Below are 72,089 nucleotides of genomic sequence, written 5' to 3' on the forward strand. Positions count from 1 at the left end.
GTTAGTATTCCTCTTTAATGACAGCAAAACCCACAATGGTCACAGAAATAACTTGAATCTGACAAAAGTAATAAAAGATTTATGAACATGAACAAATGAAAGTCAGACATTGCTTTTCAACCATGCTTCTACAGAATTAAAAAAAAAATAAAACTTATGAAATAATCCTGGACAGAAATGATGGTACCCTTAACTTAATATTTTGTTGCACAACCTTTTGAGGCAATCACTGCAATCAAACAATTCCTGTAACTGTCAATGAGACTTCTGCACCTCTCGACAGGTATTTTGGCCCACTCCCCAAGAGCAAACTGCTCCAGTTTTCTCGTGTTTCAAGGTTGCCTTTTCCAGACTGCATGTTTCAGCTCTTTCCAAAGATGCTCGATAGGATTTAGGTCAGGGCTCATAGAAGGCCACTTCAGAATAGTCCAATTTTTTCCTGTTACCCATTCTTGAGTGTTTTTAGCTATGTGTTTTTGGGTCATTATCCTGTTGCAATACCCATGACCAGCGACTGAGATCAAGCCTTCTGACAATGGGCAGCACATTTCTCTCTAGAATCCCTTGATAGTCTTGAGATTTCATTACACCCTGCACAGATTTTGGACACCCTGTGCTAGATGCATCAAAGCAGCCCCAGACATAACAGAGACTCCTCCATGTTTCACAGGAGAGACAGTGTTCTTTTCTTGATGTGCTTAATTTTTCCATTTGTGAACATAGAGCTGATGTGCCTTGAAAAAAAGGTACATTTTTGTCTCTTCTATTCATAGAACATTCTCCAGAAGCTTTGTGGCTTGTCAACATGTAGTTTGACAAATTCCAGTCTGGCTTTATTATGATTTTTTTTCAACAATGGTGTCCTCCTTGGTCATCTCCCATGAAGTCTAGTTTGGCTCATACAACGACGGATGGTGCAATCTGACACTGATGTTCCTTGAGCTTGAAGTTCACCTTTAATCTGTTTAGAAGTTTTTCTGGTCTCTTTCATTCATTCATATTATCTGTCTCTTTGATTTGTCATCAATTTTCCTCCTGCGGCCATGTCTAGGGGGGTTGGTTACAGTCCCATGGATCTTAAATTTCTGACTAATATGTGCAACTGTAGTCACAGGAACATGAAGCTGCTTGGAGATGGTCTTAGAACTTTTATCTTTAACATGTCTGTCTAAAATTTTCTTTCTAATCTCCTGAGACAACTCTTTCCATCTCTTCCTCTGGTCCATATTGAGTGTGATACACACCATGTCACCAAACTTGAGAATCTGTAGCCCTATATGCAAGCCCACTCACTGATTCCAAGATTGTAGACACCTGTAATGCTAGTTAGTTGACACGCGTTGATTTAACATGTTCCTTTTGCCACATTATTTTCAGGGGTACCATCATTTCTGTCCAGGCCAATTTCATGAGTTTTATTTTTTTTTTTATTCTGTGGAAGCATGGTTGAAAAGCAATGTCTGAAAGTTATTTCTGTGACTATTGTGGGTTTTTTGCAATATTCGTCGAACAAAGCCGAACATCATTAGAGTCAATGTTAGTAGAAAGCACCGAATATGTTCGGAACCGATCATCAAATATAAATTCGTCTCGATTAGGGTACCAATATATCATAAATATGGCAAATGCAGATTCAGCAACCGAATCCGAACAAATTTGCTCAACTTTAGTTAAAATGTACAAAATGAAACTTTTTTTGGCTAAAATACAAAGGACATGTGTGATCTTTAACCCTTTCACCACCTTGGGTTTCTCCGTTTTTGAGTTTCCATTTTTTGCTCAATAGCCATAACTTTTTAATGTTCCCATCAATATGCCCATGTGAGGGGTTGTTTTATGCAGGACAATTTGTACTTTTGAACGACACCGTTGGTTTTGCCATATAGTGTTCAGGAAAATGGAAAAAAAATCAAAGTTCGGTGAAATTTCAAGAAAAGTGCAATACCACAATGGTTTTTTTCCCATGTTCAGCCCTGCTCCGTGTAGCAAAAATTGTCACTTGCTATTAGCCTCAACCACTGGGCGGTGCTCATAGCTATCTGGGAATGACAACCACAGGGGTCTCTTGCAGAACCCGGGTTGTCATGCCAACCCATCTGCAACCAACAGTCATGTGACACGGGCGCCAATGGGGGCGATTAATGACGTGCTTCCGGTACGATTGTGTTAGTGGCATTTGACAGCGGCATTTAACAGGTTAAAAGCCGTGGGTGGATTGAGATTCCACCCTCGGAAGTTAGGGGCACATTTCAACTAATGAAATCAGTTGATATGTGCCAGAAAAGTTGTGGGCTCAGTGCTGAAGCCTGCAGCAAATAGGGGGAGGCAACTTTTAGACATACCTGTACGTCTAAGCAGGGCCGGCGTCAGCACCCGGGCAAGTGCCGGGGCCCTGACCCCCCGCCTGCTCCGGGTCCCGGCACTTGCGATACTTACCTCTCCCAGTTCCAGCGCTGCAGCGTCTTCCATCCTCTGACTATGACGTTCAGGTCAGAGGGCGCGATGAAGTCACCAGTGCGCGCCCTCTGCCTGAGCAGACACAGCACAGAGAGCAGGAAGACGCCGACGGTGAGGAGTCCAGAGCACAGCAGCGTCAAGCAACGAGAGGTGAGTATTTCATTTTTTTTTAATATTTGGAGCAATATATGGGGACCATCAGAAGGGGCCCATATATGGAGCATTATATGGGGCTAATTCTATATGGAGCATCTTATGGAGCCAATAATATAGGGAGCATCTTATGTTGCCAATTCTATAGGGAGCATTATATGGGGCCAATTTAATATGGAACATCTTATGGGGCCAATTCAATATGGAGCAGTATATGGGGCAAATTACATATGGAGCAGTATATAGGGCCAATAATATATGAAGCATCTTATGGGACTAATTATATATGGAGCATATTATATGGCCAATTATATATGGAGCATTATATGGGGCCCATTATACATGGAGCATCTTATGGGGCCAATTATTTTTGGAGCATTCTATGGGCCCATTCTGTGTGGAGCATCATATAGGGCCCATTCTGTATGGAGCAATATATGGGACTCAGTATACTGTATGGGGCCAATCATATACTGTATGGAGCATTATATGAGGTCCATTATATATGGAGCAATTGATGGGGTGTTAGGACTAGTGGAACGCACCAAATAATAAGACAGAGTAAGCTGCGTTCGCAGCCCGGGGTCCACCGTGCAGAGATGGAACCTGCTACCAAGTAATGACGGACTATATGGCAGTACAATGTGAATACACAAATGGGTTAACCTCACCCTGTGTGAAGGAAGCGAACCCTGTTGCGTCACAGGGCCGTGGTACCGCACCAAGAGCGCAAGCAAGGAGTCTCAGAACTCAATCCCAAGACACAGGATTTGAGTACATAGACCTCATGCGCTCGACACCGCTACTGGGATGTCAGAGTGACAGAAATCGCACTGGCGAACGCCACTAACCACCCAGGCTTGGGTCAGGAAAGCGCTGTGAAAATGCACGGTGCCGCACTGGCGGTCACAGCAATAAGACGCTGTATTGTGTGTTTACGTGCTGATGGCTAAGTCGGGCGCTAGATAGCAATCCTTCATTCGCGACCAGTCAACAACACTAGGTATGGGAATGATTTAGGAGCTTTCATCCATCGACATACATCCATCAACACACACACATTATCAAGTCTATACTAGCGCATGGCTGTGCGGTCATGCGCAGCTTATATAGTTGCAGCACGTTCAGGACCTTCCAATAAAGGACCAATGGGAAGCTGCTTCTGAAGTTTTGCACTTTAATGAACTTCCTGGAGGACCAATGGGATGTGCTGCAGTACCTGAGCATGTGACCCTCGATCTCCAACGGGAGATCTTGCCCTGGGCATGCTCAGAAAGAGAAAAGCAGGACTTAGTCCCAAAAGCATCTGCTCGCCACTGCCCAACACTGACTTCAATGACAGAAGCAGGAAAAGCAGCAGTAACTCTTTGTACAGAGTGGGACTGAGCAAGATGCTGGGACCGACGTCTCCGCTGAGCAGACTCCACTGTGGCTGGAGAAGAATGGGAGACCTCAGCGGAGATGGCTCGAGATTCCCCCTGTGCAGAAGCGGGAACTCGACACCTAACATGGGGCCCATCATATACTGAATGGAGAATTATATGTGGCTCACTATGCTGTATGGAGCATTATATGGGGTCAATTCCATATGGAGCAATATATGCGGCTCATTCTGTATGGAGCACTCTGTGGTGCCCATTGTACTGTTTTGAGCATTATATGAGGCTCATTATTCTGTTTGGAGCAATATATGGGGCTCATCATTCTGTATAGAGGACAATGTGGTGCCAGTTATACTGTATGGGGCAATATATGGGGCTCATTATTCTGTTTGGAGCAATATATGGGGCTCATTATTCTGTATAGAGGACTATACTGTCCGGTTTCTGAGCTAATGTAGAATGTACAATAGATATCACTCATGTAATGTGAGAAGTAAGTGAAATCTTTGGCATTGTACAATACCTTTATTTCTCTGCCGTATCGGTGCATTATGAATTGTGGTATATGTTAAAGGGGCCCACTAGGACTCTTTCGCCCAGGGCCCATGAAAACCTGGAGCCGGCCCTGCATCTAAGGTTGCAAAGGGGCTAACTTTAGGCCTTTTATAGATCATTTCATCCCTAACTTGCTGAACTGTTCACAATAACAGTAATTTTGACCAGGGGTGCCCAAACTTTTACATGCCACTGTACATTGCACAGGGTATGCAGTAGTGTGTAAGTACATGTATATACACCCTGCTGTATACAAGCAGAGCGGAGAGAGCTGAGTCTGCAGGGAGAGTTGGCATCATTCACAGGAACAGAGCCATCCTGAATGTAGCCCTGACCACTTGTGTGCCCAGCCACACCCACCTCTGTGTAAAGTCCTGCCCATCTGTGCCCAATTGTCAGTTTCTAGAGCTCAAAAGTGAGTTCAAATCTGAAGGGACATCGAAGGAAGCAGGAGATTCTCAGCCAGAGATCATGTGACCAGGAGATCGTAGGTAACAGATCAGGTCACAGAAGGATTTGACACAGCAAGGTATTTAGGGAAGAGCTTATCTATGGCAGTTAGTTCACATGAAAATAAAGTTGTGACCAACTCCTTAGGCCATGTTCACACAGTGCGTTTTTTACTGCGGAACCGCAGCCGTTTTGCCGCTGCGGTTCCGCAGCTGTTTTCCATGCAGGGTACATAACAATGTAACCCTATGGAAAACAGTCACTGCTGTGCACATGATCCGGAATTTCGTTTAAAAAGCCGCGCAGAATAGCTGCGGCAAAAAAGAAGGAGCATGTCACTTCTTTTTCCTGAACCGCAGCGGTTCTGCACCCATAGACCTCCATTGTGAGGTCAAAACCGCAGTAAAACCCGCAGATCAAAAATATATCTGCGGGTTTTACTGCGATTTGATGTGCAGAACCGCTGCAGCAGGAAGTGCGGGGGAGCGGGCGGAAGTGCGTGGGCGGAGTGTGGCTGCCCCCCCGTGCTCCGATCCCGCCCCCGTGCTCCGATGCCCCCTCCCCCGTGCTCCGATGCCCCCTCCCAGTGCTCCGATGCCCCCCCCGTGCCCTAATCTCCCCCCCTTATACTTACCCGGCATCCTGGTGTCCGTCCGGCCGTCTTCTCCCTGGGCGCCGCCATCTTGCAAAATGGCGGGCGCATGCGCAGTGCGCCCGCCGAATCTGCCGGCCGGCAGATTCGCTCCAAAGTGCATTTTGATCACTGAGATATAACCTATCTCAGTGATCAAAATAAAAAAATAGTAAATGACACCCCCCCCACTTTGTCACCCCCATTGGTAGGGACAATAAAAAAATTAAGAATTTTTTTTTTTTTTTCACTAAGGTTAGAATAGGGGTAGGGGTAGGGTTAGGGTTAGGGTTAGGGGTAGGGTTAGGGGTAGGGGTAGGGTTAGGGTTAGGGTTAGGGTTAGAAAACTGCATAAAAAAAGGATCAAAAAACGCATCAAAAAAGGACAAAAAAGGACCAAAAAAAGGACCTGCGTTTTCTGCCAAGAGCTGCAGTTTTTTAAAAAAACAGTCCTGAAAAAAAAAGGATGGAAATCCTGAATGTGTGAACATACCCTTAAAGTGAATGGGACTGAGCTGGAGTACAAGGCACACCATATGTATGCCTCTGTGCATAGTTAAACAATAAAGGGAACACACTTCACCTTGGCTTGTTCATTCAGCTGATCTAAGGGCAAGTAAGATGTCAAACCACCACCCATTAAATACCAATGGCCTATCCTTAAAAAATACAATTTTAAAGTTCCAGAAACTTCATTAACCCCTTTACCCCCAAGGGTGGTTTGCACGTTAATGACCGGGCCAATTTTTACAATTCTGACCACTGTCCTTTTATGAGGTTATAACTCTAGAACGCTTCAACAGATCCCAGTGATTCTGACACTGTTTTCTCGTGACATATTGTACTTCATGATAGTGGTAAAAATTCTTTGATAGTACCTGCGTTTATTTGTGAAAAAAACAGAAATTTGGCAAAAATTATGAAAATTTTGCAATTTTCCAAATTTGAATTTTTATGCAATTAAATCACAGAGATATGTCACACAAAATACTTAATAAGTAATATTTCCCACATGTCTACTTTACATCAGCACAATTTTGGAACCAAAATTTTTTTTGTTAGGGAGTTATAAGGGTTAAAATTTGACCAGCAATTTCTTATTTTTACAACACCATTTTTTTTTTAGGGACCACATCTCATTTGAAGTCATTTTGAGGGGTCTATATGATAGAAAATACCCAAGTGTGACACCATTCTAAACACTGCACCCCTCATGGTGCTCAAAACCATATTCAAGAAGTTTATTAACCCTTCTGGTGCTTCACAGGGAATTTTTGGAATGTTTAAATAAAAATGAACATTTAACTTTTTTTCACAAACAATTTACTTCAGCTCCAATTTGTTTTATTTTACCAAGGGTAACAGGAGAAAATGGACCCCAAAAGTTGTTGTACCAGCTGCTTCGAAAGCATCACCAAAGAATTTTTGCCTGTAGGACATTATTGCAAGAGAGCTTGGCTGAGTAGATTACACAAGAAGGAAAACACACAGCAAGTCAGCAGGATCTAGGAGCAACATGGCAGATGTGACAACCTACATGGTGAGCTGCAGCATGTGCTACATGTTCACAGATCGACCAGAAGAAGAATCCAATTTCACCTGTCAGAAGTGTAGACTAGTGGCCCTTTTAGAAGAAAAGGTGCGGGGTCTGGAAGAAAGAATAGCAACTTTGAAACTCATCAAAGAGAATGAAGACTTTCTAGACAGAACAGAAGCATCTCTACTGGTCACAGAAGGTGCAAAAAGTGTCAGAGAACCTCCAAAAGCAGATGAGTGGAAGCATGTGACCAAAAGAAGCAAGAAGACCATGGAGAAATCACCAACCACACAACTGAAGAACCGATATCAAATCTTTGTAGAGGATGAAGATGGCACACCTAAGAATGAAGCAATACCAGCAAGCAAAAAAGAAAAGGGCACACAGCAACAAGTGACAGCAAAAAGTACAGCCAAGAAGCAACGAAGAGTGGTGGTGGTGGGAGACTCACTACTGAGAGGCACCGAAGCAGCCATCTGCAGACCGGACATAACTGCAAGAGAAGTATGCTGCCTTCCAGGTGCGATGATCAAGGATGTGACCGATAGGATACCAAAGCTCTTCAGCTCCAAGGACGTCCACCCATTTCTTCTGATACATGTTGGCACCAATGACACGGCAAGGAAGGACCTACCGACAATCTGCAAGGACTTTGAAGAGTTGGGGAAGAAAGTAAAGGAACTGGATGCACAGGTAGTTTTTTCTTCTATCCTTCCAGTAGACGGGCATGGCACCAGGAGATGGAACAGGATCCTTGATGCAAACAACTGGCTAAGACGATGGTGCAGACAACAAGGATTTGGATTCCTGGACCACGGTGTGAATTACTGGTATGATGGACTCCTCGCCAGAGACGGACTACACCTCAACAAACCTGGGAAACACACATTCGCCAGAAGACTCGCTACACTCATCAGGAGGGCGTTAAACTAGAAGAAGAGGGGACGGGAAGAAAAACATTAGACTCGAACAAAGACGACCCAGGAAAACATACTCAGAAGGGAGGTAAGAACATTTCTAAAACAATCCACAGTGAGGAGATTGGAACAAAACAAAATCCTCTAAACTGCATGCTCGCAAACGCCAGAAGCCTGACAAACAAGATGGAAGAACTAGAAGCAGAAATATCTACAGGTAACTTTGACATAGTGGGAATAACCGAGACATGGTTAGATGAAAGCTATGACTGGGCAGTTAACTTACAGGGTTACAGTCTGTTTAGAAAGGATCGTAAAAATCGGAGAGGAGGAGGGGTTTGTCTCTATGTAAAGTCTTGTCTAAAGTCCACTTTAAGGGAGGATATTAGCGAAGGGAATGAGGATGTCGAGTCCATATGGGTTGAAATTCATGAAGGGAAAAATGGTAACAAAATTCTCATTGGGGTCTGTTACAAACCCCCAAATATAACAGAAAGCATGGAAAGTCTACTTCTAAAACAGATAGATGAAGCTGCAACCCATAATGAGGTCCTGGTTATGGGGGACTTTAACTACCCGGATATTAACTGGGAAACAGAAACCTGTGAAACCCATAAAGGCAACAGGTTTCTGCTAATAACCAAGAAAAATTATCTTTCACAATTGGTGCAGAATCCAACCAGAGGAGCAGCACTTTTAGACCTAATACTATCTAATAGACCTGACAGAATAACAAATCTGCAGGTGGTTGGGCATTTAGGAAATAGCGACCACAATATTGTGCAGTTTCACCTGTCTTTCACTAGGGGGACTTGTCAGGGAGTCACAAAAACATTGAACTTTAGGAAGGCAAAGTTTGAACAGCTTAGAGATGCCCTTAATCTGGTAGACTGGGACAATATCCTCAGAAATGAGAATACAGATAATAAATGGGAAATGTTTAAGAACATCCTAAATAGGCAGTGTAAGCGGTTTATACCTTGTGGGAATAAAAGGACTAGAAATAGGAAAAACCCAATGTGGCTAAACAAAGAAGTAAGACAGGCAATTAACAGTAAAAAGAAAGCATTTGCACTACTAAAGCAGGATGGCACCATTGAAGCTCTAAAAAACTATAGGGAGAAAAATACTTTATCTAAAAAACTAATTAAAGCTGCCAAAAAGGAAACAGAGAAGCACATTGCTAAGGAGAGTAAAACTAATCCCAAACTGTTCTTCAACTATATCAATAGTAAAAGAATAAAAACTGAAAATGTAGGCCCCTTAAAAAATAGTGAGGAAAGAATGGTTGTAGATGACGAGGAAAAAGCTAACATATTAAACACCTTCTTCTCCACGGTATTCACGGTGGAAAATGAAATGCTAGGTGAAATCCCAAGAAACAATGAAAACCCTATATTAAGGGTCACCAATCTAACCCAAGAAGAGGTGCGAAACCGGCTAAATAAGATTAAAATAGATAAATCTCCGGGTCCGGATGGCATACACCCACGAGTACTAAGAGAACTAAGTAATGTAATAGATAAACCATTATTTCTTATTTTTAGTGACTCTATAGCGACAGGGTCTGTTCCGCAGGACTGGCGCATAGCAAATGTGGTGCCAATATTCAAAAAGGGCTCTAAAAGTGAACCTGGAAATTATAGGCCAGTAAGTCTAACCTCTATTGTTGGTAAAATATTTGAAGGGTTTCTGAGGGATGTTATTCTGGATTATCTCAATGAGAATAACTGTTTAACTCCATATCAGCATGGGTTTATGAGAAATCGCTCCTGTCAAACCAATCTAATCAGTTTTTATGAAGAGGTAAGCTATAGACTGGACCACGGTGAGTCATTGGACGTGGTATATCTCGATTTTTCCAAAGCGTTTGATACCGTGCCGCACAAGAGGTTGGTACACAAAATGAGAATGCTTGGTCTGGGGGAAAATGTGTGTAAATGGGTTAGTAACTGGCTTAGTGATAGAAAGCAGAGGGTGGTTATAAATGGTATAGTCTCTAACTGGGTCGCTGTGACCAGTGGGGTACCGCAGGGGTCAGTATTGGGACCTGTTCTCTTCAACATATTCATTAATGATCTGGTAGAAGGTTTACACAGTAAAATATCGATATTTGCAGATGATACAAAACTATGTAAAGCAGTTAATACAAGAGAAGATAGTATTCTGCTACAGATGGATCTGGATAAGTTGGAAACTTGGGCTGAAAGGTGGCAGATGAGGTTTAACAATGATAAATGTAAGGTTATACACATGGGAAGAGGGAATCAATATCACCATTACACACTGAACGGGAAACCACTGGGTAAATCTGACAGGGAGAAGGACTTGGGGATCCTAGTTAATGATAAACTTACCTGGAGCAGCCAGTGCCAGGCAGCAGCTGCCAAGGCAAACAGGATCATGGGGTGCATTAAAAGAGGTCTGGATACACATGATGAGAGCATTATACTGCCTCTGTACAAATCCCTAGTTAGACCGCACATGGAGTACTGTGTCCAGTTTTGGGCACCGGTGCTCAGGAAGGATATAATGGAACTAGAGAGAGTACAAAGGAGGGCAACAAAATTAATAAAGGGGATGGGAGAACTACAATACCCAGATAGATTAGCGAAATTAGGATTATTTAGTCTAGAAAAAAGACGACTGAGGGGCGATCTAATAACCATGTATAAGTATATAAGGGGACAATACAAATATCTCGCTGAGGATCTGTTTATACCAAGGAAGGTGACGGGCACAAGGGGGCATTCTTTGCGTCTGGAGGAGAGAAGGTTTTTCCACCAACATAGAAGAGGATTCTTTACTGTTAGGGCAGTGAGAATCTGGAATTGCTTGCCTGAGGAGGTGGTGATGGCGAACTCAGTCGAGGGGTTCAAGAGAGGCCTGGATGTCTTCCTGGAGCAGAACAATATTGTATCATACAATTATTAGGTTCTGTAGAAGGACGTAGATCTGGGTATTTATTATGATGGAATATAGGCTGAACTGGATGGACAAATGTCTTTTTTCGGCCTTACTAACTATGTTACTATGTTACTATGTTACTAATTTGTCCTGAGTACATCGATACCCCATATGTGGGGGTAAACCACTGTTTGGGTGCATGACAGAGCTCGGAAGCGAAGGAGCGTCATTTGACTTTTCAATGCAAAATTGACTGGAATCGAGATGGGACACCATGTTGCGTTTGGAGAGCCCCTGATGTGCCTAAACATTGAAACCCCCCACACGTGACACCATTTTGGAAAGTAGGCCCCCTAAGGAACTTATCTAGAGGTGTGGTGAGCACTTTCACCCACCAAGTGCTTCATAGAAGTTTATAATGCAGGACCTTTAAAAATAAAAAATCCTATTTTTTTCACAAAAATTATATTTTCGCCCCCAATTTTTTATTTTCCCAAGAGTAAGAGAAGAAATTGGACCCCAAAAGTTGTTGTACAATTTGTCCTGAGTACGCTGATACCCCATATGTGGGGGTAAACCACTGTTTGGGTGCATGGGAGAGCTTGGAAGGGAAGGAGCGCCGTTTGACTTTTCAATGCAAAATTGACAGGAATTGAGATGGGACGCCATGTTGCGTTTGGAGAGCCACTGATGTGCCTAAACATTGAAACCCCCCACAAGTGACACCATTTTGGAAAGTAGACCCCCTAAGGAACTTATCCTAAGGTGTGGTGAGCACTTTGACCCACCAAGTGCTTCACAGAAGTTTATAATGCAGAACCGTAAAAATAGAAAATCATATTTTTTCACAGAAATTATCTTTTTGCCCCCAATGTTTCATTTTCCCAAGGGTAAGAGAAGAAATTGGACCCCAAAAGTTGTTGTACAATTTGTCCTGAGTACGCTGATACCCCATATGTGGGGGTAAACCACTGTTTGGGCGCATGGGAGAGCTCGGAAGGGAAGGAGCGCCGTTTGACTTTTCAATGCAAAATTGACAGGAATTGAGATGGGACGCCATGTTGCGTTTAGAGAGCCACTGATGTGCCTAAACATTGAAACCCCTCACAAGTGACACCATTTTGGAAAGTAGACCCCCTAAGGAACTTATCTAGATGTGTTTTGAGCGCTTTGACCCACCAAGGGCTTCACAGAAGTTTATAATGCAGAGCCGTAAAAATAAAACAAACATTTTTTTCCACAAAAATTATTTTTTTGTATTTTCCCGAGGATAATAGGAGAAATTGGACCCCAAAATTTCTTGTCCAATTTGTCCTGAGTGCGCTGATACCCCATATGTGGGGGGGGGAACCACTGTTTGGGCGCATGGGAGGGCTCGGAAGGGAAGGAGCTCCATTTGGAATGCAGACTTAGATTGAATGGTCTGCAGGTGTCACATTGTATTTGCAGAGCCCCTAATGCATCTAAACAGTAGAAACCCCCCACGAGTGACACCATTTTGGAAACTAGACACCCTAAGGAACTCATCCAGATGTGTTGTTAGAGCTTTGAACCCCCAAGTGTTTCACTACAGTTTGTAACGCAGAGCCGTGAAAATAAAAAAAAAACTTTCCCCAAAAAATTATTTTTTAGCCCCCAGTTTTGTAATTTCCCGAGGGTAATAGGAGAAATTCGACCCCAAAAGTTGTTGTCCAATTTGTCCTGAGTACGCTGATACCCCATATGTGGGGGGAACCACCGTTTGGGCACATGGGAGTGCTCGGAAGGGAAGGAGTGCCATTTGGAATGCAGACTTAGATGGAATAGTCTGCAGGCGTCACATTGCGTTTGCAGAGCCCCTAATGTACCTAAACAGTAGAAACCCCCCACAAGTGACCCCATATTGGAAACTAGACCCCCCAGGGAACTCATCTAGATGTGTTGTGAGAACTTTGAACCCCCAAGTGTTTCACTACAGTTTATAACGCAGAGCCGTGAAAATAAAAAATCTTTTTTTTCCCACAAAAATTATTTTTTAGCCCCCAGTTTTGTATTTTCGCAAAGGTAACAGGAGAAATTGGACCGCAAAAGTTGTTGTCCTATTTGTCCTGAGTACGCTGATACCCCATATGTTGGGGTAAACCCCTGTTTGGGCACACGGGAGAGCTCGGAAGGGAAGGAGCACTGTTTTACTTTTTCAACGCAGAATTGGCTGGAATTGAGATCGGACGCCATGTCGTGTTTGGAGAGCCCCTGATGTGCCTAAACAGTGGAAACTCCCCAATTATAACTGAAACCCTAATCCAAACACACCCCTATCCCTAATTTCAACGGTAACCCTAACCACACCTCTAACCCTGACACACCCCTAACCCTAATCCCAACCCTATTCCCAACTGTAAATGTAATCTAAACCCTAACCCTAACTCTAGCCCCAACCCTAACTGTAGCCCCAACCCTAGACCCAACCCTAGCCCTAACCCTAGCCCTAACCCTAGCCCTAGACCTAACCCTAACCCTAGCCCTAACCCTAGCCCTAACCCTAGCCCTAACCCTAGCCCTAACCCTAACCCTAGCCCTAACCCTAACCCTAGCCCTAACCCTAGCCCTAACCCTAACCCTAACCCTAGCCCTAACCCTAGCCCTAACCCTAGCCCTAACCCTAGCCCTAAACCTAGCCCTAACCCTAACCCTAGCCCTAGTCTTAACCCCTCTGTGACCTTAGACGTACTATCCCGTCGAGGTGCCCTGGGCTTATCTGACCCTGGACGGGATAGTACGTCATAGCCGATCGGCCGCGCTCACGGGGGGAGCGCGGCCGATCGCGGCCGGGTGTCAGCTGCTTATCGCAGCTGACATCCGGCACTATGTGCCAGGAGCGGTCACAGACCGCCCCCGGCACATTAACCCCTGGCACACCGCGATCAAAGATGATCGCGATGTGCCGGCGGTGCAGGGAAGCACCGCGCAGGGAGGGGGCTCCCTGCGGGCTTCCCTGAGACCCCCGGAGCAACGCGATGTGATCGCGTTGCTGCGAGGGTCTCACCTCCCTCCCTGCTCCCTCCAGCCCCGGATCCAAGATGGCCGCGGATCCGGGTCCTGCAGGGAGGGAGGTGGCTTCACAGAGCCTGCTCAGAGCAGGCACTGTGAAGCCTGCAGCGCTGCATGTCAGATCAGTGATCTGACAGAGTGCTGTGCAAACTGTCAGATCACTGATCTGTGATGTCCCCCCCTGGGACAAAGTAAAAAAGTTAAAAAAATTTTTTCCAAATTTGTAAAAAAAAATAAAAAAAAATATTCCAAAATAATGAAAAAAAAAAAAAATATTATTCCCATAAATACATTTCTTCATCTAAATAAAAAAAAAAAACCAATAAAAGTACACATATTTAGTATCGCCGCGTCCGTAACGACCCGACCTATAAAACTGTCCCACTAGTTAACCCCTTCAGTAAACACCGTAAGAAAAAAAAAAAAAAAACGAGGCAAAAAACAACGCTTTATTATCATACCGCCGAACAAAAAGTAGAATAACACGCGATCAAAAGGACAGATATAAATAACCATGGTACCGCTGAAAGCATCATCTTATCCCGCAAAAAACGAGCCGCCAAACAGCATCATCAGCGAAAAAATAAAAAAGTTATAGTCCTGAGAATAAAGCGATGCAAAAATAATTATTTTTTCTGTAAAATAGTTTTTATCGTATAAAAGCGCCAAACCATTAAAAAATGATATAAATGAGGTGTCGCTGTAATCGTACTGATCCGAAGAATAAAACTGATTTATCAATTTTACCAAACGCGGAACGGTATAAACGCCTCCCCCAATTGAAATTCATGAATAGCTGGTTTTTGGTCATTCTTCCTCACAAAAATCGGAATAAAAAGCGATCAAAAAATGTCACGTGCCGAAAATGTTTTCAATAAAAACGTCAACTCGTCCCGCAAAAAACAAGACCTCACATGACTCTGTGGACCAAAATATGGAAAAATTATAGCTCTCAAAATGTGGTATTGCAAAAAATAAACCATGTTTATTTATATCTGTCTTTTTGATCGCGTGTTATTCCACTTTTTGTTCGGCGGTATGATAATAAAGCGTTGTTTTTTGCCTCGTTTTTTTTTTTTCTTACGGTGTTTACTGAAGGGGTTAACTAGTGGGCCAGTTTTATGGGTTGGGTCGTTACGGACGCGGCGATACTAAATATGTGTACTTTTATTGTTTTTTTTTTTAATTTAGATGAAGAAATGTATTTATGGGAATAATATTTTTTTTTATTTCATTATTTAGGAATATTTTTTTTATTGTTTTTTACACATTTGGAAATTTTTTTTTTAACTTTTTTATTTTGTCCCGGGGGGGACACAACAGATCGGTGATCTGACAGTTTGCACAGCACTCTGTCAGATCACCGATCTGACATGCAGCACTGCAGGCTTCACAGTGCCTGCTCTGAGCAGGCTCTGTGAAGCCACCTCCCTCCCTGCAGGACCCGGATCCGCGGCCATCTTGGATCCGGGGCTGGAGCAGGCAGGGAGGGAGGTAAGACCCTCGCAGCAACGGGATCACATCGCGTTGCTGCAGGGGGCTCAGGGAAGCCCGCAGGGAGGCTCCTCCCTGCGGGAAGCTTCCCTATACCACCGGCACATCGCGATCATCTTTGATCGCGGTGTGCCAGGAGTTAATGTGCCGGGGGCGGTCCGTGACCGCTCCTGGCACATAGTGCCGGATGTCAGCTGCGATAAACAGCTGACACCCGGCCGCGATCGGCGGCGCTCCCCCCGTCAGCGCTGCCGATCACATATGACGTACTATCCCGTCGGTGGTCATAGGGGCCCACCCCACCTCGACGGGATAGTACGTCTAATGTTAGAAAGGGGTGAACGATACAGAGTCCTACGGTATAATGTGAGGTATGCTCCATATACTAAACAGTCAGTTAAAATATCCACAATTTGCAAGTTATATTTTCCTACATCATCAATGAATGGGTTAATATCGCTGCAATGAAATATGACTGACATGAATATGACCTTTTTAACAACGTGCTGAATAAGGCAGAAGGGTATTAATTTTTCCTATTAACTGGATTTACAAGAAGCTACTTCTTTCACCCCGTATTAAATCATCCAAGCTGCACATGTCCATATTTGTTTATATGCAAAACAGCAACTCTAACACACTTTACCTAATTAATGCGTCCGCTCAGATGTTTGCAGGCACGTAAAACTTAATTAACTATTTTGCAACCAGTGAAAATTTTGAAAGGGAAAATCTTTTACAATTAATAATTAATTCAAACATTTTTTTTCTTTTTACATTTTTTTGCTCTGTCAGCCTACAGTAGCTCTAGCATATATAGGAATGGTATGGTAGTATGACCTCTCTGTGCCCCATAATCTACATTCACTTGCATATTGCGGAAAAACATATCTTACATTGTGTTTCATGCAAATTAATCATTTAGATTATATAATGTCCGTAACCTGCACTTTTGCTTTGCTTAACCTCTTGGCTGCTGAAATATGTAGATTTTCATTATATCTCATCAGAGATGCAAAGGATGCTACTGTCCTCTAAGAAATGGTTCAGTGCTGCTGAGAGAAGTCGCTGAGTGTGCTCAAGTTATCCAAAGCAATTAGTATTGTTTTTTTAGGATGTGATTATCATGATACCCATTCATAGACAGAAATAGAAAGTGTTTTCAGGTGTCCTGTCATTTTGAGCTTTTAGACCAGTGGTCACCAAACGATGGCTCATGAGTAGTGTTGAGCGATACCGTCCGATACTTGAAAGTATCGGTATCGGATAGTATCGCCGATACCGATATCCGATACCAATACAAGTCAATGGGACACCAAGTATCGGAAGGTATTCTGATGGTTCCCAGGGTCTGAAGGAGAGGAAACTCTCCTTCAGGCCCTGGGATCCATATTAATGTGTAAAATAAAGAATTAAAATAAAAAATATTGATATATTCACCTCTCCGGCGGCCCCTGGACATCATCGCGGGTAACCTGCAGGCTTCTTTGTTTAAAATGCGCGACGCGACCAATCAGAAGCCGCGACGTCATTCCTCAGGTCCTAAATTCCTAGAATGAGGAGTTTAGTGCCTGAGAATGACGTCGCGGCTTCTGATTGGTCGCGTCGCGGTCACATGGGCGGCACGCGACCAATCAGAAGCCGCGACGTCATTCCACAGGTCCTAAACGCGCTCATTCTAGGAATTTAGGACCTGAGGAATGACGTCGCGGCTTCTGATTGGTCGCGTCGCGGTCACATGGGCGGCACGCGACCAATCAGAAGCCGCGACGTCATTCCTCAGGTCCTACGCGCTCATTTTAAACAAAGAAGCCTGCCGGTTACCCGCGATGATGTCCAGGGGCCGCCGGAGAGGTGAATATATCAATATTTTTTATTTTAATTCTTTATTTTACACCTCACTATGGATCCGATACCGATACCACAAAAGTATCGGATCTCGGTATCGGAATTCCGATACCGCAAGTATCGGCAGATAACCGATACTTGCGGTATCGGAATGCTCAACACTACTCATGAGTCCTTGATATGTGGCTCGCAGCTACTAGCAAACAGCTATAAAGAGCATGGTGACTTTTTTAGTAGTCCAACACAGAAGAGCAGATGTGGATGCGCAGATACTGGCCTTTGGAGTTTTTAGATGGGGCAGGAGGTGATTGATGCTACTTTGAAGAGGGAAGGAGCATGATTTCAATACTATAGTGGAGGAGGGAGCAGGATGTGACCCATGACCCTCTGACCATCTAAATAAGGTTGGGATCACTGCTTTAGACCTTTCACTCTTCAAAGATATTGCAGGAAATATACTTTTTCAACAATACATCGGGGCTGATTTAGTAAAGCTGTCAAACATAAACTAAACAGTCTTAAAATGCCCCAAATTTACCAAAGTGGCTAATTCTGTTTAAAAAATTTGGCACACCTTTAGACTATCTAGTCTAAGTTTGCACCATCCATTTGTTGGCGTACTTTAGTCACTAAATTACGTCAAATATCCTCGACCCGTAAAAACGTTACACCAACTCGAAACAGCCGTCGTCCACTACTTTCCATGCATCACCTGCTTACCGCATTTGTGTCCCAGAGAATGGAATAAAGGGGTATTTCTTTAATAAGGAATGGTGAGTGATGCCTAATTATTATATAATATGGATGACAAATTGTTTCACGAGCTCGACACCGCCATAGTTCCTATACTCACAGTGTCTATGCTCACAGAAGTTGTTCAGTTAAATGGTGCCAAAGACTTCTTAGACTACACCTTTAAACTATCTAGTCTAAGTTTGCACCATCCATTTGTTGACTTACTTTGGTCACTGCATGATGTCAAATGAAGGAGCAGTTTCGATACATGAGATGACAATTCAGGTCCAAGTCCTTTCCCTTCTCTTTTCTCTAAAACATGTAGCCCAATTCCTTGCTGCATTTGTACATGTATTTTTTGTCAAGTTCTAAGTGTTTTGAGGCTTCATTAATATGTTCACTGAGTTCATCTTTCCATTTTCATCTTTTATTAAGAAATGTATTTTAAATGTAGGTATTTTCTAGCTTGACACTGTATGTGGGGTTTAGGATTTCCAATTGTTTTTGCCTCTTTCATCTTTGGCAACTTTTTGAAAAGTTAATAAATATATCGTGAATTTACTCCCATTTCCTCCTAGAGTGATTTTATGTGCACCAAATTGTTTTGCATGATTTTGCAACATTTTAGGAATTCCACGTTTCTAATCATCATCTACTTTAGTCTATAAGTGGCAATGACCCCATAATCCATCATATTTTGGTAACCTGTATTTAATAATAGCTCAGCTCATGCTGAAGTGCATTTGAACAGCAAGGTGGATTGCTGTTGAGGGGAACTAGAGAGAAAAAAAAAAAAATCTATAAATCTTCAGCATAGCGAGTGTGAGCGAGCTGAGTGTGGCCTGAGCGTAAGTGTGGATGGCAGTAAGTGTGACTTGTGATTCACTGACTTTGGAGTCAGGGAGTTTCCAAGGGAGGAATTATTGTATTGCTGTCTGTTTTGTATTAATACTTTGTATTTATTTATTTATTTATTATTTAACTTTTCTGTCTGGTGCAATCCCCATTAGGAAATGTGCTCCACTATTGTTAATGCCATCCAGTGCACATCTTGCCACATGTATGCAGTCCTTGAGCAGCCGATCGAGGGTGCATACTGCTGTGCGAGATGTGAGCACGTTGTGCATTTGGAAACCCAGATTCTGACTCTAAATGTGCAGCTGGCAACACTGACATCCATTGACAATATGGAGAGGAGTCTTCTGCTCACGGAGCAGACGCTCAATGGGACAGATGAGGGGGGGATGGTGGGATGGAGCTGCAGGACGGTGAAGTAGCAAGCTGGGTGACAGTTAGGAAGCGGGGTAGAGGGAAGAGTGCCAGGGAGGCTAGTCCTGATCTGGAACACCCCAATAAGTTTGCTAAGTTGGCAGATGAGGGGGGTGCCAGTACAGGGGTAGCACTGCTGCAGCCAGGCATGTCCTCTGAAAGCCGGGGGAGTGACTGCTCCAGTAAGGAGGGAAATAGGAGAGCAGGGCAGGCCAGACAGGTGCTGGTAGTGGGGGACTCAATTATTAGGGGAACAGATAGGGCAATCTGTCACAAAGACAGGGATCGTCGAACGGTGTGCTGCCTACCTGGTGCTCGAGTCCGACACATCGCTGATCGGGTGGACAGATTACTGGGAGGGGCTGGTGAGGACCCAGCGGTCATGGTGCACATAGGCACAAATGACAAAGTTAGAGGTAGGTGGAAGGTCCTTAAAGATGATTTCAGGGAATTAGGCTGCAAGCTGAAAGCAAGGACCTCCAACGTGGTATTCTCCGAAATCCTGCCTGTACCACGTGCCACGCCAGAGAGGCAACGGGAGATTAGGGAGGTTAATAAGTGGCTCAAGAATTAGTGTAGGAAGGAGGGGTTTGGGTTCCTGCAGAACTGGGCTGACTTCTCAGTTGGCTACAGGCTCTATGCTAGGGATGGACTGCACCTCAATGGGGAAGGTGCAGCTGTGCTGGGGGAGAAAATGGCTAGAAGGTTGGAGGATTGTTTAAACTAGGGATTGGGGGGAGGGTATTCAATTTATAGGAGGGGAAGATAGTGCAGACAGAGACCTGGGCACAAATAAGGAAGTTGGGGGTGGCGGTGGCATGGGGGGTGGGGTTAGAACAGTTAATAATTTAAGAAAGAGTAGAGGTACAGAGAGGAACATCAAGTGCATGTATACTAATGCCAGAAGCCTCGCCAACAAAATGGACGAATTAGAACTAATGTTGTTGGAGCATAATTATGACATGGTGGGGATATCTGAAACATGGCTGGATGAGAGCCATGACTGGGCTGTTAACTTGTAGGGCTATAGCCTGTTCAGAAATGACCATACAGATAAGCGAGGGGGTGGGGTGTGTCTATATGTAAAATCGTCCTTAAAACCCATCCGGCGTGATAATATAGGTGAATTTAATGAAAATGTAGAATCCCTGTGGGTGGAGATAAGAGGAGGCGGAAAAAATAATAAATTACTGATAGGGGTTTGTTATAAATCTCCAAAAATAATGGAAGCAATGGAGAATATCCTCGTAAAGCAAATAGATGAAGCTGCGACTCAAGGAGAAGTCATTATTATGGGGGACTTCAACTACCCTGAAATAGATTGGGGAACAGAAACCTGCAGTTCCAGCAAAGGTAATCGGTTTTTGACAACTATGAGAGACAATTACCTTTCACAACTGGTTCAGGACCCAACAAGAAGGGGGGCACTGCTAGACCTAATATTAACCAACAGGCCAGACCGCATAGCAAATATAAGGGTTGGGGGTTACTTGGGAAATAGCGATCACAAAATAATAAGTTTTCATGTATCCTTTAAAAAGATGTGTAATAGAGGGGTTATAAGGACACTAAACTTCAGGAGGGCAAATTTCCAACGGATGAGAGAGGATCTTGGTGCAAATAAATGGGACGATATCCTAAGACACAAAAATACACAAAGAAAATGGGAGACGTTTATTAACATCCTGGATAGGGCCTGTGCACAGTATATACCGTATGGGAATAAACATACTAGGAATAGGAGGAAACCAATATGGCTAAATAGAGCTGTAAGGGGCACAATAAGTGACAAAAAGAAAGCATTTAGAGAATTAAAGGAAGTAGGTAGTGAGGAGGCATTAAATAAATACAAAAAATTAAATAAATTCTGTAAAAAGCAAATCAAGGCAGCAAAGATTGAGACAGAGAGACTCAGTAAAAATAATCCCAAAATATTCTTTCACTACATAAATAGTAAGAAACTAAAAAATGATAGTGTTGGCCCCCTTAAAAATAGTCTGGGTGAAATGGTGGATGAGGATGAGGAAAAAGCCAATATGCTAAATGACTTTTTTTCATCAGTATTTACACAAGAAAATCCCATGGCAGACAAAATGACTAGTGATAAAAATTCCCCATTAAATGTCACCTGCTTAACCCAGCAGGAAGTGCGGCGGCGTCTAAAAATCACTAAAATTGACAAATCTCCGGGCCCGGATGGGATACACCCTCGAGTACTGCAGGAATTAAGTACAGTCATTGATAGACCATTATTTTTACTCTTTAAAGACTCCATAATAACAAGGTCTGTACCACAGGACTGGCGTATAGCAAATGTGGTGCCAATATTCAAAAAGGGGACAAAAACTGAACTCGGAAATTATAGGCCAGTAAGCTTAACCTCTACTGTGGGTAAAATCCTGGAGGGCATTCTAAGGGATGCTATACTGGAGTATCTGAAGAGGAATAACCTCATGACCCAGTATCAGCACGGGTTTACTAGGACCGTTCATGTCAGACTAATTTGATCAGTTTCTATGAAGAGGTAAGTTCCGGACTGGACCATAGGAACCCAGTAGATGTAGTGTATATGGACTTTTCAAAAGCTTTTGATACGGTGCCACACAAAAGGTTGATACATAAAATGAGAATAATGGGGATAGGGGAAAATATGTGTAAGTGGGTTGAGAGCTGGCTCAGGGATAGGAAACAAAGGGTGGTTATTAATGGAACACACTCGGACTGGGTAGCGGTTAGCAGTGGGGTACCACAGGGGTCAGTATTGGGCCCTCTTCTTTTTAACATATTTATTAATGACCTTGTAGGGGGCATTCAGAGTAGAATTTCAATATTTGCAGATGACACTAAACTCTGCAGGGTAATCAATACAGAGGAGGACAATTTTATATTACAGGATGATTTATGTAAACTAGAAGCTTGGGCTGATAAATGGCAAATGAGCTTTAATGGGGATAAATGTAAGGTCATGCACTTGGGTAGAAGTAATAAGATGTATAATTATGTGCTTAATTCTAAAACTCTGGGCAAAACCGTCAATGAAAAAGACCTGGGTGTATGGGTGGATGACAAACTCATATTCAGTGGCCAGTGTCAGGCAGCTGCTACAAAGGCAAATAAAATAATGGGATGCATTAAAAGAGGCATAGATGCTCATGAGGAGAACATAATTTTACCTCTATACAAGTCATTAGTTCGACCACACTTAGAATACTGTGCACAGTTCTGGTCTCTGGTGTATAAGAAAGACATAGCTGAACTGGAGCGGGTGCAGAGAAGAGCGACCAAGGTTATTAGAGGACTGGGGGGTCTGCAATACCAAGATAGGTTATTACACTTGGGGCTATTTAGTTTGGAAAAACGAAGACTAAGGGTTGATCTTATGCTAATGTATAAATATATGAGGGGACAGTACAAAGACCTTTCTGATTATCTTTTTAATCATAGACCTGAAACAGGGACAAGGGGGCATCCTCTTCGTTTGGAGGATGACAATACTGACCCCTGTGGTACCCCACTGCTAACCGCTACCCAGTCCGAGTGTGTTCCATTAATAACCACCCTTTGTTTCCTATCCCTGAGACAGCTCTCAACCCACTTACACATATTTTCCCCTATCCCCATTATTCTCATTTTATATATCAACCTTTTGTGTGGCACCGTATCAAAAGCATTTGAACAGTCCATATACACTGCATCTACTGGGTTCCTATGGTCCAGTCCGGAACTTACCTCTTCATAGAAACTGATCAAATTAGTCTGACATGAACGGTCCCTAGTAAACCCGTGCTGATACTGGGTCATGAGGTTATTCCTCTTCAGATACTCCAGTATAGCATCCCTTAGAATGCCCTCCAGGATTTTACCCACAGTAGAGGTTAAGCTTACTGGCCTATAATAACAGACGCGGATTCTTTACTGTAAGAGCAGTGAGACTATGGAACTCATCGGCCGTATGATGTTGTAATGAGTGATTTATTACTTAAATTTAAGAGGGGACTGGATACATTTCTGGAAAAGTATAATGTTACAGGGTATATACACTAGATTATTTGATAGGGTGTTGATCCAGGGAACTAGTCTGATTGCCGTATGTGGAGTCGGGAAGGAATTTTTTTCCCCAAGGTGGAGCTTACTCTTTGCCACATGGTTTTTTTTTGCCTTCCTCTGGATCAACATGTTAGGGCAAGTTAGGTTAGGCTATGGGTTGAACTAGATGGACTTAAAGTCTTCCTTCAACCTTAATAACTATGTAACTATGTAACTATGTAATGAAAATAAATTCTTCATACACTGTTTTCATGGTGAGGCTGTTATAGGCTGGTATTTATATGTCAGCCAATATAAAGAGGCAGAACTGCATGGGTGGGATAGAGTAGCCATCTGAACCAATGGTGAAACAGGGGGTGTTTTCAGATTATAATTACCTGTAGGCATTCCAGCTATTGGCCAGATGTAGTGGCCAGACCCCACTACCAAAACACCTTCTACACTTTCATTGAATAGTCTTTATTAATTGTACTGTAGTGGCATATGTGTTACTAGTGAATAATTGCCAGTAGAACTGACTCCATCCTTTTAAATGGAGAGTGACTGAAAGTGAGGTGTATGTGTTAGAGGACTGGACTTCCCTGCTGGGGTGTGATGTATCGCAGACACTGTTTGTTGCTCTGACTTTCCATGAAGTTCCGGCTGCTGGGTCTGCTGCTTAGCACAGATGTTGGTCCCAGCATCTTGCTCAGGCTCCTGTTATTCGTGTGGTTACTGCTGGCTCTGTGGTAGCCAGTAGTATACAGAGGCAGCCCCACTCTCTGGAGTCTATATCCAAAGATCACCTTAGTGAGCATGTCTGTGATGTGGCATCTTGTTATTCTTGCTCGGATGCTTTCTGCTCTGGTGATGTGGCAGTTCTGGATTGGCCCATGGGTGATGCCCCGTCTGATTGGTTGTGAGTGTTTGGGGTGGAACCTGGGGCAAAAAGGGCTTTCAGCAAAGTGTCGGGCATGCTAGCATCTCTGGTGTTTGGTGTGTGTGGGTGGATACGCTACTGCTCTGTCTGTGCATTTTCTGTGTTTTGCACCATATCAGCTACCAGTGGAACATCAGTGATCTGTGTCAGCAAGTGTTCAGGGCTGGCCCTGTGCCATTAGAATTCCGGCACCTCCGGAGAGTAGATTGGCTGTTTGAGTTCAGGGCTGGCATAAAACCATTAGAATTCTGGCTCCTCCGGAAAGGAGATTTGCTCCGTGTTCTTGCTGACTGTGAGATTTTGCAATCTGTTTCTATCCCGTGTGTATGCTATATAAAAAGGGTATTGTACCACAGAGCAAGTTAAACCCACATGTTTTTTCACAGTGGTTCTATCAGGGTATTGCACACCTCCTATTTTCCCTGTACCCCTTGGTGGTTAGCTGAACTGCTACTTTCCTTCCCTGTGCCCCTCTGTGGTTAGCTGAGCTGGTACTTACTGTTCCTGTACCCCTCAGTGGTTAGCTGAGTAGGCACTACTTTCACTGTGAAAACTCTGTGTAGTACCTGGGTTTGGTTTTCTGTGTTCCATTCACACTGGGTGGTGTTAACTCAGTGTGTTTAAGGAGGAACGTTCACTAGTTGTTTATCCGTCATTATTTACACTAGCCTTAGTTTTACATCTCTGCATGGTGGACGGGTTGCGATTGCACTTTATAGTTTATTTTCATTTAGTGCAATCCACCAACCCTAACAGTATGTATTGTGAATATCTTCAAAATGATATTTTGTAATACTATTTAGTGAACTCTAACTCAATGTGTATATGCCATAATAGGGCACATGAAAATGGATTGTTTATATGGTGTAAACCTGGGAGCAAGAATACAAAGGGGACATTTCACTAAAAGTCATCTGGATGTTTTATGAGATTAGCCATATTGAAGCCTTAAGTCATAATTATTGCTCCAGGTTTCTGGGGTAATTTTCTGCTTTCTAGTTGTTTTAGTATGGTATTTTTTGGATTATAAGATACACCCCCTTATATTTTGGGGGAAAATGGGGGTACATCTTATAATCCAAATGTGGCTTAAAGGCATAATGAGAAAGGTTTCTGCCACACAAATTCGCTGGATTAAGAGAGAAGTGGCCAAAATGCCATTACAAAGCAGCAAACAGTTATTTGAAGCTGCTGGTGCCTCTGGAGTCCCTTGAACCCCAAAGTGTAGGATCCTTCAAAGGCTTGCTGTGGTGCATAAACCTACTATTCGGCCACCCCCAAACAGTGTTCACAAGCAGAAACGGTTGCAGTGGGCCTAGACATACATGAATACTAATTTTCAACATTCAAAAGTGACGAAAACATCAGCCAGAAAGCATTGGTACTAAGATGTGGTCTGTGGTCCCCACCTGCAGGAACACTCCTTTATTGAGTGTGTATTGATAATTGCCAATAATTTCCATCTGTTGTCTATTCCATTTGCACAACAGCATGTGAAATTGATTGTAAAAAAGTGTTGCTTCTTAAGTGGACAGTTTGATTTCACAGAAGTTTGATTTACTCGGCGTTATATTATGTTGTTTAAGCGTTCCCTTTGTTTTTTTGAGCAGTGTATAAACTACATTTCAATTTTATAAAACTTTAAAATTAAAACATTGGTTACTCTTCATTTCATAAATCAAAACTACACCTGCAAATAAGAAACTTTGTAATATATTTTATCAGACAAATCTGCTTCTTTCTTTGCCAGAAATGAGCATTTATTCTCAAAATTCTCAATTCACAGGTAAAATCTGTATTCTGCTAAGACAGATATTTACATTACTTAGAAGATGGCTATTGCTATTGAAAAGATTCTACTGTATGTAGACCCCAGGTAAAAAAAAAAAAAAAGCTGGTATGAGCTCTCTCTCTGGCTTCTATTTCCTCCTCTCCCTCTCCCTTCTACATAGGAGAAGAGAGCTGCTATTGATAAGATTCTATCTTAGTAATGTAAAATCTGTCTTCACTGAATACAGATTTTACCCATGAATTGAGAATTTTGAAAATGAATGGTCAGTCCTGGAGGAGAAAGAAGCAGATTTCTCTGATAAAATATATTACAAAGCTTCTTAGTTTCATGTGTAGTTTTGATTTGTGAAATGAAGAGTAACCAATGTTTTAATCTTAAAGTTGTATAAAATTAACATGTAGTATATATTCTAAAAGGAATGCACTGCCATTGTATGCAACTTGTGTACGAGCGCTGTACATAGTAAAAATTCTGAGCTATTAGCGGGATGTCAGGATAGACTACTCCTCCACCCCTTTGGTAGCTATTTACAGTGTCTGTAATTTGTAAAAAGAAATGTAAAATACTTGTTTCCAACAAGGTCCACTACTTGTGCCTCAATAAAAGTATTGACCATGTTAGTTTGTGCATTGAATGGAATATTTAAAGGGTCTAAAAGGAGTGACTGGTAATGAGCACCATCAGAAAGGTAATATTTGTTTTACCTTGGAAACCCGTGAAAAACCTACACTGAAGTGAACAGAGATGTGGATGTTCTATTAAACATTTTTCTTCTTTATGAATATCAGTCTACAAATTCCAAAATGTGTGATTTTTGTGCTAGTAGATTTTATATATTTGCTAGCATAAATAAATCAGCAGTTTCATAGCTTGGAAAATCAACAATTTTAAATATGGCAAAATGTCAGCTCCTGGATGGTTGGCTTTATTTAACAGGCGCTCAAACATGAATTTATGAACTGTTCAGTATTGGTTTCTGCCTTATGCATGCAACTGAAAGCTTTAGGTAGAAATCTAGTGTACAAAGGTGTTTGGTTAATATTTAATAAGTTGAGTATTTACATGGTCTGAAGACCCCAGTAGAATACATGAGTCTCCTATGTATGCGGCTGTTTTTTCACTTCATAGATACTGTATCTTTCAGAACCTATCAATGGCAAACAAGGTGGTGGAAAAAGTTCTAAAAACTCTAAGTTTATATATTCACAATCCTGTCTATGTTCCATATGTTTCCAGGCCTAGAACTGGCTTTTTCTTTTTATGCTTCAAAGCCAAGGAAATATTATTATTCTCTCATTCATACAGAATAATTTATCATCCTTAATAATTCATCAATGAGAAACAAAGTTATTCATCAGTAGCAACCCATAGGTAAGTTACTGTATTGTAATTTAAAGGGGTTGTCTAGTGTTAATATAACCCCTTTGTTATATTAAAACTAACCCTAAGTTCAATTGATCTCTATAGGTCTGCTTCTGAAACTCCCAATTAACAGTTGATAATGCAAGTGGAAGCCATGACTTGCCATAGATTTCCTCACCCATCAGGAGAAGTGTAATAATAAATTGCAGCCATTCAAATGATCAATAGCTGAGCCAAGTCTTCTGTACACTGACGAGCAAAACGGTAACAAAGTTTTGAACATTTGAATTTCAGTGTCCATATCTCACTATTCTCTACTGCTTGGAATTTGAGACTACCATCATTTTATAGACAATCATCTTGGCTATTTCATACATAAGTTTGACTTCCAACGATTTAGCAATTGTCATGTCACTGCATGGTTACTGTTTTGCTCCTGGTGGTGAAATTTTTTTTTATTCCAGTATATTAAAAAATACAACTTGTTCTCACATTCCCTAATAGCTCACTGTGTAATTAGATTGATTCCCAAGTGAAAAGTCGCTCGTTCGAATCGAGGAGCAGCCATGAAGAAGATTTCCCAAGAAAAGAGAAACCACATCATCCAGCTCATCGATAGCCGTCTCTCAGCCAAGAAAAATGCCGAGCTGCATCATGTGAGTGCCATGACAGTTGTAAGAATATGACATGAAGTCTGTCCATCTATTCAAAAGGCAAGGTGTGTACGTCCAGGTAAAATATCGGAGTCAACAAGTCAGCTCATCACAAGCTGTAACACTGGTGCAACAAACACGGCAGTGGAGGAGGCTCATATGCTTCGTAATAGTGAGATCATAGATGTCCATGCAAGCACCATGCAACGCATGTTACACAAGTCTGGAATGGTAGTTTGAAAAAAGGTGAAGAAGCCTCGACTACAATATTGTCATAAGAAGCATTGGCTTGAGCTTGCAAAAAAGTACGAAAAGTGGACAGCAGAAGATTGGAAACGGGTGATTTGGAGCAATAGGATGAAAGTCAGTAGACTAGTCTCTGATGGGTATAAATAGGTCTGGAAAGAAACAAGGGAAAAAGGGACTAAGGGATCAAGAAAAAGGAAGTGTCAAGATTGGTGGAGAGTGCCTGATGATATGAGATTGTTTTACTGCCAAAGGCATTGATACTTAACCAGGATCGATATGGACTCAATGCTGAGCTAATTTGTACACTTGAGTACTATGAGTGTTCCAGCAGGACAACAACCTGAAGCATACATCAAGATCGAGAAAGAAATGGTTCAATGACAATGAAGTAGAGGTGGTGCATTGGCCCCCACAGTCCCCAGTCCTCAACACTTGTGGCTAGAGTTGAAAAAAGCTGCATTCATACCCAATTGAGTCGACCAGTGTGCACCAACTTTGGGAACATGTAGAAGAGAACTGGGATCAGATTTTGGTCGACACTTGTTGAATCTGATAGAGAACATTCCCACAAGGATTCAGGCAGTGTTGAAAACCAAAGGTGGAGATACAAAATACTACCAAAATAACACAAATTCAAATTCAAATTTTAGGACCAAAACAGTAACAATGCACTGACATAACATACATCTGCATAACTAATCATATGCTAAATAGTTGCAAGTTACATTTATGTATGAGATAGCCAAGATGATTGTTTATAAAATGATGGCAGTCTCACGTTCCAAGATGTAGTGGATGGTGAGATATGAAGCCTGAATGTCAAAGCTCAAAACATTGTTACACTTTTGCTGGTCAGTATATCTAATTTAGAGGCTCTATCTAACATAGAGGAGTTTAGAGCAAGCATCATATGGATATGTCTTGACAACTTATTGTCTCAAATATTGGTTTGCATCTTGCTGTGGGTGCAGAGGTAACATACACAATCGAGGTCAATAATTTTAAATGGCACGTATTAGGTTAAGGGCCCTGTTGTGCATTTTAACCCCTTAATGACCGCCAATACGTCTTTTAACTGACCTGAGATATAAGAGAATAGCCTCCCCATACAGATGACAATCCAGCATCTGTCGGTTGTACACTATAGCTGACAACTTGCTGTACCAGCCATGATCAGTATTTGCACCTTCTAAATCTGTTTAACCCCTTAGATGCTGCTGTCAATAGTGACTACATCATTATAAATGGTTAACAGAGTGTGGGGGCTTCTTCTTTATCCCAATTGGTGCCCTCAGATCATGATTGTGTGGTCCTGATGTTTGCGATGGCAATTCATGACCAAATAGCGGCCTTAGAGTCTGACGGCTATAGTAATCTGTTTAGAAGTTAGCAACATTTAGGTGGTAAAAATACACATTTTCATTTCTGTCATGCCACTTTGCATTAATTCCTGTAAAGCACCTGAAGGGTTAATAAACTACCTGACAGTAGTTTTCAATATGTTTAGGGGTGCTGGTTTTAAAATGGTATCAAGTTTGGGGGTTTCCCAATATATGGGACCCCTAAAGTCACTTCAAACATGGAGAAGTCCCTAAAAAAATAAATGTGGTAAATTTCTTTGAAAAAATGAAAAATTGCTGCTACATTTTTAAACCTCCTAAAATGCTAACAAAATAAAATAACATTTTACAAATGGTGCTGATGTAAAGCAGACATGTGGGAAATGTTATTTATTAATGGTTTGCTGTTGTATGACTATCTGGATTAAAGGGATAATCATTCAAATTTAGAAAATTGCTAATTTTTTAACATTTTTCTCAAATTTTTTATATTTTTTATAAATAAACACAAAAAATGTTGAACTAAATTTACCATTATCATAAAGTATAATGTGTCACGAAAAAACAATCTCAAAATCACTGGGATTTGTTGAAGCGTTGCAGAGTTATTACCACATAAAGTGACACTGGTCAGATTTCAAAAATTTTGCTCGGTCACTAAGGGGTTAAATTAAAGTCCAGTATGTTAGGAGTCGAGTTCCCGCTGCTGCACAGGGAGAATCTCGAACCATGTCTGCTGCAGTCTCCCATTTTGCATCAGCCGCAGTGGAGCCTGCTCAGCGGAGACGTCGGTCCCAGCGTCTCACTGAATCTGATGCTGTGCAAAGGGTTACTGCTGCCTCTCCAGACTCTACTATTGTACCCTGCATTGGTCTGCGACGAGCAGGCTTTTCTGGGACTAAGTCCTGCTTTGCACACACTGAGCATGACCAGGGTAAGATCTCTCAGTGGAGATCAAGGGTCACATGCTCAGGTACTGCAGCAACTTCCATTGGTCCTCCAGCAAGGTCCTGTACCTGATCAAGTTCTCTGGCAGCCTTCCATTGGTCCTTCTTGGAAGGTCCTGTAGGTGCTACAGCTATAAAAGGTTCTCATGACCGCACGGCCATGCGCTAGTATCAAATATGTATGAGCTCAGCGGCAGTGTCGTTGTGTGTGTGGTCAGGGACCCAGTTGAAATAAGCCCCTAGAATGCTGGCACCTCCAGCGAGGAGTTTTGTGTGCGCAGTCAGGGACCCGGCTGAAATAAGCCATTAGAATTCCGGCTCCACCGGAGAGGAGCTGCGTGTTGGTTGGACTGCATGACCACTGTCGGCTCTACACAGTAGCTGTGTCCCCTGTGAGATAAACAGGGCACAGTGTTCTCTTTACTACGGGCTCTGTGAAGTAACAGAGTTCGTTTGTACTAATTTGCTTCGCCACCTTGCTTAGCAGCAGGTTCTTTCCTGCACGGTGGATCCCAGGTTGCGAACGCACCTATCTCAGCTAATAAATATATTCGGTGCGTTCCGCCAACCCTAACACAGTATAAGTATCCTCTGTACAGGATACATACTAAATGGTTTTAACTCACAAGGTAGTCCATGCTATACTGAATGAATAAATCTTAGATATCTCCTTTTCAAAAAAGTGACAATATCCTCATGTTTTCAGAATGGCACACATTTTCCTATTTTCAGAAGTAAAACAGCAACAGCGGAAAACATTTTTTCCAGTGTTAAAAAAAAATCTTTAAAAAATAAAATAACACCATTTTCCCATTACATTGGAAAAAAATAAAAATAAATAATATTAGATTTCCTGTATTCATACCATACCAGTCTATATTTGAACTAATAAAAGGTCATATTAATAATTCCTTATAGTGAATCCTGTAAGAAAGAAAATCAAAATGCTTCAGTCAAAAATCCACATGTATTTAGAAAATTAAATCAATAAATAAATAAATACTACAGCTTGTTTACTAAAAAGACAAGCCCTCACACAATTACATTAAAAAAAAGTTTTAAAAAATATGGCTGGCAAATCAATTTTTTTAAGTTCTTTTTTATTTTTTTAACTCCAACACAATTTTTCCTCCCCTATTTTAGAAATCAATAACTTTTTTTTCCATTTAGATGAGAGCTTCTTTTTTGTGGGAAAAGTTGTAGTTTTCCAATACACAATTCTGCTGTTGTTTTTATGGTTTCATTTTGCAAAATTAAAGGTGTTTTCTGGAGTAAGAAGAAAACAATTCAGTCACTCTATGTGACCGTGTGCAATACTGAATATATGTGATTTGCTTACTTGGGGTCACATGCCTGCTTGTCTCATCTGGCTTCATTAAATAGAAGAGAGTTTTGAGAAGCCGGATATAACCAATCAACATCTATAATATAACGCTGGGAGCGTCACTCTGTCCGAAGCCTTTATAGACTGCGCAAGCGCAAGCACCAGCACAGTCTGGACCCCACAGAGTGACGCTCCCAGGAGATCGCGGTATGCGTAAGCACTGAACGCACACCGCGATCTCCAACGGAGAGGCAGGGACGTGGCAGGAGTGTAAGTATAGCTATATTCACCTGTCTGTCCCGTTCCAGCGCTGCGCGCTGCTCCATCTTCCTGGTCCTCTGCCTGTGACGTTCACAGTTCAGAGGGCACGATGACGCGCTTAATGCGCACTGCCCTCTGACTGAACAGTCACAGCCAGAGGACCCGGAACACGGAGCGGCACGCAGCACTGGAACGGGACAGACAGGTGAATATAGCAAGTGCTGGGGGGCATGAGCTAGCGGCGATACCAGCACCTTACCCCCACAGCGCGCCGGTGTCCCCGCCTGCTCAGGCCCCCCAGCACTCGGCACCCAGTGACGATAGGTGAGTATGTTATTTTTTTTTTATATATCGCAGCAGCATACGGGGCATATATTATGGAGCATCTTATGGGGGCCATCAACCATAATGGAGCAGTGTACGGGGGCATATACTATGGAGCATCTTATGGGGGCCATAAACCTTTATGGAGCAGTGTACGGGGCATATAATATGGAGCATCTTATGGGGGCCATAAACCTTTATGGAGCAGTGTATGGGGGCATATACTATGAAGCATCTTATGGGGGCCATAAACCTTTATGGAGCAGTGTACGGGGCATATAATATGGAGCATCTTATGGGGGCCATAAACCTTTATGGAGCAGTGTACGGGGCATATACTATGGAGCATCTTATGGGGGCCATAAACCTTTATGGAGCAGCGTATGGGGCATATGGATGGGAGCAGCAAATTACAGAACAGTGGCGCAAGATGGGAGCAGCACATGACAGAATGGGGGCGCAGGATGGCAGCAGCACATGACAGAACGGGGGTGCAGGATGGCAGCAGCACATGACAGAACGGGGGTGCAGGATGGAAGCAGCACATGACAGAACGGGGGTGCAGGATGGAAACAGCATATTACAGAACGGGGGCGCAGAATGGGAGCAGCACATGACAGAACGGGGCGCAGGATGGCAGCAGCACATGACAGAACAGGGGTGCAGGATGGAAGCAGCACATGACAGAACGGGGGTGCAGGATGGCAGCAGCACATGACAGAATGTAGGTGCAGGATGGAAGCAGCACATGACAGAACGGGGGTGCAGGATGGAAGCAGCACATGACAGAACGGGGGCGCAGGATGGGAGCAGCACATGACAGGATAGGGGCGCAGGATGGGAGCAGCAAATGACAGAATGGAGACGCAGGATGGGTGCAGCACATGTCAGAATGGAGGCGCAGGATGGGTGCAGCACATATCAGAATGGGGGCGCAAGATGGGAGCATAACATGTCAGAATGGGGGCGCAGGATGGGTGCAGCACATGACAGGATGGGGACGCAGGATGGAGCAGCACATGACAGGATGGGGGCGCAGGATGGAGTAGCACATGACAGGATTCGGACGCAGGATGGAGCAGCAGATACCAGGATGGAGACCATATACCAATATAAATGCTCGCCACCCGGGCATAGAACGGGTTCAATAGCTAGTGTGAGTATAAGGCCGAAGTCACACTACCGTACAATACGGCCGAGTGCTATGTGATAAAACATCGGATAACACTCAGCCCAGTGTTATTCTATGGGACAGATCACATCTGTGCAAATATTTTTTCATGCCGAATCGGCATGTGAGAACAATCACAGCATGCTGCGATTGGCACCAAGACTTGGCCGAGTCTCTGCTCACTCGCTCCCATATAAGTCTATGGGTGCGAGTGACACAATGCACAGCGCTTGAATATCATTCGAGTGTGGTGCAATATACGCCAAAGCCGGCAGCGAAGAAGATGGAAAAATTAATTTCTGCACTTCATTTGCAGCTGTGCTCCGATCCTCTCTGTGCAAGAGGCTCGGAGCACAGTAGGATGACACTCAGCTCCTGCTCGCAGCGGAGCAGGAGCCAAGGGTCACTAGCATATTGCATCCATTGCTCTTGCATCGGATGCCATATGCTAGTGTGACTCTAGCCTAAGTATGCAAATTGCATGCAAGTGGTTATGTGGCAGCCATGGGGAATACAGAACACAGTTACTATACACATTTCTTCTTACGCAGTAAGGCCACGTGCACATGGTGAATTTTTTACATCAGGATTTATGAGCCAAAACCAGGATTTGAACAGTCAGAGGGAAAGTATAATAGAAACACGTCACCACTTCTGCATTTATCACCCACTCCTGGTTTTGTCTTACAAATACTGAGGTAAAAAACTGACAAAATACTCAACATGTGCACGTGGCCTAAGATTCTTTTAATTGTTCAGTAAACATGACCTAGAGCCATGATTATTCAGGTCAGTATGTTTACACAATACCAAACATGTCTACTTTTTAAAAAAAAAATTGGCTTAAAAAATGTAGTTTCTGTTGCAATTTCCAGTGACCTTCATCGTCTTCAGTTTTTGGTCATTTAAACTGTTTGAGGACTTGTTTTTTGCTTGAAGAGCTGACATTTTTACTTATACCTTTTTTGGGGTACATGCTACATTTTGATTACTTTCTATTGCATTTTTTTCTGTGGGAAATACGACAACAAAAAAGGGGAATATTAGCTATTCTAATTTTTTTTTATACATTGAATTGTGACTTCCGGATTGCCTAGCAAACACTGTACTAGTTTTTGACTTGCCAGATCGCTCCAGTCTGACCAGGAAAAGATGAAGACTGTGGCAAGTATGTAGAATACTAGGGGCAGGGAACTTAGATTTATGGGACCACTCCAATGGAAAAATTGAAAAAAAAAGAATGCTTGAGTGGTACTTTAAATGCTGCTGTCAATGATAAACAGTGGTATTTAAAGGTTTAACAACAGCCATCGACACTAGTGTTGATTAGTGTTGAGCCACCTCCCTAGTGTTCGGGTGTGGTTCGATTCCTCAAACAGGGAGGTATTTGACGAACTGTTCATCGAATGTTCGACGAACACCGTCGAACCCCATTGAAACCAATAGCAAGCAAACACAAACACATACAAACACATGGAAAACACATAGAAAACACCATAAAAGATGTCCAAAAGCTGACAAACTGCTCAGAAGACACAACAAAAATGGAAAAGTCACAACTACATATAGTCATGCGAAAAGAAAAGAGGAGGAGGACTAAAAGGAGGAGGAGACACAGATATAGGCATGTCATGCCCTTCTAAAATCAAGAAAGGCTGGAGTAAAAGTCTAAACTCTCTCTACCAACACCCAGACGTCTTGACAAAAAAAATATAAAAAGAAATATCTTTAGGTAGAATGGCGGCGGGTCCATTCAGAACACTTTCCTTAGAAGAAGTAGTGGTACCCCCGTTGGGAGTTGTGCCAAAAAATGAACCCAATACATTCAGACTAATCCACCATTTGTCATATCCAAGGGGCAGGTCAGTAAACAACAACATCGATGCGGAACCAAGTACAGTACTATGTACTGTACCTCCTTTGACGAGGCAATCAGGCGGGTCAAGAAGTTGGTAAGGGGCAACCTAATGGCCAAAACAGACATTGAGGGGGCATTCCGGTTGCTACCTGTGCCTCTGAATAGTGTCCTCCCATTGGGCTGCTTCTGTGAAGGAGCATACTACATAGATCACTGTTTGCCCATGGGGTGCTCCATATCCTGCTCACTATTTGAGGTGTTTAGTTGCTTCCTCGAATGTGTCATCATGGACGTTTGTAAGGTGGCACATATTATCCATTACCTCGATGACTTCTTATGCCTGGGCCCAAAAGATTCGCCACAGTGTGAAAACACGCGGTAGTCCACCTGTGAGAAGGAGAGAGCTAGAGAGAGAGTGGACACCCCAGAGCCGAGGGGTTAGATTGAGAAAGAAAGATAGCGGTATAGCTTGCTTCATGACTGAAGTACTCTGCTGAGTAGCATAAATTGCTACTAGGCCCAAAAGAATTTCCTGGGCCAGATGCCGTTAAAAAATAGTACTTAGGTAAACAGGTGGTGTAGCTTGCTTCATGGGAGGGGTACGCTGCTGAGTAGCACAAAATTCTAGTAGGCCCAAATGGATTTCCTGGGCTAGATGCCGTTACAAAATAGTAGTTAGGTAAACAGGTGGTGTAGCTTGCTTCATGGGTGGGGTACTCTGCGAGTAGCACAAAATGCTATTAGGTACAAAACGATTTCCTGGGCTAGATGCAGTTAAAAATTAGTTATTAGATCAACAGGCGGTGTAGCTTGCTTCATGGGTGGGGTACGCTGCTGAGTATCACTAAATTCTACTAGGCCCAAAAGGATTTCCTGGGCTAGATGCTGTTACAAAATAGTAGTTAGGTAAACAGGCAGTGTAGCTTGCTTCATGGGTGGGGTACGCTGCTTTGTATCACTAAATTCTACTAGGCCCAAAAGGATTTCCTGGGCTAGATGCCATTACAAAATAGTAGTTAGGTTAAGAGGCAGTGTAGCTTGCTTCATGGGTGGGGTACGCTGCTGAGTAGCACCAAATTCTATTAGGCCCAAAAGGATTTCCTGGGCTACATGCCATTAAAAATAGTACTTAGGTAAACAGGTGGTGGGTGGCTGGGCTACTCTGCTGACTTGCAGATACTGAAGCTTTGGAGCAGACCTCTGAATCCCAGGCCATAGTATGAGGAAACAACTCTGCAACGACCCCACCCACCTGAAATTGACGATGGCAACGTCATGTAAAACTCAGCAAGGGGACTAAATAAAAGATTCTCCATTTTTTCCAAAAATTCGGCCACAGACACCACTTAAGTGGCATCAATTTCGCCAAAGTTTTTTTAAAACAGTTGGTGAGGTGATTTTCAAAAATCATCAAGCTTTTAGTCTCCCCAAGATGACACAGGGGTAGAAAAGTCCTTGCGGATCCAGGATTTGTTCATCTTGATGAACGTTAGTCTGTCTACATTGTCACTGGACAGCCGCGTGCGCTTATCTGTCAGCACACCACCAGCAGCGCTGAACACACGTTCAGAGAGAACGCTGGCTGTGGAGCACGACAAGATCTCCAAAGCATGAGTGGCGTGCTCAGGCCATTTTTCAAGATTGGAGGCCCAAAATGAGCAAGGATCCAGTTCCACAGTCATGGCATCGATGTTAACTTGGAGATACTCTTGTACCATCCTCTCTTGGCATTGGCTGTGCGTCAGACTTCTTGTCTCCTGTGGCCTTGCAAAGGATGGTTTAAAAAAATCTTGAAGCGATTGGAAAAAATTGCTGTTACCACCAGATACGATGTTACTGTTGCGGTTTGAGTGATGACTCGATAGTCCCACGGTTGGCAAGTTAGAACTCAGAGATTCACTACGTGCACCACTGTTGTTTTGTGGAAAAGCAGATGTTAGATTCTGTAACAGTCTCTGCTGATACTCCTGCATGCATGAATCCCTTTCTATGGCAGGAATTATTTCACAAAATTTACATTTGTACTGGGGATCTAAGAGTGTGGCAACCCAGTAGTCGGCATTACTTCGGATTCTGACAATCCGAGGGTCATGTTGCAGGTACTGCAGCAAGAAGACACTCATGTGTCTTGCGCATCCAGGAGGACCAAGTCCTTGTTGCCTTGGTGGTGGCGAGGTGAGAATCATGCTTTCTTTTTCTGCCCTCTCCCCCCAACCTCGCACAACAGAAATTTGATCAAAGTCTCCCTCATCTGATGAGTCTTCCATGCCCAGAGCCAGTTCGTTCTCCACTTCTTCCTCGCCTCCTGCACCTTCCTCAACAGTTTGGCTGCTACCATGCACCCTCGGTAATCCCTTTCCCCCAGCCTCCAATGCCAGCCGCCTTGGTGCTGTCAACCTTCTTGACCTTGGAGATATTATCTCTTCTGCATACAACTCCTCCTGTTCCTCCTCCTCCTCTTGTTCCACCACCTGACTCCGAACACTGTTTAAGGTGGGCTCCAGCATGTAAATCACCGGAATGGTCATGCTGATAATGACATTGTCAGCACTAAACATCTTCGTTGCTATTTTAAAACTGTGCAGAAGGGTGCATAGGTCCCTGATCTGAGACCACTCCTGCACTCCTCCTGATTTGCCCCACCTCTTGATCTCGTTAGCTCGGGCTATACGTCATAACGTATTGCACCAGGGCTCTTTGGTGCTGCTACAGTCGCTGCAACTTGTGCAGAGTTGAATTCCACCATGTGGGCACATCGCATTTCAGCCGGTGAACTGGCAGGCCCAATGACTTCTGTAGAGATGCAGCCGTCGAGCTGTGGGATGCGAACGGCGGAAGAGAGCACACAGCGACCATGCTCTCTGCAGAAGCCCATCTAGTCCGGGATAGTGGGATAAAAATTGCTGGACAACCAGGTTCAAAACGTGAGCCATACAAGGCACATGTATGACATTGCCCCAGCGAAGGGTCGCACCAAGGTTTGCAGCATTGTTCCACACAGCCTTCCCTGGCTGCAGGTTGAGTGGAGACAACCATTGATGGAACTCGGTCCCCAGAGCTGACCACAACTCCTCTGCTGTGTGACTCACATTTCCCAGACATTTCAATGTAAACACTGCCTGATGCGGTTGAGCCCTGGTGACAGCATAGTGAGGAGGTGTGCAGGATTCCTTATGCGAAGTTACAACGCGGGTGGCATTACCAGACAGGCTTTGGGTGCAGGTGGAGGACGGAGAGGAGGTTAAGGAAGCAGAAGCAGTGGAGGAACTTCTAGATACAGAGGATCGACGAGCATCTCGTCACGATGGCAAGACTTGGACAGCAGCCCCTTCTCCTGATGTCGCCGTAGTTACCCAGTGCCCAGTCACCGACATGTAATGTCCATGTCTACTCGTCCAAGTGTCTGTGGTGAAATGCACCCTGTCACACACAGAGTTTCTCAACAAAATGGTGATGTTGTGTGCAACATGCTGGTGTAGCACAGGCACAGCTCTCTTTGAGAAGTAGTGGCGACTGGGCATCTGGTACTGGGGCACTTCGACGGACATAAGGTCTCAAAAATCTTCTGTGTCCACCAGGCGGAAAGGCAGCCTTTCTGTAGCCAGCGGCTTGCTGATGGAGACATTCAACCTCTTAGCTTTGTCATGGCTAGGAGGAAATGGTCTTTTACTTGTCCACATCTGAGGGACTGAGGGCTGGCTGCTGTGCTTACACGGAGTTGAGTAGGGTGTCCCCGACAAACTGCTGGTCTGTAAGGAAGGTGCAGGCAGAGATGTTATCTTGATCAAAATGTGGTGTCGATGTCGGAGAGCGCTCAACACCAGCAGGTATTTCCACTAGCAAATGTCCTGACGACCTGCCAATCACACTGGCTGTTGCGGGTAAAGAGGTGGAAGGTCTGCATCCAAAACCATGTGCGACTGCTGTCCCCACAGTCACAGAGGATGAAGAGGACGCGGATGCACTTGATGGGGCAGACTGCAGTTGACCCGGCCCACTAGGCCGCATTGTAGCACAGTGAGCTTCCCACTGCAACTTATGCCTCATATCCATGTGACGGTTCATGCATGAAGTACTCAAGCTAGTGATTTTTTTGGCCTCTACTGAGATTTTGTTGACAAATCTTACAGACAACATAAGTTAGGTCGTCCTTTGCGATTTCAAAAAATGCCCAGGCTATGCAAGGCTTAGAGCCCGTGCGACCTGAAGAGCCACCACGACTTCTGCTCTGAGGCACAGTTGGGGTTGTTGATGTGCTTCCAGTACTCCGTCTCTGTCCAAGAAGGCGCACCATTACCTCATCATCAGACTCGTCACTAGCATCCTCCTCCACCTCCTCTGCTGACCTCATGGGCTGGCGGACTAGGGGTTGACAGTAAATGGGGTCTACCACCTCGTCATCATCATCCTGTGTGTTCTCACACTCGTCGTCCTCAGAGCCAACCTCTTCCTGCCCCGACTGAAAAGACAAGTTTTCATTCCAATCAGGTATCTCAGTCTCATCATCATCTTCCTCATTGTCTCCACCAACAGGAGTTACAGTTTGGGAACGAGGGTCGACATTATGCTCAGAACCTTCTTCACCTGGGCCTGGATCCAACTCACAAAGATTCTGGGCATCAGTGCAGATCATTTCCTCATCTGGATTCACGGAAACTCTGGAGCAGACCTCTGATTTCCAGGCTATAGTATGCGTAAACAGCTCTACAGACTCAACCATGTGTGTTACCCCATGCTCAGACGGGCGGCTGGAGACTTGGGAGCTGTGAGGAAGCAAATGCGATTGGGGAGACAACTCTGAGGACTGGAGTAGTTGTGATGTTGAAGTTCACATGGAGGAGAGCCGACTTGAATGAGCACTTGATATCCGTTCAAGCACCTGCTGTTTTTGTGCCTCATCTGGAGTTTTTGGCCATGCTTGTAGTGATGGTTGTAAGAAAGGGATCATATCAGATTGTCCACGAAAAGAAGTAGACATCTTACTTTGGCTGGAAGATGGTCTTTCTTCTGCAGATGTTACTGTTGCTTTACCACCTACCCCACGGACACAACTTTTTTTTTCCCTTTCCAACACGCCTATTCCCTTTTCCACCAGCAGCAGGCTTTTTGCCACTCATTTTAGTGCTTAACTAATTGGCAACTCTGTATCTGCAGTTGTTGGCACAACAACCGATGGATGAAAACCAAGCAGAACTGAGTGGCCAAACTGTGGTACTAGGCCCAAAACTAGTAACTGGATTAGATGCAGTGAAAATTGAGATACACAGGCGGTATAGTTAGTTTCACAGGCGGGCTACTCTGCTGACGTACAGACACTGCTCCTAGGCCCTAAACTAATAACTGGATTAGATGCAGTGAAAATAGAGATACACAGGCGGTATAGTTTGTTTCACAGGTGGGCTACTCTGCTGAAGTGCAGATACTGCTCCTAGGCCCTAAACTAATAACTGGATTAGATGCAGTGAAAATAGAGATACACAGGCGGTATAGTTTGTTTCACAGGCGGGTTACTCTGCTGACGTGCAGACACTGCTCCTAGGCCCTGAACTATTAACTGGATTAGATGCAGTGAAAAAAGAGATACACATGCAGTATAGTTTGTTTCACAGGCGGGCTACTATGCTGACGTGCAGACACTGCTCCTAGGCCCTAAACTATTAACTGGATTAGATGCAGTGAAAAAAGAGATACACAGGCAGTATAGTTTGTTTCACAGGCGGGCTACTCTGCTGACATGCAGACACTGCTCCTAGGCCCTAAACTAATAGCTGGATTAGATGCAGTGAAAATAGAGTTACACAGGCAGTATAGTTTGTTTCACAGGCGGGCTACTCCGCTGACGTGCAGACACTGCTCCTAGGCCATAAACTAATAACTGGATTAGATGCAGTGAAAATAGAAATACACAGGCGGTATAGTTTGTTTCACAGGCGGGCTACTCTGCTGACGTACAGACACTGCTCCTATGCCCAAAACTAACAAGTGGATTACATGCAGTGAAAATAGAGTTACACAGGCGGTATAGTTTGTTTCACAGGCGGGCTACTCCGCTGACGTGCAGACACTGCTCTTAGGCCCTAAACTAATAACTGGATTAGATGCAGTGAAAATAGAAATACACAGGCGGTATAGTTTGTTTCACAGGCGGGCTACTTTGCTGACGTGCAGACACTGCTCCTAGACCCAAACCTAATAACTGGATTAGATGCAGTGAAAATAGAGATACACAGGCGGTATAGTTTGTTTCACAGGCGGGCTACTTTGCTGACGTGCAGACACTGCTCCTAGGCCCTAAACTATTAACTGGATTAGATGCAGTGAAAATAGAGATACACAGGCGGTATAGTTTGTTTCACAGATGGGCTACTCTGCTAACGTGCAGACTCTGCTCCTATGCCCAAAACTAATAACTGGATTAGATGCAGTGAAAATAGAGATACACAGGAGGCATAGTTTGTTTCACAGGCGGGCTACTCTGCTGATGTGCAGACACTGCTCCTAGGCCCTAAACTATTAACTGGATTAGATGCAGTGAAAATAAAGATACACAGGCGGTATAGTTTATTTCACAGGCGGGCTACTCTGCTCATGTGCAGACACTGCTCCTAGGTCCTAAACTATTAACTGGATTAGATGCAGTGAAAATAGAGATGCAAAGGTGGTGTAGTTAGTTTCACAGGCGGGCTACTCAGATGACTATCAGACAATGCTACTAGCCCAAAAGGATTGGCTGAGCTAGATTACACCAAATGATGTGACAAACACTTGCGCAGCACTGGCACAGACCTGCCTGGCAAACAGTGCTATGAACTGCTGTAACCTACCCTGAAAAGGGCTGATATTACAACTAGTCCCGACTCCTCCCGACTCCCAAAAAAAACACTCTTTGTCTGTATAGCAGCCACAGCAGCAGCGGTGCCGTCTAACACTAAGCTGCAGCAGTGAGGAAATGGTGGCGACGGGGCAAATGGCTGGTTCTTATAGGGCAAGGACATGTGACATACACAGCCAATGACACATGCCCTTGCTTGTGTGCATCACATGCACATTTCTGTGTGTGTGCGCACTGCTGATAGGCTGAGAGACTGCACCACCCCACTGTAAATGCGGGAAAGAAAAAAATTAAAGGAGATCGACGTTATTTCAGCACAGATCTATCACCCGCCCCCCCGCCCACTATACACTGAAACAGTCTATTAACAATGATAAACAGTTTTAATGTGCAAATCAAGCAAGGCTTTTGCTGCATGAACAGTTATCGAACAGAAACTCGAACAGAGGAAGTTTAAGCAAATTGTTTGGGTTCGTCGAACGACTCGAATACCGCCCAAAACAGCTCTAATTTGAGATTGGTGAACAGATCGACTCGAACACCGCTCATCTCTAGTGTTGATATCTAACAAATCCATCCATTACTCTATACTCCCTCAAATTACGGGGAGTGAACAGAAAAAGCACATTTTACTAAATATTAATCAAAAGCAATAACACTTTTATTACAAATTTTTTTTAAAATAAGCTCAGCAGAGTAAAAAACACACAAATCAAGACCTCTGATGTGAGGGACACCTGGCTAGAGAATCCTTTAAACACATTCGATAAAATATCATACTGCATATAGCATTCAAATAAATTCTTTATAGGAATTAAACCTAACAATGTCAACCCCTATAAATGGAAATGCAGGAAAATTGCTTATCCTGAGTTTAAATGACTATACACCAGAGCCGAATGTAAGTACCCTTAGCCAGGTAAATGCCCTTGCTTATTATCACACTCCGGGTGCAACTACCAGTAATCACTCATGGTGGCTGAACAATTGGCTAAACAAAGCCTATGATGATTGTAAGCCTTTTCTGTTCACTTCCCATAACTTGAGGGAGTATACGATTGTATATAGAGGTAGTGTAATGGACGGATTTTTTATGTATGTGTTCAGCACATGATATTGTTGGATTATTAATTGATGTTATAGTGTCGATACCTGTTGTAGACGATTTTACAACGAGAACGACAACGATCCGACCAAAATAAGATCGCTGGAACGTCGCTGTTTAGGTCGCTGCAGAGATGCCAAACACACCAACCTACGAACGATGCTGGAGCGATACAGTGACGTAACAGCGACTCACAGATCGTCCTCGCTAGTCGTTTGCTCAGTGTCACACAGCAAGAGTGTAACGATCTAACGATGCAGACGTAGCCAGATAGGTGTGTTTTATGCACAGGGAGACACCCAGGATGTGACGTTACGGCGTCCCGGAATATAAACCGCAACTCTACAGCGATTGATTCATATTGTTGGAGCGCTGTGTCTTCACGGTCTTCTGCCTTTCCAGCGTCCTGTTCGGAACGATCCTTCGCCAGCTACGATCCTCTTCTCCCGTGGACGTTCTGTCTAGAACGTATTCTACTGCAGGCGTCTTCATCGTTTCTTTTCTTGCTCATCAACGGTATGAAATGTCTTTCAGTTGTTTGTTTCTTTTGTGTATAGTTATGGCTATTCAATAATCTTTATCTATGTATATGGTGTAATGATGGATAAAACACCTCCGGCAGCCATCTTGTGCATCTGGCAAGCAGACGCACAAGATGGAGGCATTACTATGCGGTTTGCAAACTCAGTTGCGCTGTCTGCCAATTTTGCACACACCATATGGAAAGGTAAACTAGCTGTCTGCCAATTTTGCACACACTATATGGAAAGGTTAACTAATTCTCTTGTGTCTGCCTTGGCTGGCCCTGGCGTGCTCCGCTAGTAAATAAAACAGCACACAACTTAAAGGAACGAAATTTTTTTTTTTTTAGAAACTGAACTGATTTTTTTTTTTTTTCAACAAAACACTAAAATTACATCTGTCAAGAAAAACAGAAAAAAAAACATTTTTAACGCCCGCGCGCCAAAAGGTGTCGCAGCGTGCGTCCATGTTGCTGCACTTGATGCTGCAGCAGCACTACTGTGCGCTCCAAGAGCGCTACTGTCCGCTCCAGTCCCTCTTGTTTGGCCAGCAGCTCTCTCACAGTGTCCGGTTCTGTAGATAGAAGATAGAATAAAAGTCATTTTTTTTTGTCCTGTCCCAGAGGTCTTTTTTTTTTTTTTTTGGTTGCATTTTATTAGTCGCTTTCAAATGTGACATCCCACCGATAACCCCTCCCACTGTCTGTATACTTACGGAGAAGGGACGCCTGTTGTCCATCACTGGAGCTGCTGACCACCCATCCCCTGTCTCGGGCCAGAGTTCCCGGAGCTAAAAGGAATCAAAATCATATCTGTTTAACAATTGAACTCGCTGTGGGGAACCGCTCGCAGTTTATCGTCACTTACGAATGCTCGCCTCTGGGGAGAATGATGCCGAGCCGGGGGAGGAAGATGGGTAGCGGAAGGGCGGAGTAGTGGCCTGTGGTGGGGTTACTGCATCTGTAATGTATACAATATTTCAGCTCACCTCTTATGTCCCATATGCCGTTATAATTTTGAAATGAATGATGGATAACTTACGTGACGGTCCAGCTTGTGGGCTGCTGCTGCTGCTGCTGGAAGATGTGGGGGAGGATAGTATCCTCTGTAGCCGGCGGCGTCTCTCTACACAAAAATAAAAGAAACACCATGTTTAGACAACAAAAGTACAGAGCTGTAGACATCACAATAAAACTAGACAATATTGACAGCAAAAGTTAGGAGCCTGAAATGAATGATGGATAACTTACGTGACGGTCCAGCTTGTGGGCTGCTGCTGGCCGCTGTGGTGGAGGTCAGTGCCCTCTGGTGCCGGCGGCGTCTTTCTACACAAAAATATAAAAAAAAGAAATCACCATGTTTAGACAACAAAAGTACAGAGCTGTAGACATCACAATAAAACTAGACAACATTGACAGCAAAAGTTAGGAGCCTATCGAAATTCGGCAGCATCTGTAATGTATTCTATATTTCTGCTCCCCTGTAAAGTCCCATATGCAGTTATAAAATTGAAATGAATGATGGATAACTTACGTGACGGTCCAGGCTGTGGCCTGCTGCTGGCCGCTGTGGTGGAGGCCAGTGCCCTCTGGTGCCGGCGGCGTCTCTCTACACAAAAAAATAAAAAAAAAGAAATCGCCATGTTTAGACAACAAAAGTACAGAGCTGTAGACATCACAATAAAACTAGACAACATTGACAGCTAAAGTTAGGAGCCTATCGAAATTCGGCTGCATCTGTAATGTATTCTATATTTCTGCTCCCCTGTAAAGTCCCATATGCAGTTATAAAATTGAAATGAATGATGGATAACTTACGTGACGGTCCAGGCTGTGGCCTGCTGCTGGCCGCTGTGGTGGAGGCCAGTGCCCTCTGGTGCCGGCGGCGTCTCTCTACACAAAAAAATAAAAAAAAGAAATCGCCATGTTTAGACAACAAAAGTACAGAGCTGTAGAAAAAAAAAAAAAAGAGGCCATTTGCGGGAAGGAGTAAAAATCAATTTTGACAAGCTAAATGTAATTACATATATAGAACATAGGAAGCACCTCACGGCAGTGCACGTCTCCTGTTTCCCCCTACTGGCAGTGCGAGCAGGGTTGCCAACCTCCACGTAATGATTTCAGGACAATCGGGATTACAATTGCGGACATCCGTATAAATTAAATATGGGGGGTGGAGATTATGGAATTCATGACCTGACCAATTTTTACGCGACAACGCATTTTTGCGCTTGGACATTATAGAAATTTGAAAAGAAAATATTAATTTTTTGTCCTCGTAAGTCCCGGACAAGTTGGCAACCACGGGCACGAGTATCCCATTTCCCCCCGCTCGGTACCGTGCGTCTTCCAATTCCACCATTCTGATACTTGCCTTGCTTTGCCTCCGCTCGCAAGTGTGCCAGATGGAGTGGCTGCTTATAGCGCAGGTCGGCCCACTTCTTGCGCAGTTGCAGCGCACTGCGCCGGATGCTGAACCTGCTCTCCATCATTTCTGCAATGCGGCCCAGCACTGCATTCTTGTGCAAATTTGGGTGGGCAGGCCGGCTCCTCCGTCCCTCATAGTCGAGGGCATCCATCTTGTCCACAAAAAAACGCACCTCGGCCTGCCCCAGAGGAGCACAGCGCTGTCTCGCCGCCATTTTCTAAAGATAGACGCTGTACGGCACCGCCTAACCACGCCCAGAGGAGGTCCTAGCTGCGGCGCGATCGGCATCGCTATAGCGTCTCTGATTATGCACAGCGTCGCGTTTGTGACGCCGGCTCCAGACATCCTTTTTTTTTGGGCGTTCCCGTTACCAACTCACAGCGTTTATTGTCTTGCTTTCAGTTTTGTAGTAGCTTGTATCGTAATTTTGGGATGTTAATGAGGTGCGGCTGTAGTGTTAAACGCTGCTTATTACACATGTAAATATAAATTTCCATTAAATCCTATGTTCACATTTCTGTAGAACAGGGCAGCGTCTGAGATGCAACGCTGAACAGATATGTGAGCACATGCCCAACGCCGTTTTTTGTGACCCATGCATTAACTTTTCCATGGTTTTAGGGTCAGAAAAAAAAACATCATGCATCGTCCTCTGTGTCCTGACGCATGATTCACAAAACGATAGGGCAACACATGTTATTTCAGGCCCCTAGGTAAAATATAGTGGCACATGCATTGCCGTGGCTGCACCGAACAAAACGCTAATGTCAACTTTGCCTTCTAACCAAAAAAAAAAAGATGTGTGAACACTATTTAACAGTATTGGTTGTCTTGTGTCACTTTAGCAAATCATATGTAATAATTATTTTTTATTGTGCTTTTTCAGGTTGCCATGTCTCTTTCGGATGTACCTGCGATTGTAGCGGCTGCATTGCTGTTAGAAGCTCAGAACCAGCTGGAGGCTGAAGCGCGAAACAATCGTGCAAAGCGACAGCGCCGCATGTGGACCAGACAGTGGCTGCAGAAGAGGAATCAATTGTCCCACATGGGCCTAATCAGGGAACTGAAGGAGAACAACCCGCATGATTTCAAGAACTACCTGAGAATGTCCGAGGATTCATTTAATTTCCTACTTGAAGCTGTGGAACCTTATATTAGGCGGCAAAATACAAGGATGCGAGCTGCTGTCCCTGTGGATGAGAGACTGGCTGTTACGCTCCGGTTCCTGGCGACTGGAAGGTCTATGCAAGACTTGCATTACTGCGCTGCGATTTCCCGAACCCTACTCAGCGTCATAATTCCGGAGACATGTAAAGCAATTATCTCTGCTTTACACCAAAATTACATGCCTTTCCCGGAGACCCCGGATGATTGGAAAGAGATTTCAAGGGGATTTCATGAGCAATGGCAGTTCCCTAATTGCGGGGGTGCCTTGGATGGGAAACATGTCCGCATCACCCAACCAACACACTCCGGCTCCTTTTATTATAACTATAAGGGTTATTTCAGCGTAATTCTGATGGCCCTCGTTAATGCGAACTACGAATTTGTAAGTGTGTCTGTAGGGATTAACGGGAGATTATCTGATGGCGGAGTTTTGGAGCTAACCGATTTTGGGGACCGCTTGAAAGAAAACAAACTGGCCTTGCCTCCCAACAGTGACACTACTGAAAACATGAACTTTGTGTTTGTCGGAGATGAGGCGTTCCCACTGCATCCCAACCTTTTGAAGCCATTCTCCCAGAAAACTCTGACACCTGAGCGGCGCATATTTAATTACCGGCTTTCGAGAGCTAGACGCGTTGTGGAGAATGCGTTTGGAATCATGGCAAACCGATTTCGTGTTTTCCACACTGCAATGAACATGAAACTATCGTCTATAGACTCTGTGGTTCTTGCTTGTTGCGTCCTCCACAACTTTTTGCGCCGCCGTGATGCCACTGCATACAGCCCTCCACAGTATGTAGACTCTGTTGACCCTGCAAACGGGGATATAACCCAGGGAGAATGGCGTCTAGATGAGCACAGGGTTTCTGGCCTGGAAAGTCTGGGATCCGGAAGGAACAATGATGACGCGACAAATTGCAGGGAAAAATACTGTGACTTTTTCAATGGTCCAGGGGCTGTCTCATGGCAGCACCAACAATTGTAGCGCAACTGTAGGCATATCTTTTACCATTTATTATGGATTACATTTGTTTTTGTTCATCCGCTCTCGTGTACCATTCTTTTTAGAACCCAACCAATTTCTTTGTCAAGTAACAATGTCAACATAACGATATATTGATTTATGTACATTGTCTTGTTCTTTTTATTCCATTCCAATTAAAATATTGAACTATGAAAATACTCTACTTCTGTATTAAACATATGAACCATGGGAATCAACAACCTCTTCTGCCCTAGCGCTTTCATGATGTGTGTGTGTGTGTATGTATATATATATATATATATATATACATACATATATACAAAATAGGAAAAAGAAGGCAGCACTCATAAAGTTTCATGTGAAAAAAATATGGAGATTTTATCGACCCACATCACTGCGCGACGTTTCAGCTCACTGAACCTTTTTCAAGGCTCGAAAAAGGCTCAGGGAGCCGAAACGTCGCGCAGTGATGTGGGTCGATTAAATCTCCATATTTTTTTCACATGAAACTTTATGAGTGCTGCCTTCTTTTTCCTATTTTGTATATATGTTGGATAAATGCTTGGACCATTCTATCCAGGGGGCTAGGCACCCGCTATTGGTGAGCATTGTGCTGTTCTATATATATATATATAATCTATCCCGATTATAATGCATTTGGTATTGTACAGTATGCATGTCCACTTTGCATATTGCCCACCCACATAGTATTTTGCCCATCCAGAGAGCCACGTAGTATGGAGACAAATTTGAAAAATATATATATTTTATTTGTTTTCACATGACATTTTCATGTGGCACAAGGATTAATTACCGGGCGTCAGGCCAATGACTGCAGGGCAGTAGGCAGAGTGGATTATGGACGTTATAAAACTGAAGTCTCTAGTGTTTTCAAGACAAGATCCCTACAAATTTTGATAGTAGGTGCCCATCTCGCTGTACCGGTCCGTGGACGTAGGAGGTCCTTGTGAAAAGTCTGCAAAAGAAGGAGGTGCAGGTGGTGTCCAGAACTGAGAATGATGTGGGCCTGGTCTGCGGACAGGAGTGCTGTGCATGGGCTCCTGTGGTGGTCCAAAATAAAACTGGCTACTGGGCTGACGCTCGGTGATGTTCAACATAGATGTGTCGCTCAGTTTTCCAGCGGCTGCCGCGTTCAGAACGTCAAACATCAATCGCTCCGCGTGAGATCGTTGGGTAACGTCCAATTTTTTTAACCGTTCCTCAACCAAGGTTGGGAATGCGGAGAGCTGGGTTGCCGCATGCTTGGACAAGATGTTGTTAGCCATTGCCAGGAGATCCACAGGTGTCCCCGCTGTCGACTTTCTTTTGCGAGATGGCCGCTGTGGACGTCTCTGATCCTCGAGACACGGGCTTCTGGAGGACTGATGGGACTGGACATCGTTCCCTTCTGGTCTTTCCCGCTGTTGAAGAGGCACCTGCGATTCAAGCAAAAAGAAAAAAAAATTAAAAGTCAATAACATACAAACAACTCAGCCTAGAGCCCCACCTCTCCAACACCTCTATTCCTGTTCATGGGAAGCTATGACGAACTAGGTAGCAAACCACAGGGGTTACAGAGCTTTCAGAGCTGGGCTGAACTACATTGGGCAGCAATACTGTACGTACAAATGTGCGGAAGACACAATATGTTAATGTATTTATCTTTATGTTATAGACTTTGGAAATTATTAAAAATGCATTTAAAGGAGGGGGGAGTACTGTTTGGACATACTTCTCAGAACAGGAAGTGACAACTGTTATTAACAGGGGGATTAAACATGAAAAATGTGAATCATTATTATTGGAAACCATGCAGTCTCATAAACCTACAAGACACACGGCATGCTACTAGAAGGGAAGCTAGGGGGTACTTACATGCTCGTCCGGAGACTCGGGCAGGTTCTCTTCAGGCGATGGTGCACATATGCTTGTGACAGTCTGGCACGGACGAGGAATTTCCTGGTCCCGAGTGAACGCCAGCAGGTCATAGTACCACAACTTGGGCACATAGACGTCGTCAGTTCCGGCCCCAGACTTCAGCGACTTTTCCACCTTGTTCAACTCTTTTTTGTAGACTGTGCGGAGAGCCTGGATTTTTTTACGCACAATGTGTTCATCCACCGTCTCAGTGGGATGATGCTCCTTGTAGATGGCCACCAGCTTCTCATACGCATCTTTCTTTTTGTAGCGGTTGCTGTAATCCGCCGACTTTATCTTCCACAAGCAGGGCAGGGAGCGGTACATCTCTATGAGTGCCCGAACACAGTCTTGTTCATTGGCAGACATCTAAAAAAAAAATAAAAAAATGAAGCAACATCAAGCAAGAAAGTTGTGGCCCCTGTGCCTTTCCTAATGTGAGCAGCCTTCTCTTGTATGGGATGGGCCGTGCGCTCTTTCCTTTTGGTAGCCACCATTTTAGGGATGGAATGGTTCGTATGCTTTTTTTATATTATTAATAACAATTTTGGGGCTTGAAAATGGCAGATTAAAAAAAAAAAAAAAAAAAAAATTACCATGAAAGATTTAATAAGAACGCTGATGAGTTCAAAATCTCCAACCAGGTCGCTCACAAGAAGCTAGAGAACGATGTAAAGGTCTCGATTTACAACCACGACGCTCACGAGATGTTAAATCAATACGGAGCAGAATTCCAGATTTCAAAACAAGACGCTCACGAGAGGTTATAAAACAAAGACGCTGCAAAGATCTTGATTTCCAACCAGAACGCTTACGAGATGGAGAATGAACACGATGCAGAGTTGTGGATTTCCAACCTATTGCAAGATGCTCGTAGTTGAAATACGCACAAGTGATTGAACAGTTGACTCAAGCTTTTTATATCGGAACCTTGCTATAGAACCTACCTATAGATGATCCCGCTGTGGCCTATCACAGTTCACAGGGAGACATCACACCCACTCCATTGTATAACGTTATGGCGTCACCATTTTTTTTTTATTAAATAAAGTAAAAGCCTTTTTTTGTAATGGCTGTTGTAATCCCCATGTAGGCTGTGGCGACAGATGGCATCTCCTTTTGTAAAGTCATGTTATGGCGTCACCTTTTTTAATGTCATTATGTCCTCCCCTTTGTCATTGTAATGTATTATAAAGACCCCCTTTATTTATAATGTAGACACCACATCACAGACTATTGCGACACAATGGCATCTCCTTTGTAAAGTCATGTCCTGAGGTCACTTTTTAATGTTATAATGTAATGTAAAGGCGTCTCCTTTTGTAATTGTTATGTATTGTAAAGACCTCCTTTATGGAATGTACACACCACCTCCCAGGCTTTATCAGGACAGAGGGAGTCACCTTTTGTAATAGCGTATCCTTTTTTTTATTTTAGGTAATACTTTATCACTTGGCGGTCCCCTATCCTTTGTAATTGCATATTTTATTGTATTAATCAGGCGATATGTATTGGACCTAGGCTATCATAGTATGGGAAGTTTATGTGATCGTGGTAAATTGATATTTTCCAAGAAAACGTTTAAAATTTAAATCTATTACGGGCGTCACTGCAATGTATTGTAAAGGCGTCTCCTTTTTAATGTACAACGCCTACCTGGCTAGAGCAAGACGCTGCGACGGCCCCTATGATCGTTGCTGGCGTCGTTGCTTTTGGTGTCAAACACAACGATACACGCCAATCGAACGACAAAATAAAGTTCTGAACTTTCAGCGCCGACTAGCGACATCACAGCGGGATCCAGATCGCTGCTGCGTGTCAAACACAACGATATCGCTAACGAGGACGCTGTTACGTCACAGATCGTTGTCGTTCTCGTTGTAAAATCGTCTAGTGTGACGGTACCTTAAGATTCTGACTAGTGCTAGGTGCTTCTCACATAATTAGAATATCATCAAAAAGTTAATTTCTTTCAGTTCTTCAATGCAAAAAGTGACACTCATATATTATATAGAGTCATTACAAACAGAGTGATCTATTTCAAGTGTTCATTTCTGTTAATGTTGATGGTTATGGCTTACAGCCAATGAAAACCCAAAAGTCATTATCTCAGTAAATTAAAATATTTTATAACACCAGCTTGAAAATTGATTTTAAAATCTGAAATGTTGGCTTCCTGACATGTATATTCAGTAAATGCACTCAATACTTGTTTGGGGCTCCTTTTGCATCAATTACTGCATCAATGTGGTGTGGCATGGAGGTGATCAGCCTGTGGCACTACTGAGGTGTTATGGAAGCCCAGTCATTTTTTCAGTAAGTTAGTAAAATTAGCAAAAAAACACCTGCAAAGGCTTCCTAAGCGTTTAAAAAGGTCCCTTTGTCTGTTTCAGTAGGCTCCACAATCATGAGAAGACTGCTGACTTGACAGATGTCCAGAAGGCAGTCATTGACACACTCCACAAAAAGGGTAAGCTTGGTTTAAATACAATAGTATCACTGTGCTTGATTGGCCAGCAAACTCACCTGAACTTTACCCCATTGAGAATCTATGGGATATTGTCAAGAGGAAGATGATAGACACCAGACCCAACAATGCAGATGAGCAGAATGCTGCTATCAAAGCAACCTGGGCTTCCATAACACCTCAGCAGTGCCACAGGCTGATCACTTCCATGCCACACCACATTGATGCAGTAATTGATGCAAAAGGAGCCCCAACCAAGTATTGAGTGCAATTACTGAATATACATGTCAGTAGGCCAACATTTCAGATTTTAAAATCAATTTTCAAGCTGGTGTTAGGGTTGGCAGAACGCATCGAGTATATATATATGTATAAATAGGTGCGTTCGCAACCCGGGGTCCACGTGCAGCAAATGGCGGTGCTATATGGCGGTATAAGCGAACTCTGTTAACTCCACAGAGTCGCTAGAAATAAGATGCTGTGCCCTGTTAGCGTCACAGGGGAACACAGCTAACTGCTGAGCTGATGGCAGTCAGTGGTCTCGCACCCAGAAAAGCACACAAACACTCCTCACCGAAGGTGCTGGTATTCTAGGGGCTTATTTCAGCCGGGTCCCTGAATGCAAACTCCTCACTGGAGGTGCCGGTATTCTAGGGGCTTGTTTCAGCCGGGTCCCTGAACACATACATGCAAACTCCTCACCGGAGGTGCCGGTATCCTAGGGGCTTATTTCAGCCGGGTCCCTGAATACACACATACAGGTGCGACCACAAATAACAAGCTCATGACATGAGGTGATACTAGCGCATGGCTGAGCGGCCATGCAAACCTTTTATAGCTGCAGCAGCTTCTGGACCTTCCTAGGGAACCAATGGAAGATGCTACAGTACCTGTGCAACTTCAGGACCTTCCTAGAGGACCAATGATAGCTGCTGCAGTACCTGAGCATGTGACCCCTGACCTCCAATGAGAGGTCTTACCTTGGGCATGCTCAGTGTGTGCAAGGCAGGACATAGTCCCAGAAAAGCCTGCTCGCCGGTGACCAGTGCAGGCTGCAACAGCAGAGCCTGGAAAGGCAGCAGTAACCCTTTGCACCGTATCAGACTGAGTGAAACGCTGGGACTGACGTCTCCGCTGAGCAGGCTCCATTGCGGCTGATGTAGAATGGGAGACCGCAGCAGACATGGTTTGAGATTCCCCCTGTGCAATGGCGGGAACTTGACTCCTAACAGCTGGTGTTATAAAATATTCTAATTTACTGAGATAATTACTTTTGGGTTTTCATTGGCTATAAGCCATAATCATCAACATTAACAGAAATAAACACTTGAAACTGATGACTCTGTTTGTAATGACTCTATTTAACCCCTTTACCCCCAAGGGTGGTTTGCACGTCAATGACCAGGCCAATTTTTACAATTCTGACCACTGTCCCTTTATGAGGTTATAACTCCGAAACGCTTCAACGGATCCTGGTGATTCTGACATTGTTTTCTCGTGACATATTGTACTTCATGATAGTGGTAAAATTTCTTTGATAGTACCTGTGTTTATTTGTGAAAAAAACGGAAATTTGGCGAAAATTTTGAAAATTTCGCAATTTTCAAACTTTGAATTTTTATGCAATTACATCACAGAGATATGTCACACAAAATACTTAATAAGTAACATTTCCCACATGTCTCCTTTACATCAGCATAATTTTGGAACCATTTTTTTTTTTTTGTTAGGGAGTTATAAGGGTTAAAAGTTGACCAGCAATTTCTCACTTTTAAAACACCATTTTTTTTTAGGGACCACGTCTCATTTGAAGTCATTTTGAGGGGTCTATATGATAGAAAATGCCCAAGTGTGACACCATTCTAAAAACTGCACCCCTCAAGGTGCTCAAAACCACATTCAAGAAGTTTATTAACCCTTCAGGTGTTTAATAGGAATTTTTGGAATGTTTAAATAAAAATGAACATTTAACTTTTTTACACAAAAAATTTACTTCAGCTCCAATTTGTTTTATTTTACCAAGGGTAACAGGAGAAATTGGACCCAAAAAGTTGTTGTCCAATTTGTCCTGAGTACGCTGATACCCAATATGTGGCAGTAAACCACTGTTTGGGCGCATGGGAGAGCTCGGAAGGGAAGGAGCGCTATTTGACTTTTCAATGCAAAATTGACAGGAATTGAGATGGGACGCCATGTTGCGTTTGGAGAGCCACTGATGTGCCTAAACATTGAAACCCCCCACAAGTGACACCATTTTGGAAAGTAGACCCCCTAAGGAACTTATCTGGATGTGTGGTGAGCACTTTGACCCACCAAGTGCTTCACAGAAGTTTATAATGCAGAACCGTAAAAATAAAAAATCATATTTTTTCACAAAAATTATATTTTTGCCCCCAATTTTTTATTTTTCCAAGGGTAAGAGAAGAAATTGGACCTCAAAAGTTGTTGTCCAATTTGTCCTGAGTACGCTGATACCCCATATGTGGCAGTAAACCACTGTTTGGGCGCATGGGAGAGCTCGGAAGGGAAGGAGCGCCGTTTGACTTTTCAAAGCAAAATTGACAGGAATTGAGATAGAACGCCATGTTGCGTTTGAAGAGCCACTGATGTGCCTAAACATTGAAACCCCCCACAAATGACACCATTTTGGAAAGTAGACCCCCTAAGGAACTTATCTAGAGGTGTGGTGAGCACTTTGACCCACCAAGGGCTTCACAGAAGTTTATAATGCAGAGCCATAAAAATAAAACAAAATTTTTTTCCCACAAAAATTATTTTTTAGCCCCCAGTTTTGTATTTTCCCTAGGGTAACAGGAGAAATTGGACCCCAAAAGTTGTTGTCCAATTTGTCCTGAGTACGCTGATACCCCATATGTGGGGGGGAACCACCGTTTGGGCGCATGGGAGGGTTCGGAAGGGAAGGAGCGCCATTTGGAATGCAGACTTAGATGGAATGGTCTGCAGGCGTCACATTGCGTTTGCAGAGCCCCTAATGTACCTAAACAGTAGAAACCCCCCACAAGTGACACCATTTTGGAAAGTAGACCCCCTAAGGAACTCATCTTGATGTGTTGTGAGAGCTTTGAACCCCCAAGTATTTCACTACAGTTTATAACGCAGAGCCATGCAAATAAAAAATATTTTGTTTTCCACAAAAATTATATTTTAGCCCCCAGTTTTGTATTTTTCCAAGGTTAGCAGGAGAAATTGGACCCTAAATGTTGTTGTCCAATTTGTCCTGAGTACGCTGATACCCGATATGTGGGGGGAACCACCGTTTGGGCGCATGGGAGGGCTCGGAAGGGAAGGAGCATCATTTGGAATGCAGACTTAGATGGATTGGTCTGCAGGCGTCACATTGCGTTTGCAGAGCCCCTAATGTACCTAAACAGTAGAAACCCCCCACAAGTGACCCCATATTGGAAACTAGACCCCCCAGGGAACTCATCTAGATGTGTTGTGAGAACTTTGAACCCCCAAGTGTTTCACTACAGTTTATAACGCAGAGCCGTGAAAATAAAAAATCTTTTTGTTTTCCCACAAAAATTATTTTTTAGCCCCCAGTTTTGTATTTTCCCAAGGGTAACAGGAGAAATTGGTCCACAAAAGTTGTTGTCCAATTTGTCCTGAGTACGCTGATACCCCATATGTTGGGGTAAACCCCTGTTTGGGCACACAGGAGAGCTCGGAAGGGAAGGAGCACTGTTTTACTTTTTCAACGCAGAATTGGCTGGAATTGAGATCGGACGCCATGTCGTGTTTGGAGAGCCCCTGATGTGCCGAAACAGTGGAAACCCCCCAATTATAACTGAAACCCTAATCTAAACACACCCCTAACCCTAATTCCAACGGTAACCCTAACCACACCTCTAACCCTGACACACCCCTAACCCTAATCCCAACCCTATTCCCAACTGTAAATGTAATCTAAACCCTAACCCTAACTTTAGCCCCAACCCTAACTGTAGCCCCAACCCTAACCCTAACCCTAGCCCTAACCCTAGCCCTAACCCTAGCCCTAACCCTAACCCTAGCCCTAACCCTAGCCCTAACCCTAGCCCTAACCCTAACCCTAGCCCTAACCCTAGCCCTAGCCCTAACCCTAACCCTAGCCCTAGCCCTAAACCTAGCCCTAACCCTAGCCCTAACCCTAGCCCTAGCCCTAACCCTAGCCCTAACCCTAGCCCTAATGGGAAAATGGAAATAAATGCATTTTTTTTTATTTTTTTGATTTACTTTTATAGCGAGTTTTTTAGCGGATTTTTATGATTGGCAGCCGTCACACACTGAAAGACCCTTTTTATTGCAAAAAATATTTTTTGCAATACCACATTTTGAGAGCTATAATTTTTCCATATTTTGGTCCACAGAGTCATGTGAGGTCTTGTTTTTTGCGGGACGAGTTGACGTTTTTATTGAAAACATTTTTGGGCACGTGACATTTTTTGATCGCTTTTTATTCCGATTTTTGTGAGGAAGAATGACCAAAAGCCAGCTATTCATGAATTTCTATTGGGGGAGGCGTTTATACCGTTCCGCGTTTGGTAAAATTGATAAATCAGTTTTATTCTTCGGGTCAGTACGATTACAGCGATACCTCATTTATATCATTTTTTTATGGTTTGGCGCTTTTATACGATAAAAACTATTTTACAGAAAAAATAATTATTTTTGCATCGCTTTATTCTCAGGACTATAACTTTTTTATTTTTTTGCTGATGATGCTGTATGGTGGCTCATTTTTTGCGGGACAATATGACGCTTTCAGCGTTACCATGGTTATTTATATCTGTCCTTTTGATCGCGTGTTATTCCACTTTTTGTTCAGCGGTATGATAATAAAGCGTTGTTTTTTGCCTCTTTTTTTTTTTTTTTCTTACGGTGTTTACTGAAGGGGTTAACTAGTGGGACAGTTTTATAGGTCGGGTCGTTACGGACGCGACGATACTAAATATGTGTACTTTTATTGTTTTTTTTTTTTTATTTAGATGAAGAAATGTATTTATGGGAATAATTTTCTTTTTTTTTTTCATTATTTTGGAATATTTTTTTTAATTTTTTTTACACATTTGGAAAATTTTTTTTTTACTTTTTTACTTTGTCCCAGGGGGGGACATCACAGATCAGTGATCTGACAGTTTGCACAGCACTCTGTCAGATCACTGATCTGACATGCAGCGCTGCAGGCTTCACAGTGCCTGCTCTGAGCAGGCTCTGTGAAGCCACCTCCCTCCCTGCAGGACGCGGATCCGCGGCCATCTTGGATCCGGGGCTGGAGGGAGCAGGGAGGGAGGTGAGACCCTCGCAGCAACGCGATCACATCGCGTTGCTCCGGGGGTCTCAGGGAAGCCCGCAGGGAGCCCCCTCCCTGCGCGGTGCTTCCCTGCACCGCCGGCACATCGCGATCATCTTTGATCACGGTGTGCTAGGGGTTAATGTGCTGGGGGCGGTCCGTGACCGCTCCTGGCACATAGTGCCAGATGTCAGCTGCGATAAGCAGCTGACACCCGGCCGCGATCGGCCGCGCTCCCCCCGTGAGCGCGGCCGATCGGCTATGACGTACTATCCCGTCCAGGGTCAGATAAGCCCAGGGCACCTCGACGGGATAGTACGTCTAAGGTCACAGAGGGGTTAATATGAGTTTTACATTTTGTATTGAAGAATGGAAATTAATTAACTTTTTGATGATATTCTAATTTTGTGAGAAACACCTGTATGCTTTATGTGCCAGTTCCACACACCATGACTCACTCCACTCTGATATGAATCCATCATGGAGCTTTAAGGGGCTAAATTTAGTAAATAAAAAAAAAGGTTTTGCCTCAAACATACTTACTCATAGAAGTAAGTTGGTGGCTTACTTTTACAGCTCAGTGAAAGTCATTTAAGAAAAAAAACAATAGTGGAATAGCTGAGTCTATTTTTTTCCACCAAATTTTTGTTCTTACAATTTCCAATATATTGTGTAACACATTAAATGGTGCAGCAAAAAATGCAGCTCATCCACAAAAAACAAATGCTCATACAGGTATACTGATGAAAAGGTATGGTGCTTGTAAAGATGGGAAGAGAAAGAGAAAAATGTAAAAAAAAAAATTCTGACTCCGCAAGTTTTTGTGTTTTCTCGTGTCATCTAATACCATCATTAAGAATTCTGTAAAAAAATCATGAACATAGGTTTGCATGCAGGGAAATGTATTGTCAACTCTCTTTTATCATAAATTTTAAGCTTGTGAGCAGAGCCCTCACTCCTCCTGTATCTGTTGTTTTATGTGATTATTGTTCTTCTTTAATGTCTTTTGTTGTCTGTGCAAGTCCCCTCTAATTTGTTAGCGCTATAGAAATAAAATTATTATTATTATCTTAAATTGCTGCATTTTACCTTAGTATACATGTAAAGGAACTGTTTCATAATAAAACGCATACTGTTTAAGGGGAATTTCAGCAAATTCTAAGAAAGATTAAGGTATGCATTAAAAGTTATAATATTGGGAATACTTGGAATCAGCTATATATAGGACATGCGCCACATCTGTCTGCCTTCTGTGCTCAGCCATCTATTGAAAGTAACTTTAATTTGGCTTCTAGTTCAACTAGGTTGAACCATTGCAGTCATTTCATGTCAGATAAATGCTGTGACTATGGTAAATAACATCTGTTAATTTCTAGTCTTTATGGATCAATGCATTAGCGATTCTCCAAAAATGAGTAATCCGAGTGGTTGTTTTCCAGCATCCTGTTTAAAGGCTGACTAGAAAGGAAAATGTACAGCCACCTGCAGGAAAATTACAATTAGATTTCTAATTATTAAAGAAGCAATCCTCTGCACCAGTGAATAGCATGAAACTCATTGTGATGCAATAAATGGCTGTGAACGTCGGTGGATGTGGTACGTTGTATTTGTTGACTTGAGAAGAAAACAAGTTATGATTCATTCATAATTTGCTTTGGGATTTATTAAATATTCCATGTGTGCAAGATTTGTAGCTTTGCTTTATGAATCTTGTATTAGATTATTTCATAACTATGAAGCAACTGCTTTAATGCTAACATCACGCTTCACGATTAGGAACAGTAGAGTGCGAAGCATTATTATTTATTTATTTGCCATTGCCTATATAGCGAAACTCCAAACAGATGCTGCCCCTACTTAGACCCTTTCTAACGCATACTTACATATATTAAAAGAACATCTTGTTTTTAGAGTAACGAATTGTTATTATTTACACCATTATTAGATATCAGAGATACATTTGAGTTTCTAATGTATTTAGAATATATTGGCAAATAATAGCTTAGTAAATAAATATAAGTATAATTTTATAAGTCGTGTGTGAAAAAACAATAAGGTTATACTGGTAATATTCTAAAGACCCAATAGCTGTCATAAACTTGCACCGAATCTTTGGCACAAAGGTGCAAAATTCATATATGTGGATACAGATTTGGCTGCAGATTAAAAAGCTGCAGTGAAAATCCGGAACACAATGACCATGCTGCAGTTCTAAAAAGCAGTAGAATTTTCTGATTTTTAATTTGATTATTTCCACCACATAAATAGAGGAAATATGTGTCCATTTTTTGCATTTCTTTGTTATTTTTTTATGACCACAAAAGACCATTAAAATAAATCTTAAAAATGTTTCCCATTTCTGTAGAAATTATTTTGATATATTGGATAAGGGAGGATTAGTAACTACGATTTGGAATGGCAGTAACTTTTTAAATAATTTAATTTTTACTTTACTTTTTTACTTTTTATTTTCAAATATTTCATACCGTGCATACAGTCATGGCCAAATGTGTTGACACCCTTGAAATTGTTCCAGAAAATGAAATATTTCTCCCTGAAAATTATTGCATTTACACATGTTTTGTTAAATACGTTTATATTTTTCTGTGTATTGAAACAACCCAAAAAAAACTGAGAATAAAAAGGCAAGTTAAAAAATAATTTCACACAAAACCCCCAAAATGGGTTAGAAATTTTTTTGGGCACCTTTCCAAAATTGTAAGTAAACAACTTTGTTTCAAGCATGAGATGTTCATTCAAACGCACCTGTGGCAAGTAACAGATATGTACAATATGAAAATCACAATTGAAAGAAGATAAAAAGAGAAGTTAACACACTTGTGAAGAAACGGGGTCAGTGGGTGCTCTTGTCCGCTGGCCCGGCTGTCTTTAGCAAGACTGCATGGACCACAGCTCATACCACTGAACACCCGCTCTATCTCCCAGTGGGCAATACACTACACAGACAACACAGGGTTAAGGTAAAACAGTGTGGCAATACTTTATTGAACTACAGCACACAATTGCAAACAGAACAATCCCAACATGGCTGGAATTGCTTGATTACATGGGTGCATATAAAAGATCACTGCGTCTCCACGTAATTTCCAGTATGACATGATGTCAGAGCTCGCAGGGTCGCTACTTCATCTGTGGATGCACCCACAGAGAACAGGTAACGACAAGCATAGGGAGATGACCAAGAACTGTCCATAGAGTCCATACAAGGTCCAACGCCAGTTGACATGATGTCAGAGCTCCCAGGGTCGCTACTCCATCTGTGGATGCAGGCACAGAGAAGGGGTAACGACAAGCATAGGGAGATGACCAAGAACTGTCCATAGAGTCCATACAAGGTCCAAGGCCAGTTGACACGAGAGTTGCCACCTGGCTTATCTGTCCATCTCCATGGAACCAGGTGACCAGCGGGTCCCAAACCTGGCTTTCTCCAAACATATCCATGGTTCAGAGATGGTCACTGGATCAGATCTGTGTCCTTCCAACCGGAGCCAAAAACCCCTAGGTTGTTTCCTATAGAATCATAGATCAGTGTCCCTCGTAATGATGCCATGATGAATTGGCTGCAGTCCATTCTCTTGTCTGTTGGGGTGGTTTGCAGAATGTCTGGCTGGTAGCTCTGTGTTACTTCCATCTCTCAGGATGTGATCTCTGAGTCTTTTTTACCCAAGGCATGTAAGCTATTTTTAGAATTACCCTGGGTCCTTCAGTCCAACATCAAGATAAGGTAAACAATGGTGATGTGATTAAGTAGCACTATTAGCATATAAGCACTAGTGTTGAGCGATACCGTTCGATATTTGAAAGTATCGGTATCGGATAGTATCGGCCGATATCCGAAAAATATCGGATATCGCCGATACGGATATCCGATACCAATACAAGTCAATGGGACACAAATATCGGAAGGTATCCATAATGGTTCCCAGGGTCTGAAGGAGAGGAAACTCTCCTTCAGGCCCTGGGATCCATATTAATGTGTAAAATAAAGAATAAAAATAAAAATATTGATATACTTACCCTCGGACGGGCCCTGGTTGTCACCGCTGCAATCGCCATGCTTTTCTTCCTAAGAATGAGCGCTTTAATGACCTTCGATGACGTCGCAGCTTGTGATTGGTCGCTGAGCACGCGACCAATCACAAGCCGCGACGTCATCGAAGGTCCTTAACGTGCTCATTCTTAGGAATGAGCGCATTAATAACCTTCGATGATGTCACGGCTTGTGATTGGTCGCGTGAGCAGTCACATGACCGCTCAGCGACCAATCACAAGCCGCAACGTCATCGAAGGTACTTAACAAGCTCATTCATAGGAAGGAAAACATGGCGATTGCAGCGGTTACAACTAGGGCCCGTCCGAGGGTAAGTATATCAATATTTTTTATTTTTATTCTTTATTTTACACATTAATCTAAATCCCGATACCGATTCCCGATATCACAAAAATATCGGAACTCGGAATCGGAATTCCGATACCGCAAATATCGGCCACTACTAGTGTTGAGCATTCCGATACCGCAAGTATCGGGTATCGGCCGATACTTGCGGTATCGGAATTCCGATACCGAGATCCGATACTTTTGTGGTATCGGGTATCGGTATCGGATCCATAGTGAGGTGTAAAATAAAGAATTAAAATAAAAAATATTGATATATTCACCTCTCCGGCGTCCCCTGGACATCACCGCAGGTAACCGGCAGGCTTCTTTGTTTAAAATGAGCGCGTTTAGGACCTGAGGAATGACATCGCGGCTTCTGATTGGTCGTGTGCCGCCCATGTGACCGCCACGCGACCAATCAGAAGCCGCGACGTCATTCCTCAGGTCCTAAATTCCTAGAATGAGGAGTTTAGTGCCTGAGAATGACGTCGCGGCTTCTGATTGGTCGCGTGCCGCCCATGTGACCGCCACGTGACCAATCAGAAGCCGCGACGTCATTCTTAGGCACTAAACTCCTCATTCTAGGAATTTAGGACCTGAGGAATGACGTCGCGGCTTCTGATTGGTCGCGTGGCGGTCACATGGGCGGCACGCGACCAATCAGAAGCCGCGACGTCATTCCTCAGATCCTAAACGCGCTCATTTTAAACAAAGAAGCCTGCCGGTTACCCGCGATGATGTCCAGGGGCCGCCGGAGAGGTGAATATATCAATATTTTTTATTTTAATTCATTATTTTACACATTAATATGGATCCCAGGGCCTGAAGGAGAGTTTCCTCTCCTTCAGACCCTGGGAACCATCAGGATACCTTCCGATACTTGGTGTCCCATTGACTTGTATTGGTATCGGATATTGGTATCGGCGATATCCGATACTTTTCGGGTATCGGCCGATACTATCCGATACCGATACTTTCAAGTATTGGACGGTATCGCTCAACACTACTCAACACTAATAAGCACACATTAATAAACAAAGCTTAACACACCCTATGTACAGTCACTATTACAGACTTAAGGTACCTTCACACTGAGCAACTTTAGAATGATAACGATAGCGATCCGTGACGTTGCAGCGTCCTGGATAGCGACATCGCTGTGTTTGACACGCAGCAGCGATCAGGATCCTGCTGCGACATCGCTGGTCGGAGCTAGAAGGCCAGAATTTTATTTTGTCACTGGATCACCCGCTGACATCGCTGAATTGGCATGTGTGACGCCGATCCAGCGATGTGTTCACTTGTAACCAGGGTAAACATCGGGTTACTAAGCGCAGGACCACGCTTAGTAACCCGATATTTACCCTGGTTACCATTGTAAATGTAAAAAAAAAAACACTACATACTTACATTCCGGTGTCTGTCGCGTCCCCCGGCGTCAGCTGTTGTGAATTCTGTTGTCGGGCTCCCTCCTGTGGTCATGAATGGTACTTCGGCTGGTTCTGTCCATGGACTTCCTCTGGTGGGTGTTTCTGAGTTTCCTTCCACAGGTGACGAGGTTAATTCGTTAGCTGGCTGCTCTATTTAACTCCACTTAGATCTTTGCTCCATGCCACCTGTCAATGTTCCAGTATTGGTCTAGTTCACTCCTGGATCGTTCTAGTGACCTGTCTTCCCAGCAGAAGCGAAGTTCCAGCTTGTATTTCTTTGGTTTGCTATTTTTCTGTCCAGCTTGCTATTTTTATTGTTGTCTTGCTTGCTGGAAACTCTGGGACGCAGAGGGAGCGCCTCCGCACCGTGAGTCGGTGCGGAGGGTCTTTTTTGCGCCTTCTGCGTGGTCTTTTTGTAGGTTTTTGTGCTGACCGCAAAGTAACCTTTCCTATCCTCGGTCTGTTCAGTAAGTCAGGCCTCACTTTGCTAAATCTATTTCATCTCTGTGTTTGTATTTTCATCTTTACTCACAGTCATTATATGTGGGGGGCTGCCTTTTCCTTTGGGGAATTTCTCTGAGGCAAGGTAGGCTTTATTTTTCTATCTTCAGGGCTAGCTAGTTTCTTAGGCTGTGCCGAGTTGCATAGGGAGCGTTAGGCGCAATCCACGGCTATTTCTAGTGTGTTTGATAGGATTAGGGATTGCGGTCAGCAGAGTTCCCACGTCCCAGAGCTCGTCCTTTATTATCAGTAACTATCAGGTCATTCCGTGTGCTCTTAACCACCAGGTCCATTATTGTCCTGACCACCAGGTCATAACAGTACAGGTGGCCCAAAGTACTAATGCATCGCAATAGAGGGATAAGAGAAGTTCTGAGACCATTTTTTTTTTCTTTACAGTGTGTTTTGTCTCTCTTTTCCCCTTTACCTCTGGGTGGTTCAGGACATTGGTGTAAACATGGACATTCAAGGTCTGTCCTCTTGGATGGATAATCTCACTACAAGGGTACAAAAAATTCAAGATTTTGTGGTTCAGAATCCGATGTCAGAGCCTAGGATTCCAATTCCTGATTTGTTTTTTGGTGATAGATCTAAGTTCTTGAATTTCAAAAATAATTGTAAATTGTTTCTTGCCTTGAAACCTCGCTCCTCAGGTGACCCTGTTCAACAAATGAAAATCATTATTTTTTTGTTACGTGGCGACCCTCAAGACTGGGCATTTTCCCTTGCGCCAGGAGATCCGGCATTGTGTGATGTTGATGCGTTTTTCCTGGCGCCTGGATTGCTTTATGACGAACCTAATTCAGTGGATCAGGCAGAGAAAATCTTGCTGGCTCTGTGTCAGGGTCAGGATGAAGCGGAGATATATTGTCAGAAGTTTAGAAAGTGGTCTGTGCTCACTCAGTGGAATGAATGTGCCCTGGCAGCAATCTTCAGAAAGGGTCTCTCTGAAGCCCTTAAGGATGTCATGGTGGGGTTTCCCATGCCTGCTGGTCTGAATAAGTCTATGTCCTTGGCCATTCAGATCGATCGACGCTTGCGTGAGCATAAAGCTGTGCACCATTTGGCGGTACTATCTGAGCATGGGCCTGAGCCTATGCAATGTGATAGGACTTTGACCAGAGCTGAACGGCAAGAACACAGACGTCGGAATGGGCTGTGTTTTTACTGTGGTGATTCCACTCATGCTATCTCCGATTGTCCTAAGCGCACTAAGCGGATCGCTAGGTCTGCCACCATTGGTACGGTACAGTCTAAATTTCTATTGTCTGTTACTCTGATTTGCTCTTTGTCATCCTATTCTGTTATGGCATTTGTGGATTCAGGCGCTGCCCTGAATTTGATGGACTTGGAGTATGCTAGGCGCTGTGGTTTTTTCTTGGAGCCCTTGCAGTATCCTATTCCATTGAGAGGAATTGATGCTACGCATTTGGCCAAGAATAAGCCTCAGTACTGGACCCAATTGACCATGTGCATGGCTCCTGCACATCAGGAGGATATCCGCTTTCTGGTGTTGCATAATCTGCATGATGTGGTCGTTTTGGGGTTGCCATGGCCACAGGTTCATAATCCAGTATTGGACTGGAAATCTATGTCTGTGTCCAGCTGGGGTTGCCAGGGGGTACATGGTGATGTTCCATTTTTGTCTATTTCGTCTTCCACTCCTTCTGAAGTTCCAGAGTTTTTGTCGGATTATCGGGATGTATTTGATGAGCCCAAAGCCAGTGCCCTACCTCCTCATAGGGATTGCGATTGTGCAATTAATTTGATTCCTGGTAGTAAGTTTCCTAAGGGCCGATTGTTCAATTTATCTGTGCCAGAACACGCCGCTATGCGGAGTTATATAAAGGAATCCTTGGAGAAAGGCCATATTCACCCGTCGTCATCACCGTTAGGAGCAGGGTTCTTTTTTTGTGGCCAAGAAGGATGGTTCTTTGAGACCTTGTATTGATTACCTCCTTCTTAATAAAATTACAGTCAAATTTCAGTATCCTTTGCCGTTGCTGTATGATTTGTTTGCTCGTATTAAAGGGGCTAGTTGGTTCACCAAGATAGATCTTCGAGGGGCGTATAATCTTGTGCGTATTAAACAAAGCGATGAATGGAAAACAGCATTTAATACGCCCGAGGGCCATTTTGAGTACCTGGTTATGCCATTCGGGCTTTCCAATGCTCCATCAGTATTTCAGTCCTTTATGCATGACATCTTCTGAGAGTACCTGGATAAATTCCTGATTGTGTATTTGGATGATATTTTGGTCTTTTCGGATGATTGGGAGTCTCATGTGAAGCAGGTCAGAATGGTGTTCCAGGTCCTTCGTGTGAATTCCTTGTTTGTGAAGGGGTCAAAGTGTCTCTTTGGAGTTCAGAAGGTTTCATTTTTGGGGTTCATTTTTTCCCCTTCTACTATCGAGATGGACCCTGTTAAAGTCCAGGCCATTTACGATTGGACTCAGCCGACATCTGTGAAGAGCCTGCAAAAGTTCCTGGGCTTTGCTCATTTTTATCGGCGCTTCATCGCTAATTTTTCTACTGTTGCTAAACCGTTGATCGATTTGACCAAGAAGGGTGCTGATGTGGTCAATTGGTCTTCTGCAGCTGTAGAGGCTTTTCAGGAGTTGAAGCGTCGTTTTTCTTCTGCCCCTGTGTTGTGCCAGCCAGATGTTTTGCTCCCGTTTCAGGTTGAGGTTGATGCTTCTGAGATGGGAGCAGGGGCTGTTTTGTCGCAAAGAAGTTCTGATGGCTCGGTGATGAAGCCATGTGCTTTCTTTTCTAGAAAGTTTTTGCCTGCTGAGCGTAACTATGATGTTGGTAATCGTGAGTTGTTGGCCATGAAGTGGGCATTCGAGGAGTGGCGTCATTGGCTGGAAGGAGCCAAGCATCGCGTGGTGGTCTTGACAGATCACAAGAATTTGACTTATCTTGAGTCTGCCAAACGGTTGAATCCGAGACAGGCTCGATGGTCATTATTTTTCTCCCGTTTTGATTTTGTGGTTTCGTACCTTCCGGGCTCTAAGAATGTGAAGGCTGATGCCCTGTCAAGGAGTTTTGTGCCTGACTCTCCGGGTGTTCCTGAGCCAGCGGGTATTCTCAAAGAGGTGGTAATTTTGTCTGCCATCTCCCCTGATTTGCGGCGGGTGCTGCAAAAATTTCAGGCTGATAGACCTGACCGTTGCCCAGCGGAGAAACTGTTTGTCCCTGATAGATGGACTAGTAGAGTTATCTCTGAGATTCATTGTTCAGTGTTGGCTGGGCATCCTGGAATCTTTGGTACCAGAGATTTGGTGGCTAGATCATTCTGGTGGCCGTCTTTGTCGCGGGATGGGCGTTCTTTTGTGCAGTCCTGTGGGACTTGTGCTCGGGCTAAGCCCTGCTGTTCTCGTGCCAGTGGGTTGCTTTTGCCCTTGCCGGTCCCAAAGAGGCCCTGGACGCATATTTCTATGGATTTTATTTCGGATCTCCCCGTCTCTCAAAAGATGTCGGTCATTTGGGTGGTTTGTGATCGCTTTTCTAAGATGGTCCATTTGTTACCTTTGTCTAAATTGCCTTCCTCCTCTGATTTGGTGCCATTATTTTTCCAGCATGTGGTTCGTTTACATGGTATCCCGGAGAACATCGTTTCTGACAGAGGTTCCCAGTTTGTTTCGAGGTTTTGGCTATCCTTTTGTGCTAGGATGGGCATTGATTTGTCTTTTTCCTCGGCTTTCCATCCTCAGACAAATGGCCAGACCGAACAAACTAATCAAACTTTGGAAACATATCTGAGATGCTTTGTTTCTGCTGATCAGGATGATTGGGTGTCCTTTTTGCCGTTGGCTGAGTTCGCCCTTAATAATCGGGCCAGCTCGGCTACTTTGGTTTCGCCGTTTTTCTGCAATTCTGGTTTCCATCCTCATTTCTCTTCAGGGCAGATTGAGTCTTCGTACTGTCCTGGTGTAGATACTGTGGTGGATAGGTTGCAGCAGATTTGGACTCATGTGGTGGACAATTTGACATTGTCCCAGGAGAAGGCTCAACGTTTCGCTAACCGCCGGCGCTGTGTGGGTCCCCGACTTCGTGTTGAGGATTTGGTTTGGTTGTCGTCTCGTTATGTTCCTATGAAGGTTTCCTCTCCTAAGTTTAAGCCTTGTTTCATTGGTCCGTATAAGATTTCTGAGGTTATCAATCCTGTGTCATTTCGTTTGGCCCTTCCTGCTTCTTTTGCCATCCATAATGTGTTCCATAGGTCGTTATTGCGGAGATACGTGGCGCCTGTGGTTCCATCCGTTGATCCTCCTGCCCCGGTGTTGGTTGAGGGGGAGTTGGAGTATGTGGTGGAGAAGATTTTGGATTCTCGTGTTTCGAGACGGAAACTCCAGTACCTGGTCAAGTGGAAGGGTTATGGTCAGGAAGATAATTCCTGGGATTTTGCCTCTGATGTTCATGCTGCCGATCTGGTTCGTGCCTTTCATTTGGCTCATCCTGGTCGGCCTGGGGGCTCTGGTGAGGGTTCGGGGACCCCTCCTCAAGGGGGGGTACTGTTGTGAATTCTGTTGTCGGGCTCCCTCCTGTGGTCATGAATGGTACTTCGGCTGGTTCTGTCCATGGACTTCCTCTGGTGGGTGTTTCTGAGTTTCCTTCCACAGGTGACGAGGTTAATTCGTTAGCTGGCTGCTCTATTTAACTCCACTTAGATCTTTGCTCCATGCCACCTGTCAATGTTCCAGTATTGGTCTAGTTCACTCCTGGATCGTTCTAGTGACCTGTCTTCCCAGCAGAAGCGAAGTTCCAGCTTGTATTTCTTTGGTTTGCTATTATTCTGTCCAGCTTGCTATTTTTATTGTTGTCTTGCTTGCTGGAAGCTCTGGGACGCAGAGGGAGCGCCTCCGCACCGTGGTCTTTTTGTAGGTTTTTGTGCTGACCGCAAAGTAACCTTTCCTATCCTCGGTCTGTTCAGTAAGTCGGGCCTCACTTTGCTAAATCTATTTCATCTCTGTGTTTGTATTTTCATCTTTACTCACAGTCATTATATGTGGGGGGCTGCCTTTTCCTTTGGAGAATTTCTCTGAGGCAAGGTAGGCTTTTTTTTTCTATCTTCAGGGCTAGCTAGTTTCTTAGGCTGTGCCGAGTTGCATAGGGAGCGTTAGGCGCAATCCACGGCTATTTCTAGTGTGTTTGATAGGATTAGGGATTGCGGTCAGCAGAGTTCCCACGTCCCAGAGCTCGTCCTTTATTATCAGTAACTATCAGGTCATTCCGTGTGCTCTTAACCACCAGGTCCATTATTGTCCTGACCACCAGGTCATAACAGTCAGCTTCCCTGCACTGTGTCAGCGCCGGCTGGCCGTAAAGCAGAGCACAGCGGTGACGTCACCACTCTGCTTTATGGCCGGCGCTTACACAGTGCAGGGAAGCTGACGCCGGGGGACGCAATAGACACCGGAATGTAAGTATGTAGTGTTTTTTTTTTTTACATTTACAATGGTAACCAGGGTAAACATCGGGTTACTAAGCGTGGCCCTGCGCTTAGTAACCCGATGTTTACCCTGGTTACCCGGGGACTTCGGCATCGTTGGTCGCTGGAGAGCTGTCTGTATGACAGCTCTCCAGCGACCACACAACGACTAAACAGCGATGCTGCAGCGATCGGCATCGTTGTCTATATCGCTGCAGCGTCGCTTAATGTGACGGTACCTTAACACAGTATGCTAGATAGTATATCAATTGGCAAGTCTGTCTTCTTGACCCACCAGACATAAACACTTAAATTCACAAGCCAATATACAGATAAAAAGCCAGTTCTTTTGGTTTGCAAAAAACATGGTTGTCTGGGAAATTAAGATACAATCTGGTTTCTTCACAACACTCTTTTGCATTGTGTGTCTATTTGTGCCACACTAAGCATGGAGAACAGAAAGAGGAGAAGAGAAATGTCTGAGGACTCAAGAAACAAAATTGTTGAAAAATATGAGCAATCTCAAGATTACAAGGCCATCTCCAGAGATCTTGATGTTCCTTTGTCCATGGTGTACAAAATAACCAAGAAATTTACAACAGTGCTGAAGCTATTTTTTCTAGATGTGGACCACATGTTACTGAATAAAAAGGTCAGCTCACCAGTTTAACTCCTCCATCACATATAACATAGGATCTCCAGCTAGCCTGTTGGCTGAGGTAGGCAGACATGTCCATAAGAAAAAAAACTGGAGGTTCCAATAATATAATTAAAAGGTAGAAACAGTGATGCCATCACTAATTGTATGCAGAACAACTGCATGAGAGGCCCAGTAACGTGATTGCCGACACCACTGGAACTTGGCTGGAATGGGAGATGAGTATAAGTGTTTTTATTTTAATGGGGGCAAATATTCAGAACAAGAAGGGGTTGTGCTAGTAGCAGACAACCCCTTTAATACATTTACCAATAAGCACCACTAAACAAGGATCTAATAATAACCGCATACCATGACTACATACAGTATAGCCGTCTAAGGACCAATAGATACATGCTGATACCCAATAATATTGCTCTACAGATGACATACACAATAATAGTGCCCCCTAGATAGCATTGATGCTCCATGCATACCCCAACAATATAATACATGCAACTAGTGATGAGTGAATATGCTCATTACTTGAGTTTCTCCAAGCATGCTCAGGTGGTCTCCGAGTATTTCGGCGTGCTCGGAGATTTAGTTTAAGTCGATGCAGCGCAATGATTTTCAGCTGCTAGACAGTTTGAATACATGCAGGGATTGCCTGTTTGTTAGGCAATCCCACATGTATTCAAGCTGTCTAGCAGCCGCAAATCATGCAGCTACGTCAGCATAAAATAAATCAACGAGCATGCCAAAATACTCAGAGACCACCCGAGCATGCTCGGAGAAACTCGAGTAACGTGCATACTCTCTCATCACTACATGTAACTCTTTAGTTATCCAACAGTAATAATGCCTCAACAACACAGTTGTGGGGTCCTGCTCCTCGCTGTGTATTTCTTTGCTGACAAATGGGCTGCTGCATTGTAATAGTAATATTTTATTGCAAAGTAAAGCTACTCATCAGTAAAGTATAGTATAATGTAGATAGATAGATGACTGACACATTGGATTTTGTATGATAGGGACTATAGAGGCTTATTGCATTTTCAAAGCAATAACTTACCATACACAACATTTGACAGCTTAGTAAGCAGAATTTCTCAGGCTTTCTACTTCTCTGGGTTTCTACAGAGCACATGGTGGTGTAAATTAATTTGCCCCAGCAAATTCAGTTTACGAGAAATGTATGAATAAATGTTGCTTCTAGCTTCAGAACATTAAATTTATCCACCAAATAATAATCTTAGAAATTCCACTTCAAAAGAAACCAATTCTAAATAATTGATAAATGTGGTTTATTTGGGAACCTTCTGACCCTTGTGATAGAAAGTAAAATGCATTTCAGTTATT

The 72,089-nt window shown here is 43.5% G+C and overlaps 2 protein-coding genes and 1 long non-coding RNA gene across 3 annotated transcripts; 1 reads left to right on the forward strand and 2 right to left on the reverse strand.

The window, feature by feature from the left end:
* The first annotated feature begins 43,662 nt into the window (after positions 1 to 43,662).
* On the forward strand, positions 43,663 to 48,844 carry LOC138670367 (uncharacterized). The gene is made up of 2 exons (XM_069757631.1): positions 43,663 to 44,065; positions 47,384 to 48,844. Exon 2 carries the CDS (start codon positions 47,390 to 47,392, stop codon positions 48,647 to 48,649), a length of 1,260 nt encoding a protein of 419 aa, XP_069613732.1. The 5' UTR covers positions 43,663 to 44,065; positions 47,384 to 47,389; the 3' UTR covers positions 48,650 to 48,844.
* On the reverse strand, positions 44,745 to 45,395 carry LOC138672174 (uncharacterized). The gene is made up of 3 exons (XR_011319623.1): positions 45,112 to 45,395; positions 44,938 to 45,030; positions 44,745 to 44,860 (listed from the first exon to the last, which is right to left on the reverse strand). It is a non-coding gene; the product is annotated as an uncharacterized lncRNA (long non-coding RNA).
* Positions 48,845 to 49,216: 372 nt separating the features above from the next.
* Positions 49,217 to 51,101, reverse strand: LOC138670368 (uncharacterized). Its single transcript, XM_069757632.1, has 2 exons — positions 50,525 to 51,101; positions 49,217 to 50,085 (listed from the first exon to the last, which is right to left on the reverse strand). Exons 1-2 carry the CDS (start codon positions 50,933 to 50,935, stop codon positions 49,555 to 49,557), a joined length of 942 nt encoding a protein of 313 aa, XP_069613733.1. The 5' UTR covers positions 50,936 to 51,101; the 3' UTR covers positions 49,217 to 49,554.
* Between the last annotated feature and the right edge of the window lie 20,988 nt (positions 51,102 to 72,089).

Source organism: Ranitomeya imitator, chromosome 3, assembly GCF_032444005.1.
Source record: "Ranitomeya imitator isolate aRanImi1 chromosome 3, aRanImi1.pri, whole genome shotgun sequence".
Classification (NCBI taxonomy): Eukaryota; Metazoa; Chordata; class Amphibia; order Anura; family Dendrobatidae; genus Ranitomeya; species Ranitomeya imitator.

Bases quoted from the DNA above. Each gene is read 5' to 3' on its own strand.
- LOC138670368 (XM_069757632.1), bottom strand. From the start codon at position 50,935: ATGTCTGCCAATGAACAAGACTGTGTTCGGGCACTCATAGAGATGTAC. The intron at 50,086-50,524 runs GTAAGTACCCCC...CTTGAATCGCAG, and splicing joins CCGAGTCTCCGGACGAGCAT to GTGCCTCTTCAACAGCGGGA.
- LOC138670367 (XM_069757631.1), top strand. From the start codon at position 47,390: ATGTCTCTTTCGGATGTACCTGCGATTGTAGCGGCTGCATTGCTGTTA.